We start from the raw sequence: 55,211 nt of genomic DNA on the forward strand, positions 1-55,211 counted from the left end.
GTGTGCTTCTCCATGCAACTCTGTGTCCTTCCTGTGTTCTCCTATTCCGGCCTTGGTTCATTGATCTTTTCCTGAATGGAAATCTCCAGAATAGACTAAATACCACAGTGCTAAGGAGCACAACCTTTAGCAAGACCTCAGCTGGAAGCTTGAGGCATGGTTCCAAGACCTTCAGAGGGTTGTCTGTGGCTCTACTGACAGGTTAGTACCATTTGGAACTTTGTGAGGCTACAGATTTGTTTGTGAGTTTTACATAATTCTAGAAACACTGCTTTCAGAGTAAGCCATCATATCTCCTGTGTGGGGTTCTTTGGTTGAGGCAAGGGCTTCTTCATTCAGTAGCATGATGGTTTTGGACGTTCTTGAGCAACCTGGAGCTGCTATGGCCCAGGTGCCGCTAAGGAAGCTGATAGTTTTACAAGTAACCCATGTTATTTGGTACTTCAGATATTTTCAATAAAAGATAGCATATAGCAATTGTTAGCCGGGCAGTGGTGGTGCATGCCTTTAATCCCAGCACTTGGGAGGCAGAGGCAGGCGATTTCTGAGTTCGAGGCCAGCCTGGTTTATAGAGTGAGTTCCAGAACAGCCAGGGTTACACAGAGAAACCCTGCCTCAAAAAAACAAAAACAAAAAACAAACAAACAAAAAAGCAATTGTTTTCCACCAGATATTAAAAAATAAAACTCATCCAGAATGCCTGTAACAGAGATCTCTTTGAAAAGTAGCCCACAGTGTTGGGTGTAGGTCAGTGTTAGAACTGGCCTAGCATGTGCAAGGCCATAGGTTCTACTCTCTGCACTGCAGAAACAAAACAGTCTGCTCTGAGGATTGTGTTAAAGGTTCATTTCTGTGCCCCCCTTCTTTTGGGGTGGGGGAGGTGGGAGGCAGTCAGGGCAGAGTTTCTCTTTGTAGCTCTCACTGCCTTGGAACTCACTTTATAGGTCAGGCTGGCCTCAAACTCATGGAGATCCACCTGCCTCTGCCTCCTGAGTGTTGGGATCAAAGGTGTGAGTTCCATTTGACTGGATAGTTTTTGCATTAGTGTCAAAATTTTGAAGACAGAATTGTAGGGGTAAGCTGTGTTATGTTCCAGCCGGATAAATGACAGCTATTTATTAATATGTGCAAGTGGCCAATTACTACAGAATACATTTTGCAAACCTTAATGACTCTAACAAAAAACTGCCATTATCTGTTGTATGTTACAGCAGACTAAGGATCAGGGGGAAATTGGAAGGCAAATAGACCACTGTCAATCTGGAGTCTAGGGCCACTGACTCCAGACTTTGATGTCACGTAGCTTGTTAATGTGCAGTTGCATAGGAGGACCAGCACTCAGGAGGATACCTCTCATGGAAGCCTGATAAGAGTAACCCTGAGTTGGGGACTCTCTAGGGACAGGCCTGCTGGCACTGTTGTCTAATCTCTGTTTCTGTTACCTTAACAAGCTCCATTTTCCTTGTTACCCAAGACTTAAGGTTCCTTCCCAGCACAATGCCACAAAGACTGGTTTGTCACAAATATATTTTACCCCGCCCCTTATGATAGACACTAGTGGCTTGATGTATAACTGGATCTGTTGAAGGTGTCAAAGGCCAAAGTGAGCAGAAGAGCTGCTGCTTAGAGAAATGGACATTGTGCAGATTGCCCTACCTTGGAGCAACTATCACTGCCTTCTGGAGTTAGACCCATCTAATCGATTGCCACAACCCTGATTAGAAATGCAGGTAGTGAGTTAACTGCTCATTTGTCCTTCCTCCTCTCTTTTTTAGAAATAATTACTCTCCAAAGACTAATTTATGGATTCTACTAAGACTTGATACCTAGTTGGATATTCTGTCTTATTCTCTATGATCCTCCTAGTTGACCAATGAAGGTTTGGAAATCATGTCTGAATGTTCTCTTTGGCCATCCTGAATTAGGCTCTACTGAAATAGATCAAAAATAACTGAATCGCAAGCTGAATTTTTTTTACTATTGTGTTGCTGGAGATTTCCTGTATGATGCAGCTAAGTATCGTTTATATGAGCCAGATGCTGCAGGCCTTGTAGAGCAGTTTTCTTATTTATTTCCTTGCTAATAGTATTGCTTGCTCTGATTTTAGTTTGCCGCCAAATGCCTCAGTAAGCCTCTCTGTGTAACTATGCATGCTGTCTTTCTTAAGAGTGGGGTGATAGAGGACTGTGAACTATTTTGAACAGTAGAAGGTACTTATTACTTGTCTGAGTACCTATTAAAGGTGTCAACTTGTAACTCGACCACTTGTTTCCGTCATGATTAATGGTTCCATTGCCAATGCTGTGCTGATTTGTAACCTGAAAACTCAGTTGGTCAGGGTACTTACAGAAGCAGGCAGTGAAAGAAGTAAATGAACTGAATTTAGTAGACTGTATTCTGTTATCTTAAGTTTTAAATCAACTCAGGAAATTCTTTGTATTGTATATTGAAGGAGATTTGAAAAACAAGTGCCAAATACAAACATATCTTTTGAAATTATAAAGTTTTACTTTTAATAATATAGAATTCAGTAGAAAGCTTGTATCTTGTCTTAATTTTCATCTGTCCTCAGCAAGTGTGACTGCTTTTATGGTCAGTTTTCATTTATATATTAGAACTTCATTTAAAAAATAATATTCAGAGCAACTTTGTAAATGAACACCTTTCTTTTATTACTTATGCAATTACTTTTCACTATTTTACAACTCCAAGCATTGTGTAACCCCTCATTTAAGTTATATCCAGGAGGCTTTTCTTCATCTTGTTCTCTTTTTATACTTCTTAGTTAATATTTCACAGCAGCTCATTTAAAGATGTCCCTCAGAAGTTGAACAGCTTCTATGGAGTCATCAGGGAAGTGGCTGTTTGATCTTACTATTCAGGATTTTGTTCACTTACCAGTTCTTGGTGCATGGAAACACACATAGTAGCTCTCGTCAGCATCATACCTCATCTGGGGCTCTAAGATAATAAGGATGAGACTGTCACTTAAGGAACAGTGGGGCTTGAACAAAGGATGTCTTCTTCACTGTTAATCTTAGTGACTGATTGGTCTAACATGTGACTGAAGGGCTCAGTACCCTTACGTTGTAAAACTATTGCAATCGCCAGAGAGCCTGGTTATCACCTCAGCAACTGTGTAGAAGTGCATCTATGTACACTCTTTGGAACACATTGGGACAGTGTTGAAACAGTGTTGGGTAGGGATTTGGAGTACAGATGGGTGGTTGTTTCGGTGAAGAGTGATTGGGAGTTGGGTTATGCATATTTCTTCAAAGGAAGACATCCTTAGCCTATGTATGCCTGCCTGAAATGCTAAAGGAAATCTTTTGGTGTCTAATCTCTTTAGCAGGAGGAGCAATCTCAGAACTGCTATGAAGACCGTGAAACTCTTGGTTCTTCTCACTTTGTCGTCAGGTAGCCTTTGGACAGTGTGGCCAATCATCTAAGATTGGCTTTAGTTGAAAACAAAGGCCTCTGCCTCCCACCTAGGAGGTCAAGGAGTGGATTTTATGTTTGAATGAAGAAGAGAATTATGGAAGAAGAGCACACATCCCTGCCTTCCCTTTCAAGCATAAGTCCAAATAGGCTCTCAGGAACGAGGGTGCGTGAAGATGCCAGGAGATTTGACCCACTTCAACTTTACACGAGGTTGTGTTGCTGGTGAAGAATGCCCGTGTTTTGTTCACCTAACTGTTGAAGTCACACCTTTGGACATGTCATTTCCCATCTCCTGTTCGCCTTCCATCCTCAATGCATGTCCTCGAGTGACTCGTTCTTTTCTGAAAATTTGCTACCAGTACCTAGGAAAACTGATGCATTTTCTGTTTCTTTCATTCATAACTTTCCCCTCCTGGATGCTTCCTGTATTTCTATATTGTGTATAAAGGTTGGGCAGGAAAGGAAGGAAGAGAGAAGGCCCATATCACTCTGTCTTACCAGAACCTTTGCTCAGGTATCTGGGCTCTAGAGAATCAGGGGTTTCCCTTGCATTGCATGTTTTCCGGCATCAGATCTGTTTGAATAATCATGGTTTTGGGATATGATTAGTTTTATCCATCTCCAGCTAAGAATCATCAGTAGTTTGTATATTACTTTACCTGTGTTGACTTCCAGAATTAGAAACAAAGCAAGGTGTGTTTCTCCACAAGGCGCGTTTTTTATGGGTATGGGGCACTGTGCAGGGACTGACCTGAGACCCCCAAAATCAAAGCAACAGCAGCCCACTTCAAATCAAAGATCAGGTTTGTTCATTAAATCATTGCCTGTGGAGAACCTGTCCCCGGCAGCCATAGTGTGTCCTTTCCTGGAGCCACGTCCCTTTTACTGTCTTTTCACTCACTTCCTTTCTGTGAAAGGTTGCTTAGCTTTTTACCCTTCTCTTTCTCACTCTGGCTCTTTCTGCATTTGCTGTTCTTTTAATAAAAATAGCAAATTGAATGGCTTTGTACAATAAGTGTTTGAAATTTTCTGAAAATCCAAAGTCAGGAAGCCAAGTGTGCAAAGGGTTAGTGATGCCTCTGGCAATAGCTCTGGCTTGCCCTGGGTCTTACTCTCTCAGCACTGAAAGGAGGTTTGAATACTATGCTAATTGTGAAATCTCTATCAGTTGGCGGAGGCTCCTTCAGACAGCCAAACCCGTTGATTACATTGTACTGTGGGGTAGAGGTGACAGGGGACAGGCAGGAAGTCTCCAGTGTCATTCTGGTGCTGCTTCCTCAAGTGTGAGTGAGACCAATGGTTGTGATTGGTAAGTGGCTCACAGGACATGTTTTTATTTGTAGACATTATCTCCATGTCATGTCTGTACAGCACATCGAAATGGTGTGCAAACTGATACAGGGGTTTCTGCCTTCCCTGTGTGAAGTGGCTTGATTTCCTCCATCTGGATGCTAATGCATTGTCATTAACGAGCTACTGAGTAAATCAGCTCAAACCCTGCTGGATTGTATCTGGCAGCAGCTCCTAATAATTATTTATGCTTTTGAAATCTTTTCGTCAGCTTCTAGAACCTTCCGTCCACTTTCAGCTCAGATTTTTGATTTCTGTAATATATGTATATTCTCTTCTTCCTTGCTGTCATCTTCCCTGCCTCTCTCTGTTTTGTTTCTTAAAATGTTCTGTAGTTTTGTACAAGATGAGACTTAGCCTTGGGTATTTCTTGCTAAAGCTTTAATGCTTTGTAAATAAAATTGGATGTTTATTAAACCACAAGTATACATGTTTGTTTGTAAACACTGCCTGCTTGTAGAACTCAGCAGCCACTTTGTGTTTGTACAATAGAAAAGATGTGTGGCTTTTAGATCTTTCCTGTGGTCATTTGGATCTGGAAAGGTCAGGCAGTTTTGGAGTTCTTCTGTTGTACAAACTAGAAATAAATGATTTGAGTCAAAAGTCGATGTTAACGAAAACAGTCGCATAGGAATTCCTCTCCATCCTCTCTAACTCCATGTAAGTTTTGAAGCGGCCACAGTGCTAGGCATTCTGGGAGGGTACAGTAGTGCACTCTAGAGGTTCTAGCCTTCCAAAGATCCGTGTTAGTCTAAATGTAGTTAAGTTCTTCCTTGTTAGTCCTGTTCTCTGATGAAGAAACTTTAACACCAATACAGAATAGTCACTATCTCTTAAAGACTAAGATGGCTCAGAGAATGAGTGGTTTTAATGATTACCACATCTGTCTGCTTACTAATCTGTTCTGTCACTAAGAACCCATCTTCAGCATCATAGCTGTTTCATAGCAACCTTCATTGATGCCAACAATGAGCCCCTCTGTGCTGCTCTAGAACAGACTAGAGTCAGGGAGCATCATTTATCCTCAGTAGCCAGGTCCTGATTCACTTAGAGGGGAGTACCTGGAACAGGGTGGGCTACCTCTGCCTCTGCACCCTCACTTGCTCCTTTGAAAGGATGTGTTGGACTAAATTCTCACTCAGTACCCTTTAGAGTCTCTAACTCGGGCTGGTCTCACACTGTGTGTGTAGCTGAAGGTGACCTGGAACTTGTGATCTTTGTGAGTGCTGGGGAAAGGGCTGTGCTACATGCCCAGTGTGTGAGGTGATGGGGGTCAAACCCGAGCTTCACAAATGCTCGGCAAGTGTTCTGCCACATCCACTAAAGCTTTTTCTTTTCTCAGAGTTAGCCTGTTTAGCCCAGGCTGGCCTTGAATTTGCCAGCAGTCCTGCCTCTTCCAGGCTGTTGTCACTATGACTTGCTTTCCATTCCTTTGAACGTCTGTACAAAGGAAGGTAGTTAACACTGGGAAAGGGGTTTTCAGGCGCAGTGTTCAAAGTGGCCTCCCTGAAATGGACAAGGGGAAAGATGGGAATTTAGGGAGTCAGGTGACTCCAGTCCAGAGTTACCTTTTTTGTTTTTTTAAGACAGGGTTTCTCTGTGTAACAGCCCTGGTTGTCCTGGAACTCACTCTGTAGACCAAGCTGGCCTTGAATTCACAGAGATCCTCCTGCCTCTGCCTCCTCAGTACCCGTGCGCCGCCACGCCCAGCCAGAATTATCTTTTTAATAGATGTGGTTTAGGTATATTCATAGTAAATTATTCAAGATATTCAAATTAATATCCTAACCCAACCTTGCCTCACCCCTTTCATAAGACTGGCTTTTGTAATTTGATCAGATTTAATATGGGACTTTGAAAATCTCCCACAGTTTGGAAGGGTGGGAAAGAGTTGGGGTAACATGGAAATTCACTTCAGCTTCTGAGGTCTTTTCCTTTTTTTTTCCCTTCTCAAGCCTGTGGGTTTAAGTTCATTAGGAAGTGACAAGAATTTCATCCAGGAAGATGCCCCTGGCAGGCTTAAGCAAGCAAGCTTAGAGAGTCAAACGACAGTATTGTAAAAGTCTTTCTGCCTGTGGCCTCACCTGAGAATATGGACCAAGCTTCTGTACACATCTGTGTATGTGTCTGTTTTGCTGACAGCTATACAGTATAATCTCTCAATGCTCAGGGCTATTCCAGGCTGGAGGATCTGTTCCAGTATGATAGAACATTAATCTGGATGCCTGCTGGTAAAATACTTACTGAGGCATGAAGACTGGGGCCACCGTTTTTATCCTTGGAGGCTTGGTATTGATAACATACCTGCCTTTGGTATTGACGGCACCTGAACCGTTGGACATCCCTGAGAAACTACAACAAGCTGTGGGGAGAGTCATTGTCAATGCCACAGCATGCAGTGTTACATGTGGCCTTGGCTACAAGGAAGAGACAGACTGTGAGGTGGGCCCTGATGGAGTGAGGAGGAACTGCAAATCCCAGCGTTTGGAGTGCCTGACCAACTGGATCTGTGGAATGCTCCATTTCACCATTGTCGATGGGAAGGAATTTGAGCTGAGCTGTCTCAGCCCAGACATCCTGAAGAAAGGGGAGGAAGCTTTCCGCTTCACCTGGAAGCTTGCTCAGGGCATCATCTCTACTAATGATGAGATTTTTAAACCCTTCCGAGCCAACTCCCCCTTTCTACGATTTAAACCAGCCTATGAGTATAACTCTGGGACGTATCGATGTGACGTGCAGCTGCTAAAAAACTTGAAACTTGTCAAGAGGCTCTATTTTGGGCTAAGGGTCCTTCCTCCAAAGTTGGTAAACCTAAATTTCCAACAGTCCCTTACTGAGAATCAGAAGTTGGTACAGGAGGGCTGGGAAGTTAATCTCGACAACGAGTCTAAGCCTCACCTCCCAGTGTGGCAAAAGAAAGTGACATCAGCCTTGGGCATAGGGCTTGCCGCTGGAGTGGTTGGCGGTGTGTTGGTGAGCATTGCCATCTGCAGGGTCCTGGGAGGGACTGATGGCAAGAGGAACCTCAGTAGCTTATAATACATGCCTTCCTCCTGGGAGGCTGGTTGCCCAGGAAGCTGAGCTAGCTTGTATGTGTCTTGTGCCTCTGATAGTCAAGTGGCAAGAGAGGACTCTGAGCCAGAGCTGGCTTGGAGGCTTGGAGGATGCAACTTCCTGGTAGTTCAGAGCAGCATCCACCCTTGTACTCAGGTTTCCTTGATACTAGGTGCTCAGGAGAGCCACTGCGGGCTTTGCTTCTGTTCCTAGGGAGAGTTCTGTCTTCCAAGCTTGTTTTTCTGCTGTGCTTCGCAGTGTGTGTGCCACTCACCCCCACTCCACCTCTCTGAACAGTGTGTATGGACCAGAATGTACTAATTGCAGCCTTTTATTTTGGGAAACTTTATTTTTTTGTTCAATAAAAATAATAATTCACAGGAACTGTATGGCAGCCTAATCCTTGGTTATTTTATGTAAAATTTCTCACATGTAGAAATTGCCCCATAGCTGTCCCGGCTCTTCCGTTCCTTGGGTTTCCTAAAACATGCATAGGACAGATTGCTCTGTATGGCTCTGTGTTGGGAGGGTTATTAGCAGTGACATCTGAGTCAGTGGATAGACAGTCTTAAGTGTTAATAGGTTTTCTGCCCTCCCTGTCCTCCCTAGACAGCCCTCTGAGTTCAGTATGAAATTGGATGCCCTGGAAAAACACTGGCTCCTGGTCACTGCAGACTTTCCTGTGCTCTTCCGTTTTGCATTATCTGTACTTGGAGTTTGTGTTCCTGGAAAGGTCAAGTGTACCGCTTTCTTACAGCCATCGAAGTCCCCAAAGGAGGACCACTGCCTTTGTTTCTCTTGAGGAAATCCAGTCTTAAGCCCCTCCAGGGTCATTCAGGGGGAGCCTGAGGTGATTGGTTTATGGAACCCATGGGGGCAAAGGCTCCTGGGCACCAGCTGAGAGCAGGAGAACATTTCTCCTTCCTTTTATGTAGCTGCAGGAGTGTCAGGATCCGAGCCCCCACACTCCCTTAGCTGTGCCAGAATCACCTGGATGACTTTGAAAACTAAACATTTCTGAGCCCCAACCCAGAGGTGCTAGCCCAGTTCAAATTATAACCAAAGGATGACTAGTGTTTTTTTTTTTTAAAGGTTTGGTGACCCCCGCCCCAGATTAGTTACATTTCTGTTGCGGTGATAAAACATTAGAAAAGCAACTTAGGACGTGTATTTGGGGTTTACAGTTCAACGGGACAGGGTCCATGATGGCAGAGGTAGCTGTGGCAGAGGGCTGAAGCACCAGCTGAGAGCTCATTTCTCAAGTCAAAAGCAGGAGGCAGAGGGAGATAAAGTCCAAGTCCACCCTCAGTGCCATAACTTCCTCTGGCAAGGTCACACCTGTCCTCTCAAAACAGCCACCAAACTAGGAACCAAATATTCAAATGCTGGAGGGCATCTCCTTCACCCCACCACCCCACCCATAGACTCGACATCCAGAGTCACCACAAGAATGCTTTTAGATATATATATATATATATATATATATATATATATATATATATATATATATATTGATTTTGTGGAATCATTTGATAACTAGGTAGGAAGATGACTCTGAGTGTGTGTGTGTGTGTACACGTGTATGTGTATGCATGGCTGTAGAGGTCAGGGGCCTGAGGTCAACCTGCGTGGTTGTTCCTCACGTGGCATCCACTGGGAAAGGGGGCCTTGTTTGTTTGAGACAGGGTCTTTTGCTGGGACATAGGACTCACAGATAAAGATAGGCTGGCTGGCCAGTGAGCCGTAGGAATCCATTTGTCTCTGCCTCTCCAGTGCCAGGATTACAGGTGTGCATCTCCATACCCAGCTTTTGATGACCAGTTTCGCTTTCCCCTGCATAGCCATGTGCCTGTATCACACCCAAGAACACCCAGCAGTTGCCCGTCTTACATCCATCCGGCTTCTGTTCAGGTTTCCATTTTTAAAATCCCTAAAGCACAATCCAGTATCAAAGATTCGTGTGCTCCATTTGATGTTCTTCTCTTTGGTCTCTTAGCAAGTCCTTCATGTTACTCATGGCATCGATGCATTGAAGAATCAGGCTTGTCTTAGACACTGTCCCTCAACCTGGACTTTGCCATGTCCTTGTGATTGGGTTCATGAGGAATGGCTGCTCAGCGCCAAAAAGGGCCCTACATAGATGCATACTTACTGTGTCACACGGAGAGGCTGAGATGTTACCCCTGTCTGTCACAGCCTCATCTTTGACACAGGTGTCTGGAGGCGGCCCAGAGAGATCCCCTGAGGTAAGCTGTTTTGTAAACTGAAGTGCTGGGTTTGGGGCCTGTTATGTCATTCAGTTCTAGGCAGTCTGCCAAAACGTTCAGGGGTAGCTCATCGTAAAGGGGTCTGTGGTGGATTCTGTCTGTGTGGAAGAAACTTGGTACCATACTGCTGAAGGCTCCTGCTTCACGTTTTGTGGATGGAAACCACCTAGGACCAAACATTTAACACTTAGCCAGCATTCTGTTGTAGTCAAGCCTAAGGCGGCTAGCTCCTGTTCATAGGCGCCTCTCTGTGCTTTGGGCGCTTGAATTTTGACTCAGGATTTGATGCCACTGAGCGAAAAGGAGAACAAAACGACCTTCAGATGGGCTTTGTAAAGACAAAAGCGTTCTGACTGGTCGAGGTGGCATGTTCCTGTAATCCCAGCTATTCAGGAGACTGAAGCAGACTAAGTCAAGGCCAGTCGAGGCTACGTAGTGAGCTCAACCAGGGCAACTTCGCAAGATCCTGCTTAGCATCTGCCTGGGCTCTGGTTTCAGCAGCAAGCCCCCCCTCAATTCAGTTCCCTGAGTCTTGTGTATATAACCGCCCTGGGAAGGTGAAAGCTGACTAAAAACTGGTCTGTGTGGACTCTCTGCCATGCTGGAAGGGTTCTGGTCAGAAAGCTAAGCATTGATTAGAGAGGCCTCCATTCACCTTCCTTTCTTTCCAAAAACAAAACAAAAACAAGCACACACACACAAAACAAAACAAAACAAAACAAAACAAAAAAAACTGGGACACAGCATGTGTCCTACCTACTTGTCACTGAAAAACCAAACTGGAACTGCCTGCATGTGTCTCTGTGCGTGCTTACCTGAAATGGAAGTCTGATAGGAAAGTGTCCAGGCTGGAAGTTGACTAGGAGTTCCACCACTTTGTGCCACCCTGATCGAACAACAGAGGTGACGGTCACCTCCATACCAGTTGGGGACATTAATCTCTTCTTGGGGAGACTCTCCTTTGGGCCCAGGGAGTCAATACTTGAGACGTATTGAAATCAGAGGAACTGGAAGTGGCTCCACCCCCTCCAGCATGTTGACCACCATTAGGTGAAACCCGCTTGGATGCCAATAGTGCTCGCCTCTGCCTGCCTGCAAGTCTCCCGGCCTGTCTTTTCTCTCTGGTTGGAGGAAGCAGGATGGACTGTGTGCACAGCTTCCTCAGAGTTGGCCTTGTGAGGGGTGGATGTACTGGCTGAACGACAGGCCCAGGAGGTCTTAATGAGGTAAGATACGCAGCTGTTGCCAGCTGCCTAGCCAGGTTGAGAAAACATCTTTATTTAAGAACTGCTTGCTACCAGAGTCAATAACTACTACAAGAACGAACAGTGGGCTGGGGTGGAGGAACTGCACATCAGTGGTCCAGTGACACCCTGAGCTCAGAGCTAGGCGGGCTCTGAAACGGGGGCTATGTTGGAGGTATCTGGTGCCAAGGCAGGTTGCATCTCCTCTAAAGAAACTAAGGGCCCTAGGTGTGGAGCTCTGAACAGAGCTGTGTGTGATATTCTCTCTCTCGCTCGCTCTCTCGCTGTCTCTCTCTCTCTCTCTCTCTCTCTCTCTCTCTCTCTCTCTCTCTCTCTCTCTCTCTCTCTCTCTCTCTCGCTCACTCTCTCACCCTCTCCCCTCCCCCTCCCCTCCTCTCTCTCACTTTCTCGATCTCCCTCTTCCCCTCCCCCCTCCCCCCTCTCCCTCTGTTTTCTTTGATGCCCTGCTTTCCCAGTGCCTGGACCACGTACGGTTCAGGAGGCACACACCGCCCCAGTGACCAGCACTTTTCCAGTGAGCATCTTGACGTCCTTTAGATGCCCTCTCACTTCCACCTGGAGACTCCCTGGCAAGGTATGGTCTCAGCTAGCGAGACCAAACGCCACACTCAAACTAGTAACAGGTGTGAAGGTACTGCTGTCCCCCTGGCGTGCAGGAGCCCTATTGGCTATTTGACAACTAGGAAAAGAAAGGGTGCCTCTGTTGCTGGGAAAGGCATGAGGGAAGGATAGCTTGGCTAACCACGCTGAGCTCTTGGCTAGAGTACAGGCTAGGATGGCACTGGGGAAGGCACTACTTTGGAAGGACTGTTCTGTGGATCATTCCCTCGGATGGCTTTTTAAATAAGCTGCAGATGGTACCTCTATGGCTTCCCTGTGCTAGGCATTTTGGTTCTAAGATCTCAGCTCTGGAAGGACTCAGCACCTCCCACTTCTCAAGCCAGGACTTCATCCAACCAAGATCTGAAAAGAACACTGGAAATAATACCTCAGAGGTTACCCAAAAGAAGCCCCTTCCTTATTCCTGAAGGCTTCTCTGACCTTGGCTTCATTCTCTCCTGTTTTTTTGTCAAGCTCCTCATCCCTGCCCCATCGCCTACCTACTCCCCTACTGTCCGGGTTAGCTGCTGCCCTGGATGGCAGAATCACTCATTTGTACCATCAGATGGCAAGGAGCAGATAGCTCAGTGTGGTGGTCTGAGTCCTTGTATGGACAGAACAGAGGGCGCCTCCCAGGCCCTCAAGAGGTCTTTATAGGCAGCTTTGTCCCTAGCCCTGGGGGATGGGGGGGTGCATTTCCTGCCTGTTACACCTAGGCAGAATGCCCAGTTGTGGCCTTTCATCTCTATCCTGAATGGATGGAATCTCTTAATAGTCAGGACCATAGCAGGGGCCGGTCCAACAGCTTCCCCAGCCTGTACAGAAATCAAGAGGACCCTTGGCCAGGAAGGGACTCTGAGAAGTCATTTGATCTAGCCCTCCCTCCCAAGCCAGTTAAGGTCCAAGTTTCCTCAGCAAGAGGCCTTTTTCCCCCATTTACAAGCTCACATGTCTGGGAGTCACACGCAGTCTCTTTACACCTTAGCTAACACTCCACTTGAAGCCCCAAGCTGCTGGCACAGCTTCACCTCCCCACAACAAATGCTACCTGCACAGGGCTAAGGTTTTCCTCTTCTCGGGTCTCCCAGCAGCTTGCCTGCTTTTCATGGACCTTGTCAGAAGAAAAGCTTAGGGCTGCAGCCTCTCACCTCCCTAACTAGGTTCAGTGCCAAACCAGCCCACCCTGCCCAACCACTAGATACCCATTTGTCTAGCACCCCTCCTGAAGTCCAAGGCAGTGAGAAACAGGTAAACCTTGGAAGGTTTCAGGTGCCCCCTTTCTAGTGCTAGCTAGGGGTTTTCCAGGACTAGGCTCGAGCCAAATCCCAGCCAGCATAGGATGGGGAGGGGTGCTAGATGAACTCTGGGGTCCACGTGAGAGAGAATGATCACATGGCTGAGCCCCTAGCACCCTTGTACGTGAGGTGCTAGGAGCAGAAGAGGGTGGGTTTGATCAGCTCCAGGGAAGCAGTCCTTAGCTAGGGGGAGGTTTGGACATGGCAGAGGAAAGGTATGCAAGTGTACATCTTTAAAAAATTGTAGTGGGTAAATACTAACATAAACCCGCCCAGAAAAACAGAGCAGGGCTTAAAGTTTAAAAACCCATAACAAAATAGAGCTCTAACTGTAAAACTACAGAAATGGCCCAAGGAACAGCGGGGCAAGGGCCTCTTGAAATGCCTGCTCTGCTGCTTCCATGGGCCAGGGCGTGGACACTGGGGTTTTCTGGTCAGGCTGCCACAGGGTCCTGGTCCAGGCAACTTTGTCCTTGCTTTGGCCTCTTCCCCCCATCCCCACCCAGAGGCTTCCAGCCAGTGTTCCCTGATGAGTTCCCAGCGGAAGCCTGCCTCAGGCCGCTGACTCCTGGAATCAGCCTGTGCCTTGGACAGAGCTCATCTATGTTGATCTTCCCAGCAGCCTCATCCTCCGGAGTCCTCAGCCATCCTAGAGACCAGGCTGTGACTGCTCAGCACCTCTCTCCCCTCCACAGAGCCTCCCACAGGTGGGGAGGAGACTCTGGTGCTTGACCAAGCCTTGTCACTTACAGACCATGTGACCCTAAGAAGTCCCTAACCCTTTCTGGACCTCCATTTTCTCATCTGTTAAGTGCAGGGTATGGATAAGTCAAGCTATAAGGCTTCTTCAGCTCTGGTAGTCTGGTCTGTCACTGGTAACACACTCAAAACTCAAGGCAGGCTACTCCCCACCACCACCACCACCACCACCTTATTAACCCTTTTTTCTTCTGGGGACTCAAGAGAGTAGTCCAGGCAGTTTGGGGAGAAGGTGTGGCCAGGTGATGGAGGGTATTCCTGGAAGCAGACAGGGCCACATTGGTGCTGGCCCTTCTCAGATGCCTCTCCATCCCAGGACAAAGAATGGATGCTGTGTTGAGAGCTGGTTTTCAGGGCCTGCAGTTATGGGAGGTGGAGGCAGGCACAAGTCTGCAGCAGAGCTGAAGGGAAGAGAGTGGCATTCAGATGGACATCTTTTGCCCATACCCTGGAGGGTCCATGAAGGAAGCATCTTGACGAGGCAAGGCAACTCCTCGAGACAAGCCCTTTAGTCACATAGCCACCTGAAGTGGCCCTGTCACTCCGTCATTCCATCTGGAGCATGACAGGGTTGGGTTGGCAGTGCTGGCTGAGAGGGCAGTGCCACCAGGATGGTGAATGGACCTTAGGCTGGTGCCCCTTTCCATTAGATGTTGCAGCCTCTCAACCCTCTTGAACTCCTATCCCCAGTAACCCAGGGCCTTGTTCTTGGCCACTGAAGCCAGGGAGCCATGGAAGACCATGTCGGGACCAACTGTGGTGCTTCTCCAGTGAGGACGAGAAGAGGTCCCTTGGCTTCATAGAGGGCATCCCACTGCTGCCCATGTTCCTGCTGGGCCTGGGACTCTGATCTCAGATGGCAGTGCCCAATTGTGGCCCCAAAGGGCCATCTGCTTGATCTGAAGATGTATATTAAATACCTTCTATCCAAAGGTCTGTTCCTTCTGTCCAGAACCCCAAGGGGTCCAGGTATTAAGCCTATTATTATCATGGAAGTCACTGCCCAGTGCATCTTGATTTAAAGAAAAATTCCTTGCATGGTTCTATCCTGTGGCAGAATAGAAATATCCTACCTCCTACATAAAGGGGTACTGTTGGGAGTAGGTGTCTAAGCCAACCACTCTCAGGCACAGTGTTGGACCACCTTGGTGTTGGAGGGGGGGCTGCAGCCAGCCTCTGTGTCTGTTAGGGTGGGTATCCAGCTTGGGTGTGGCAGGCAGTGTTGAGATCAGAGCTTCTGGCAGCCAGTGAGCATCAATATCACCATGCAGGAGAACATGGAGCCAGGGTGGGTAGCGCGGACGGCTGCACTCTCCACCATCATGCTTGTGCCTGAAACCAGCAGCAAAAATTGTGTGTGTGAGTGAGCCTCCCAGCCCTGCCCTTACAAAAGAACCCAGAAGGCCTCTGGAGGAAAGTCATCCGGAGGCCTTAAGAACTGAAGACTAGTGGTGTTCTTGGCTTTTACCGAGCCTTTGCTCTTAGTCTCCAGTCCCTTGCATTCAATAAAAGAGATACACGCCCTCCTTACCTGGGGGTGGCTCTAGGGTGTGTGTGTGGGGGGGGCAGGGGACAGTGGCATGGGTACTATTCATTGCCTGTCTTTTCCTTTCTCCTTATGGGGGGCGTCTAGGTTAGAGTTGGCTCTTGGGGACAATCCCTTGATCAGTGTCTGGTGGACCAATACTGCTGAGGGATTAGGCAGAAGGGGGAAAGGGAAGGACAGTACCTCCATTTCTCACAATGTGGACTTCTGCTGGGATCCCATCCCCTCCAGGCCCTGTGGTTCGAATCTGTACCAGAGCATGGCCAATGTCTTCAGGTACTGGTATTTCTATCCAGTTCTTGCTGGTGAGGTGGAGCGTAGGAGTTGGGTGCAAGTCATTCTGATACAGCATCTGTGGGATAGAAGTTTCCAGATACAGCCTCCTGGACCCTCAAGGGGTCCTTCTTGCTTCCTTCAGTTTCTCGTTGGCCAAGCTTCTCACTGGTGGGAGGTAAGTGTGCAAGTACTAAGCTGTCTTTCCAGACCCCCCAGCCCATCCCTGACCTGACCTTCATGCAGCCGTACCACGAACCTGTTTTTATAGCCTCTACCGTAAACTACCCAGAGTATCTGTCTTCATGTTTCTCCTGGCCCCAGATGCCACACTGCTAGGGATTACAGTTCCCTGTGATCACTGGAAAAATGGGAGCCATTTCTCCTCGTGCCAGGCCTGTGTGTCCCTTTCTCACCTTGTAGCCAGTGACTGTAGATTCATTTCGGAGAGGAACCACAGGGTCCCACTTAAGGCTGAGACTGGAGCTTGAGAAAGTCCAGGAGATGTTGCCAGGAGGTCGCCGTGGCGCTGCCAGGGGAGGAGGGATTGTAGACGCTGCCATATGCTTCCGTGCCATGGCCACCCTTCCTTTACCACTAGCTAGCCCCTTTCTGGTGCCCACCCAAATGGCAGGAATTCTCAGAATGGTCTGTTGCCATGACAATCCAGAAGATGCCTCAGATGCCATGATCATGTTCAGTAGGTCCTCTAACCTGCTTCTGCCTAGTGCTGACCATGTGACAGGAATAGTCCCTACCCCGTGGCACATGCCCTTCTTCATCCCTGGTACTCACGGGGCTTCATGGTCATGGCATCGGCTGAAGGGCTGGCTGGTCCGGTGCCAGCCCGGTTGTAGGCCCTCACAGTTACGTGGTACTTGGTGTTGGGATACAGGCCAGTGACTCGGGCACTGGAGTCTAGCCCTGCCGTCCTCACTCGGTCGGCGGCTGCTTCTTTGTCCCCAACTTTCCAGTAGCGAATCTACGAGGGGTGGGCAGGATATGTTAAAGTGCATGGCAAAGCTTTGGGCTACACAGTCTCCGTGCTCCTCTCCTACTCAGGCTGATTCCATGGTAAACTCTAGTTTGATAACCTGCGCACTAGGTCAGGTGACCCAGAAAGCATGGTCATGTGACTGTGAGTCCCTGCATCTATGACTACTCAGCAGTGTCTACTCCAAGGAAGGTGTCCAGGATATGAGAGGATAGAAGAAGTAGGTCGCTAGTGGGGAGATGAGCAGAGGTGAGAAAGGCCCAGGCTATTGTAATCTTCAAGCTCCCCGACCCCCATCACTTAGACCATGCCCAGCAAGCTCATTCTAGTACCAGCAGAGTACCAGGGTCTACTGCAAACATGTGGCTGCCTCTGCCTCCTATACTTCAGACCCCCGGATGCCGACTCTCAATGTAATGTTCATCTCATTCACTTAGGTGCTATCCTGGAGCATTTACTGGGACATGAAACGCATGTGTGTACTTGTGAAGTAGCTCTCTCCTCAGTGCCCAGTAAACACAACTCCAGTCCCCAGTGGAATATCACACCTTACATAGTCTCCAATCAAGGGCTAAGAGTAGAACTAGCTTCTGTCTAACATTGTGCTGAAATCAGGAGCCAACCCTGGGAGGCACAGCCTGATGTCAGGTGCTCTCTCTGATAATATTGGGCCTGGGCTTTTCCTTCTTCCTTTTCTCTTGATCTTCTCACTGAGGAATTAGTGATCCCGGGAGGAGTGACTAGTGAGCTGTCAGATGTTCCCCTATTCTGGAAAGCCTAGCTCCTGCCTCTTTTCGGCCCCAGTTGGTGCTCACCTCATAACCCAGGAGAATGCCGTTCATGTCTTGTAGCACAGGCTCCCAGCTCACGTTCATCTCTGAGGATGAGGATCCCTTGGCCCAGACCTTGGCAGGGGCCACCTTGGGCTCTAGGGACCAATAAAGAATGGGCATATGTTGACGAGACACCTCTGTATCCCACAGAGTGACTGGCCCTGACTAGGAATGTATCTGATTAGGATTTGGGGGGAATCCCAGGGCCCTAGATGAAGCTCAGTGCTCAGGATGAAGCCCAGGGGACACCAAGTGCACTCCAGGCTTGCTTTTCCTCCCACACATCCCCTCTCCTTCCCTGCGCCAGGGAGTCAAGGAGGGCCGGGCCCCAGGCCCTACAGCCCACCTTCCTCTGCTGAGTACACTATCGCAGTGAGGCTCTCGGGCCCATCCCCCCGGCGGTTGTAGCTTCGGATCTTGACCTCAAAAGGTGTGTAAGGATGGATGCTGTCATTGCTGTAGACGAAGTATTGGGCATCAGCGCCAGGCACCCGGGCGGTCTGCCAACTGGAGCTGCCTTGCCTGCGGAAGGACAGCAGGTAGCCGAAGCCGTCTCCATTCTGGTACTCCCGTGACATGGGCTGAGGGCAAGAGCATGGCATGGGCCAGGGGTCGTGGGTATGTGTCCCCACCTATTCATCTGGCTCCACCCATTCTTCACCCAGAGGAGTGGCCCTGGGAGACCTGTGCCTCCTCAAAGGATTCGTGAGAGATGCATGGGGGGGTGGGGTTGGGGGTGGGGGGGAAGCTGCTGGCCTCCAAATAAGACTTCAGCAGTCCTCTCTGTGCTGCCACTGTGACAGGAGGGAAAGGGGCACGACTCCTGAGAGGCAAGACACCGGTCTGCTTCTCTGTCCCTGCCCACTTACAGTCCAGCTGATGGTGAGCTCTCCAGGGGCTCCTCCCCCTCCACTGAGTCCTGATGGTGCCACTGAAGGGACTGTAAAGGCCAAGGAACACAAATGTGTCACATTAGTAGGCAGAAAGTGTGTATGGGGGTGGGGATCCCCCAGCCTGTGCCTGGAGATCATCTTAGGTGGGGTGTCCTAATTTATCTTCCCATAGTCCTTCTGTGCATGAGTGCAGAGCCACACCAGCATGGGAACTATTCCCATCTTTGCTGTACTTCCTCTGGCTAGTGACTTAACTTTTCTGGGCCCTGAGTATACATACTCTCTATATGGTGATGATAATGTCTCTGTCAAAGTGAAAGTAGAGGAATTTAAATGAGAGGCCAGGCAACATGGAATGGCTATGCTGTTGGCTTTAGCTAAACCAGAGACCAATCCCAGTTTGCTTCAGCTTATGGGAATAGAGAACTTTGAATGGCAGTTAATACAAACAACAACAAACAACAAAACAACCAATTTTGTATTCCAAAGCATTTTACTGATTCATTCTCTCTCTCTCTCTCTCCCCCCCCCCAATAGATTTAATCTCTCTGTCTTTAGTATTAAACAAGACTGATAGACACAAAGATGACTTCCGTCAGCTCACAGAAGGCCAGGGTAAGACAGAAAGCCCGAGGTCCAGGGCAGTTAGCAACTTGTCCAAAGTTCCCACAGCTAACACATGGCCCAGCTAGAGCATGATCTCTGCTCTGATGACATTAAAGATCCTCGCTGTCCCTTTACACTGTGCTTGTCTGTGCTCAGCAGTTTCTGAGATGCCAGAATCAAAGAGACCCCATTCCCTACCACAGATCCCTAAGAAGCCCAGTCAAAAACCATGCCTCCTGTCGGGCGGTGGTGGCGCACGCCTTTAATCCCAGTACTTGGGAGGCAGAGGCACGCGGATTTCTGAGTTCAAGGCCAGCCTGGTCTACAGAGTGAGTGCCAGGATAGCCAGGACTACACAGAGAAACCCTGTCTTGAAAGAAACCAAAACAAAACAAACAAAAAAACCAAAACATGCCTCCTGGAACTTCCTACTTGAGATGGATGCCAGATTAAAATGTTGAGTGACTCCAGAGTCAGTCTGGAGCAGGTAGGGGAATGTATTTAAGAGAGACATGGAGGTAGACCCTCCACCACACACAAGCACAGGGCTGGCTGGATAGAAGGAGGATCCAGCCCACGATGCTGTTGTGTGATCCCAGGCCCTCCGCTGGCAATGGGCAGAGCATAGCAGGTGCCTCTGGGCAGGTGAAGGCTGTGCCTGTGCCCTTCCTGGTTCTCTCTTCACACTCTCCCCTGGCTCTGACAAATGTGTGCTTTCACTGAGGATCACAGGCATGCTGTTATCCCTTCAGCTCTTCAGATACCAGGGAAATAGGGCCTGGAGTCTGGCTGCCTCTCTAGCCCCCTGCACAGCGCATACGTGTACACAGCCACTCGAGTGTACACATGCACACAGACACCTTCTTCATTAGCTGATCTCTGCAGTCTGTGTGCACTTAAAAAAAAAACCGGCTCAAGGTTCTTGTCCTAGGTTCAAGACCAGGCTCTCCTGGTGTGACCCTTTTTTCCTTGCTCAAATCAGCTCTCCTGGTTTTAAATACTTGGCCGAAGACAGTGACTACAGAGCTGCCTGAGGTGTGCTTTTTAGTGAGGGGATCAGGCTGTTTGTCCAAGAAACAGCTTTACCTCTAACTTCTCATCTTTCCCTATGGACTAGGGAGCCCAGGCCTGGTAAGCAGATTGGGGTTTTGTTTCTGCTTTCTCTCTGGGGCTCCCACTGCTGGAGCTTCCCCTCCCCCCTGGAGGTCCTACCACCACCATCACCACTGGAACTCCCTCCCCTCTCTCCGGTTAGAGCTCCCTCTGCTGGGGCTCCCTCTGCTGGGGCTCCCTCTACTGGGGCTCCCCCTGCTGGGGCTCCCCCTGCTGGAGTTCCCTCTGCTGGGGCTCCCTCTACTGGGGCTCCCCCTGCTGGGGCTCCCTCTGCTGGGGCTCCCCCTGCTGGAGCTCCCTCTGCTGGGGCTCCTCCTGCTGGAGCTCTTTACCCCCCAGCTTCCTCTGCTGGGGCTCCCCCCCCCCACTGGAGCTCCCTCTGTTGGGGCTCCCTCTGCTGGGGTTCCCTTTGCAGAGAGTTCTCTTTAGAGCCCCAGACACTCACCTGCTTCCTTAGTGCGGATTCTGCTGGAGGGCCCGCTGGGCTCCCCAGTGCCCAAGATGTTGCTAGCCGAAACCCGAAACTCATAGTCCATCCAAGGCATGAGACCCAGCACCTGCGCAGTCTCGGCATTGCCCTCGATATTCACAGGATCTGCAAGGTCCCAGGCAGTCAGTGGCTAGTGTCCATTTATGATGAGGGCAGGGTCTGGGCCCACGGGACCTTTTATGTTCTGCCCTCACTGTATGTGTGGTCCTACTGTACGCTAAGCCCTCGACTACTCTTTGACTGAAAAGCTAGTGAGCTCTGATGCCACAGGGCCTTTGCCAATGCTGTGCGCCCCCCACTCCACACATGTTGAGCATGATGGCATTCTTTGGCAACAATCCTTCAAAGGCTTCAAGGGCACAGAAAAGCTGCCGCCTCCAGCCCTCCCTCCTAACCATCCTGGCTATGAAGGCTTCCCTGCCTGCCTAGGTGCCCCCTGGAGGTAAGAGAACAAAACTTAATTCTCTTTGAAGCCTTAGGTTCAGCCCTTGACCCTCTGACCCCTGTCTTCTGCTGTGCACACAGTGAGGGCTTTATTAATCCGGATCCACATGGTGCCTCATACTTACTGGTCCGAACCTGCTTCCATTTCCCTGAGGGTGGAGTCCGAGCTTGCAGCGTGTACTTGGCAATGGGGCTGTGGTTGTCAAAGCCACGACTCCAGCTAAGCTGAACAGTGGTGTCTCCGATGTCTCTCACCACCACACCCCCTGGGGGGCCAGGGGGACCTGTACCAAGCCGCAGAGCACACTGAGTCAGAAGTGGGCAGCTCCCAGTTTGATTCAGTTTTAGCTAGACTCAGCTTGGCTGACTCAATATCTAGACAGGACATCAGAGGGCAGGAGAGACTGGGTGAGTGGCCAGAGGATGGGGACAGAGGAGAAAGGTGGGGAGCGAAGCGTCTCAGACCTGGAGGCTCACAGATGCTGTCCACAGAGGGATGTACAGGTTTTCCCTGCACTGAACCTGGAACTCCTGGAGTGTTTGGGGGTACATCCTCTTTCTTGAGTATGGGTTTGAAAGAAACTCATTTAGGACCCATAAAGAACTACTTGGGCACTAAGCAGATGTGTCTATCTCTTTGGTTTCTGTCAGCTTTCAGAGAGGGAAGAGAGATGGGGAGGGTCAGGAAACCTAGAACCTCTCTGAGAACTGGGGTGGCTGACTCCCATTACCTCGGACCAGGACTGTGGCCTCCTTGGATGCACCATCCACCACTGTCTGGGCCATGCATGTGTACTTCCCTCCATGGCGTAGCTGGGCATTTAGAATAGTCAAGTCTCCAATGGTCTCTTTCTGCACATAGGGAACAGCAAGGTATGATGAGTCAGGAGGAAGCCCTGACTAGTATAATAGGCCACAAGATAAAATGGAGCCTGGATTCCCTGGCTGCATGGCATCCATGTCCTCTGTGCCTCAGTGTTCCTATCTGTTCAATGGGAAGAATGAGCTACTTGGTACCACTGAACATCAAAGTGTGTCACAGAAGACAGTCTTCATGAGCCAAGTTAATGATGGCATGTGTACTGGGGGAGAGGGACAGTAGCAGAGAGACTCTCCTGGGGCACTTGGGGTGCTAAAGCTTGATTCTAACTTAGAAGGGTAGTCCTTGGGTGGATGCAGGAAAGGTAACTGTGGGTCCTAGGATGAGCTTTCTCGGCATGGCCTTGGGAGTTAGGGGAAACTTTGAAGAGCCTGAAGATGGTAATGGCTGGGGCCAATCTCAGGTTGCCTGTCTTATCTGGAAGGAGGGAGAACTCTGAGGCCTCAGGCCTTACCACACTGGCTCTCCGGTAGTGACCCCCAGGCTTATCAAAGTCAATAGGGAAATCATCCAGGGTCCAGGTGAACGTGAGCTCCATAGTGGGGTCGTGTGAGGCGTGACACTGTAGGGTCAGGTTGTCACCCACATTGATGTCAGCACTCGAAGGAGCGAGAGTGATCTTGGTCGCATCTACAAAGCAAAACAGCAACAACAAAGCTCTGTGATGGGAAAAATCCCAGGAAGGAGAGAGGCTCTGGCCTGTGCCCCACGAAGAGATGCATATTCATCAGCAACCAGATTCTGGAGGCTGGCCAGGGTGGTCCCAAGAGAAACTGAGTTCTGAGGTATCCTTGAAAGCAGGACAGGGAGCCAAGAGCAGATGGTTGGCAGAACAGCATCCCGGTAGCTGACCACAGGTCTGGACAGACCACAGTCCTTACCACGCACAGACAAGATCCCGGTACTGTTGGCTTTGCCCATGAAATTCTCAGCAAAGCAGGTGTATTTGCCTTCATCTGATCGACTGATGTTTCTGATAATCAAGGTGCCATCCAAAGTGACAGTCACTCTGCAGCAAGGACAGAAAAGATCTAGTCAACTCAGGGACACACCATGGCCATTGGAAGGGCACTGGCCTCCAAGAAGCCATCTCAGCGGCGGCACACAGAACCTACCTGGTACTGTTCCCCAAGATCTCAGTACCCTTGCTCCAAAGTATTGTCGCTTTTGGAGCTGCACGCGGCTGGCACGGGATATTGACCTCTCCCCCTCGGGCTGCAGGGATCAGCCGCCTCACAGGGTTCTGCCTGAAGTCTGGGGCCAGAGCTGCAGGAGAGGTGGTACTCAGACACTCACCCTCGAGATATCCACCTGTCCACCTCAATTAAGATGTCATCTGCCTATGTGCTAAGCGTCTGGCTGGAGACCAACTTCTCAAGTGGCAGCAACATCTTTAGAACTCAAGTCTACCCCTGTATCATCACATCCGGCTCCACTCGTCCCTCACACACGCTCCAACCATCTATCTTGCTTTCAATCCCCCCCCCCTTTTTTTTTTCTTTTAAAGATTTGTTTATGTGTGTGGGTGTTTGGCCTGCAGGTATGTCTGTGGACCACCTGCATGCAGTGCCCGAGGAGGCCAGAAGAGGGCGTATGATTCTCTGGAACTGGAATCACATGTAATTATGAGCCACCCTGTACTGGGAACAGAACTTCAATCCTCTCTGCAAGAGCAGCCAGTGCTCTTAACTGGTGAGTCGTCTCTTCGCCGCCACGCCCCTCAGCTTTTCTTTTAACCCTCTGAAGTTGCCAGGTTTTCCTGCTTTAGCATTGTTGCGTCTGCAAACATAATATTACCTGAAACTTCTCCAGATCTTTACAAGACTGTCTCCTTCAGGTCACAGCTCAAATGTGACTTCCTCAGAAAGTCTTTGCTGGCCACCCCCATCTTACTGGCTCACCTCGGTACCACTGCTGTACTGGTTTTTCTTATACCATATTTTTAGGGTTATTTGAAATGAACTTTGTCTTACTTTGTTCCTCTCCCTCTATTCTTATACAGTACTTTAAGTACTTAAGTACTTTTGTATTCACTCCTCAGGAGACGTTGAGAACGTATTGGTTGAATAACTGAATGAAAGACTGAGTCTTGGGGTCGGGGAGATGGCTCAGTGGGTCAGAGCACGGACTGCTCTTGCAGAGGACCTGAGTTTCATTTCCAGTGCCCAATGCTGGCTCACAACCATCTGTAACTCCAGTTTCAGGAGAATCAACACTTTCTTCTGACTTCTATAACATGGGATACACATACAAATACAGGCATTCATATAACTAAAATTAAAAAAAATACAGAGAGTAAGTCTTTGTTGAGTCTTGTTAAGCTTAATAAAGGCTTCTAATGTTCATCTTACAGCAGAGAAAACATGCCTCATAAGCTCGAGTGGCTGGTGCTGCTTGTCCCTGTCCTTATCCTTGTCCCTGTCAAATGCCAAGCCTGTCATCACAGTTCACCCTTTGAATGTCACTTCCCCTCAAAACGGTGTTCAGGGACAGGATGAAGCATTTTTTTAAAATAGGGAAACTGAGGCATAGAATCAGGCAACTTGCCACAGGCCACAGAGCTGAAGGAGCTAGTTAACAGCGATCAGATTTTTTTTCACTGCAGCCAGTGTTGGCTTTATTCAGACACATCTTCGGAGCACTCTCAGTCTCATGTCTCGAAACAGGTGCTACCCAGGGGCCATTGAAAAACAAAAGAGAACGTATATGTGTATGTTAGCACACGTGCGTGCAAGCGGGTGTTTGGAGAAGCAAAAGCTCAGACACAGCCAGACACAACCTTCATGCTCCAGGGCTGTCCCCTGCCTCCTGGACCCTTTACCTTGGACAGCCAGCTCAGCACTGGCATAGATGGTGCCATGCTTGTTTTCTGCCACACACTGGTACATGCCAGAGTCCTCCAGGCTCAGCTTAGAGAATTGCAGGTCCCCAGCCAAGACCTCCACCCGGTTCTGTGCAGGAGAGCCAAGGCAGAGCAGGGAGATCAAGACCATTGCAGGACAGAAAGGGGCCCAGGGGTGGTTGTGGTGTGGTGCAGAGGCGGGAGCTAACATCCCTCAGAATGAAGGGTGATAAATATAGGTCTGCTTTAGGGCTGCCTGGTACTTTAGGTCTCCTGGAGGCTGGATTTAGGATTGCATCCCTGGTTGATGGTGCTATTCCAGATCTCTATGATGTTATACAGCTGATTCACCTGCGGCCATGTGTCTCTCCATGAGAAGAAGCACCAGAACTTCCCAAGACCCTTGGCTGGCCCAGGGTAAAAGGGCCAGGCAGCAGAAGAGGGTAGTCATGTGGGAGAAAACTCTGCTTTCCTACCTGGGAGGCCAGAGGCTCCCCGTTTCTCAGCCAGCGCACCATGGGCCGGGGTTTGCCTGCTGCTGCACAGCCCCAACGTAAGTTGGAGCCAATGTCGGCTTCTGTGTCCGAGATCACCTTTAGCCACTCAGGCTGAGCTGTGGAGGAGAGAGAGAGAGAGAGAGAGAGAGAGAGAGAGAGAGAGAGAGAGAGAGAGAGAGAGAGAGAGAGAGAGAGAGAGAGAAATGGGGAATTATAAGGCTGCAGTATTTGTAAATGACAGTAGAGGGCGCTGTTGGTATTCCGGGCTGGAGAGGACAAAGAAATGGCAGGGAAGCTGGCACTCTATGGTTGTGCCAGAGGCTGCTTTTAGCAACTGAATCTTTTGAAAGACATGTGTGCTTTTTGTATGCCCCTGCTGAGCTCTGAGATGACCTCTCCAATTATGCTTAGTCCTGGCAAGGGTCAGAAGGCTCATGCAAGAGGCCTCCCAGTCTCTTGGATTTTCATGCTGTTTCCTCGGGGAAGAGGGAGGTGTCTCCAGCTCTGTACCTTGAACAATGATGCGTCCCTGGACAGTGTCACGGCCCTTGGAGTTCTCTGCCTCACATTCATAGGTACCCTCATCTTCAAAGCTCACGCTGGGGATCTGCAGGGTGGGCTCTGCTGTGGCCCACTGAGGGGACAAGGAACCGTCCACTTTGCGCCACTTGATCCTGGGAACAGGGCTGACGGGGGGGGGGGGGGGGGGGGGGGGGGGGGGGGGGGGAGAAAAAGCCAGAGGGGATGAGCTGAGCTAAGCACGTTCCTTATGTGTGCACAGAGCCTATGCTCACACTCGCAGGCCCTCCTGAAGCACTGGACAAGGTGAAGCGGACTCCTGTTTGGGAGGGGACAGACAGGAAGAGGGCACAAACAAGACTAGGAACATAGGCCTTTACAGGTCCTTTACAGGTCCCCTCTACTTTTCCAAGACACTTAAGCTATTAGTGGTTTGTATGTCAAAATGGGCTAGAGAACCATTGGGTCTAGGGGTTAACACATTACCCTTCCAAATGCTTTATACGTTTCCTGGAAGTCCAATAATGTTCCACATAGCAGTAGCCAAGGAACCCTGCTCTAGTGAGGCCTTTTTCAGGGAGAGCAAGAAAGAGAAGCAAGTCTGTCTGTTGTAATTTGTGAAATGCCTAATGTAACATTCATGCCACACCTGTTAAAACGCCAAGCACCGCTCTCAGGGCCTGGTATCCATTGACCCATCTGATCTTTATAACAACCCTACAGGGCAGGCGCTGTTACTGTGACCATCCATGCGCCATAGAGCTGAGCCTGAGATGTTAGGTCGTTTGCCTGAGCTCTCCCAGCCAGCAAGTGTTGAAGTTGAGTTTTGAAGCAGCAGGTTGGGGTCTGCACACTGTTTTTTCTGTGGCTAGCCCTAGGTGCTCCTAAAACTGCCTAGGACTGCCATTTACTGTTGGGAGGACCACGTAACTCTCTCATGCCTATAAAGCCCTCGTGTGTGAGAGTGTGTGTATGTGTGTGTGTGTGTGTGTGTGTGATGTCTCCCTGGCAGAACTTGTTTCATAGATGGTGAGTGATGTCTGTTTTGTGTCCAGGACCCTGTTAGTCTATTAACTTTGTTCTCTCTCATTCTGGGATCCCTCCTGCTCTTGAGGGGCTTTGAAATAAAACCCTGCCTGGGCCCAGGGCACTCTTGTCCCTATGGTACTTACTTCCCAAAGGCAAAGCACTCCAGGGTAACTTGCTGCCCAACCAGTGCATAGGTCTCTGGGGGAAACCGGGCTTTGATACTGGGAGCAAAGAGCCGGGGATCTGGGGAGAGAGACAGGTCATGTGAATCACACACAAAGGACTCCAGGGAGGTGCTTTGCGTTAGGGCCCAGGCCTCCCAAAGTTCACACATCTCCAAACATGCCCTTTCCTGTTGGGGCCTGGGACAAGGGTCTGAGACCTGGCAGCAGGACCCCATATGCTCTGAGCCGCAGTTCTTGGCTTGGTGGGATACCGTTTCCTGAAGCCTACTGACCCTTTCAGCCCCCCATTACCCTGGATCCTGACCTTCAGCAGCCAGGTTGAGCTGTGCGAATTTGCTGAAGACACTCTTGGTGGAGAAGTCCATGTGGCTGGTGGCCAGACAAGAGTAGTTGCCCAGGTCTGAGGCATTGGTGCGGGCGATGTACAGGTTTCCTGTGGTCTGGGACACGAAGTGACGCCCGTCCGTTGGGATGAAGTTGGGGAATTCATTGAGGAGCCAGCGGTAGGACAGACCTAGACAGGAAGGAGTTTGAGAAAACAAGGGGATACTGGGATCACAGGCCAATCTGGGCAGGACCTCAAACATGCTGCAAGCTCTGTCTTCTCATGAGAGCTTGCAGCTCTAAACAGGGGCTGGGGGTGTACAGGGAAGAGATGACTTCATATTCTCTCTCTCTCTCTCTCTCTCTCTCTCTCTCTCTCTCTCTCTCTCTCTTTCTATCTCTCTCTCTCTATCACCCACCCCCTTATGATGCTAGACATTGTAAACACACTCTCAGTCCAGCTAGGAGATTGCAGAACCATTTGAAGTTAAGACTTACCACCTCCTATTCTGTTTTTCCTAACTGTGCTAGCATCCAGAAGTCCTTTCTGGTACAATCCCCCTCCCAGTCTTGTGCTGGCCCAGGATCCACACTTACCTGGGTAGTGGGCAGGTGGGTTACAGGGCAGCATCACCCCCCAGCCCTCGTGGGTTTTCACGGGGTCTCTCTCCTCCTTGGAAAATTCCTGTAGAACTAGAGATGGAAAGCAGGGCTCAGGCAACTGTCTTTAAGCATGCAGCTCCCCAGATCCTCCTCCACAGGGAGGAAGCAGTTTCTAGCGTGCCATTTGTTAGAGGCTGCCACCACCTGTCCTTCCTGGGAACCTTTTCCTGGCCCCATCTACCCACACCCAACATCTTGGATCCCATGGATCTCACAGCCGAAGCGGAGGACAGCTTCCTTGCTGACGACAGTCCCTACTGGATTGGAGGCTAGGCACTGGTAGACACCAGCATCCTGTGCCTTGGTGGGGCTCATGATGACCAGGTTGCCCCCCATCAGCTGGTGACGGGAGCCAGGTTCCAGGTTCATATCTGTGCCGTTCATCTTCCACCTGTAGCAGGGATGAGAGTGGGGATGGGACTTCAGGCCTCAATGGGTAAGGATGATGAAAGGGAGACCTGTATGGCCACCTGGGGCCTCCCCACTCTCATGGCTGGGACCTTACCTATAGGTGGCTGGAGGGCTAGCTCGGGCTCGGCATGCCAGTGTCACCTGATCCTCTGCAGACTCCTCTGGGAATAGCAGGCCAACAGGTTGCTCTTCAAAGATAGGTCCAAAGGTAGCTGAGGTTCCCTGGACAAAACTCCATCCTGCAAACAGTGGATACCACTAAAGCTTCAATGTCTGAGAGAAAATACAACGTCAAGGGCAGGGCTTAGTGGGGATGCATCCTTTCCTGCGTGTCTAGTAGGTGGCCATGGACCACTTGTGGCTATTGAGGGTCTGGAATGTGTCTAAGGAACCAAAATTTAAATTTAATTGAAATGAATTTAAACAGACTGGGCAGGCCCATCAATCTACATGGGCATATTCACTCACCCACCTACAGCCACACAGTAAGCACTTATTGTATACCTGGAACTGGACTGTGAAAATGAATCAGACACATGGTTTCTTTCTTTAAAGGGCTTTGCAGTTCAGGGAAGGAAACAGAACAGACAGTACAAGGTGCCATGTCTCAGAGTGCTTTAGAGACAAGATTCAGTGAGACTCCCAGGAAACCTCACACAGCTGAGACACATGAGAAGTCACCGGCAGGAAACAGGGGTAAAGGGTGTTATATGCTCCTGGAGTCCAGTGCTCTCCTAGGGCAGTGTAGTCCAGTGAAGAGTGCTCACTGGGGGGCTGGGCTGGGTCTCCTACTAGCTACATTACCTTGGGCAAGCTATAGCCCTTCCTCCCCCATATACTGATTTGATGTTTTCCTATGAAAAGAGTAGACATTCACTCCCAGGTCCATAACAGGGTCTAACAGTAGAAAAAAAGGGAGGGCCTGGCACAGGATGCAAACTCAGCAACTGGCTGTTAGACCTAACTGGGGACAGGGTGTGGAGGATGGCTGGATGTTGGCTGTGTTAGCAGGTTGGATGGTGGCAGTTTTGTGAACTGTGTCCCGTCTCAGGAAAGAAAGGCCCAATGGTCATATGGCCAATCTGTGTCAGGCAGGTGATGTTACCTAGTAAATGGGTTTCACACTTATCCTTCCCAGCCCTGTCTCAGCCATGGTCTTGCTTTCCACACACCATTGTCCTGTCTCACCAGCACAGGGTCAGCAGGCAGGGGACCGGACAATATTTCACACTCACATAGGCACAGTGGGGACTCTGCCATTTTGGGATCAGGTGGGAGCCAGGTTCCCTAATTGGCTCCAATCTCTCCTGCAGCTGATTTCAGACCTTCCTTGTTGAGTGGGGGATGGGAGGAGGGAACTCCATTAACCAATTAGTGCCTTCTTTCTGGGCACATCCAGCTGCCAGCCCTCTTCCGAGTGAGCGTGGTCCCTCTGCTGCAGCTGAGGGCCAGCTCTGGCCTCTTGGGAGTTGGGGCATCTGCTAAGCAGCCTTCTGAATGGGGAATGAGCTAGGAGGCAGGACTTTCAGAATGGTCTGCCTAGGGCTTCCCTTGAGTCCTGCTTGTGTCGTCTGCTCCTCCCCCCTTCCCCTAGTTGCTTGTCAGTCTTCCTTACTGCTGCCTGGGGCCTCAGAGGTAGTGTCTGACAGCAACTGCATCATCTCCCCCTGGAAAGCCCAGCTTAATCCGGAGTTAATGATGATGGTGGAGGTAGGGACTCTGTCCCAGCTGGGACCACCTGGAGAGCGGGGATGAAGGGAGGATGGAAGGGAGGAGGAGGAGGGATGGAGAGGCTGCTGGGAACAACCTTGTACAATAGCAGCTTCCAGGAACTCAGTCTGGGTAGTGGGAGGTGGCAGAGTGGGGCCCAGGCACACTGGTGCTTTAAGATTAAGATTGTCTTTCTTCTTGAAAGAAAGCTTTTTCTTCAACACTCAGCCATGTGCACACCCTCACACTCACCCCAATGTCCACACGCGCACACCTTCATGTCCCACCTGAACATCTCACAATGTTCTCATATCACACATATGTTCATATACAGATGTCTCTCTAAGCCAATCAAATGGCCAGATATGCATCTGCACACACTTTTTATACTAGGCAGGCCCAGCTGCCAAAAGCCCCGCCTGCTCATTCCATGTGTATGTGCTCACAAGTAGCTCTACTCATTGATAATAATTAAGTCACGATAAGAATGGCGCTGTTGATCCGTTTGCTTATACTGCTGCCTGATAACACACTCCAAATTCTTTCTCAAAGTGCTCTAAGAAGCGAGGTGTTTCTTACCTCTCCAACATAAAATCTGACCCTTAGAAAAGTTTAATAACTTTCTGCACCTCAAAGCAAAGGAGAAGATCCGCCCTCGTCCGGCCTTACCTTGCAGCCGACATTGCCAACCACAGTGGCTATGATTTCTGACTTCAGGTTTTTGGGACCATCTGAGGCCCTGGCTCTACCTCAGAGGCCTAAAATCAGAAGTTCTGGGAATGAAACCTAGAAATCTGGGGTGTAAAAAAAAAATGCTTCTGAAAGGAGCTGTAGCTGAGAGCATCGAGGTCCAAGCTGTGCCACACTCACACACGCACCCCTCAGCATCTATCTGGTCCACAGACTGCCTCACACAGCCCACACTACTCCTTAGCTACAGACAGACCTGTCCATGCTGCCATACATACAGGTGAGCACATATGGGCACACACACTCACGGGCAAAGGCAGCCTTCTCTGTGGCCCCTCCCCCAAACGCCCTCATTCTTTGCCCAGTTCCTCTTTTCCACAGAAAAGACAAGAGACATTGCAGTGGGATAAAGAAGCCAGAGAGATGCTAGGTGAGGGAAGATGCTGTGTCTCTCCTTGCTCTGGGATGTGAATGGCCCAGAGATCTAGTCTAGGATCAGGTGAGGCAGCCAAGAGCAGGGAAGCACTTTCCAAGTCTCAGTAGGGAGCAGATCTAGAATCGGGTCACACTGGGAGATGGCAGCCCAGGTCCTGGCTCTGGGCCTTTGGCAATTACCTTCTGACCCATCTGGGTTAGCATTCCCTGAGGGGTGCTCACACCTCTTGCTTCCAAAAGGAGTTGCCTCCAAGAGAGAGTTGCTGAGGACCCTCTCCTCTGGCCTCTCTCAATGGGAGTCAAGAGCAGGAAGTGGATGCCAGAGGAGATGGAGGCAGGAGGAAGGGTGTCTAGAGTCATCCTCATCCTCTCTCCCCACAGTAGACAGATACAGTATCTCGTTCTGAGCAGTCAGAGCCTCCCACCCTCCTCCAGTCTGGTGGAGACAGCCAGGACCAAGGTGTGGGAGTTAGAGCCACTTCTCAGCAGCCCCACAAAGGACCATGGGTACAGTGTGGATCAGAGCAACAAGGACCTGGTGAAAGCTTCTGAGCATGCCAGCGGAGAGAGGGTATGGCTGAGTCTTGAAGGGTCATGGGCCTAAACTCCGGGACTGTGGGAAGGGTGCTCCTTCCCCCTTGGAACTCTTTGGGGGAAAAAGAGATTCCTGTTGATTTGAATTTGAGACCTGGGCCCAGCAAAAAGTAGCCTGCTGGCCACTCAGCAGAGAGCCTTGGAGACACCCAGCTCCCGGGTGGGGACTGTCCAGCTCTCTTTGCTCCCTGGCAGCTGCTTCCCGTCTCTGGTCTGAGCATGGAGAGTACGTCTGTCAGCAACCCTGCTCTGCCTTGTCTGGTTGCTCTCTGCCCTACCCATCCCGGTTCCCTCAAGGAAGCCCTAGGCATTCTATGGGGGTAGCTGCTGTTCCCTTGGGTCCAGGATCCTGGAGCATTCTTTAGGGAAAATGTCTGAATATGATGGATATGTCCCATAGAGCACTTGACAAGTGGCAAGTACAGTTGAAGGTATTACTTTCACGTGACTCACAAGTTAGCTCAGGGGCCACACTTGGCAATGCCTACAACACTGTGCGGTGAAGTTCTAGAGGCCTCGTCTCCAACGGATAGCATGGAGATCTGGCTGTGCCACACCGCGCTGTGAGACACAAGGTAAACCACTCAGCCTCTCTGGGTCATGTTTTTCTTCAACATAGTAAAGATTCCTCCCAACTTCAAAGGTAAGGTGGGGAAGAATTTAGCAAGGAAATGGTCTCAGCAGTGAAGAGGAATTGCCATCTGAGTGGCAGTAATGATTTAACCCTATAATCAGCTGCTCTTACCTGGAGAGGAGACCAGGGCCACTGTGGCCAGCACCAGCAGCAGCAAGCTTGTCTTTTTCCTGCCGGGTGTCCCCATGGTGGGTGTCCTAGGCAGAGGCAGAGTCCAGAAGAGAGGAGCGGCAGCCCAGCTCCAGGAGAGTCAACTGGAGACTGAGACACACCTAAGGAGACAGGATGAGGGCGCTGAGCTTCGGTGCCCCTCCCAGCTGCAGGCACATCTGGTGAGGAACTTGCTTTCCTGCCTGGGCTGCCGTGCAAAAGCACTCATCCTCCTCAGGTCCCAGAGGAGGGAGGGGCTTGGCTATTACCATGGAGCTCTTCCAGGGCTGAGTGCCTCCCGGTGCCCCCCTGGGAGTCTGGCTCTGCCTGGGGCCCCTCCCTCCAGCCAGCAGGTGCTGATCAGGAAGTGAAAGAGGAACTAATTGGGAGGCAGGAACCCACCTGCCCACCTGCTTGCAATGGTGATCCCTCTGTGTCAGGAGGAGCCCTGAGAGAATGGGGCCTTTGCCTGGGTGAGGAGCTAAGGACATCTTCCTCTGGTACCTGGGGATCAGGACAGCTCTCTTCCTGCAGCTGCCCTGGTGGGGGCCACTAAGCCCCTCTGGAGCTGCACAGTCTCTGAACCAAGACTGATTTTCTCAAAGTAAGGGAAGGCTCACAACTTAGCTCTGCTCCAGCCTGTGGTGCCTAGGTAAGGCGCCTAGGTGTTTTGAATGGAGTCATGACCTTGGTCCTATCAGCCACAGTCCCACCACGTGGGTTAGTGGTCCAGCAGCTTTCTGTACTGCAAGCTGTAAGGCATTCTCAGAGGAGCCTCTGTCTTATACTGGGATAGCAGAGACTTGGTAAAGTCAGTCTGGGTAGGTCACAGGGAGCGGGAAAGCAGCTGAGGAGATGAAGACTTCATTTGGAGAGGCAAGGGCAGGGATAGGGTCACTTCCATATCTACTTCTCCTGGTGAAGACTTCCTGACTTCTGGGGACAGGGACTCCCAGAAGCTGCCTTGTAGGTTTGGGATAAGCCTGGTCACCACAGCCCATTCCTGCCTCTCAGAGCTGCTGCAGGGTCAGAGCACCTGGCTACAGATTCTAACAGCCCCCCTCCTCCCCACCATCGCAGATTCTAACAGTCTCCCCCCTTCCCCCTGCGCTGTCGATGCCTGCAGAAGGCCCAGGGCAAGGCAGGTTTGTCTCCACTAACTAGCTATGCAGCCTGCTATCTGCATCTGGGTCCTCTGCGAGAGACTGCTCTTTCAAGTCCTTTAACTCTGGTTCTCTGGTTCTTCTTCCTGAGGTGGCAGAGTCAGGACCCCTGACCCATGGGCTGAGAAGGAAGACTGTGGAGACAAATGTGGGCTCAGGATGTGCCTGGACTCCCTCCCACTCCACTCATAGGAAAAGCCCTCTGGCTTCTCCTCCACCTGGGTTCCCACCACCTTTCCTGCTTCCGGCAAACAAAAGGCAAGGGAAAGTGCGCCTGGAGCCTGCTGGTGTGTGTGGTGTGTGTGTGTGTGTCAGAACCAAGAACAGAACCAAGAAGCAGGGGTTAGGGAGCAGAGCAGAAACACTCCCTCCTCGTGTGACACCAGCCTCATATTCTCTGTTTCTTGTCAGGAAGTGTGTCTGGTTGTCAGCCCCTATTTGCTCACCCCAGGTCTTGCTACTCATAGTTCTGTACCAGATTCAAGACATTTGGCATTTCTAGATCTCCTATCATCCGCAGCGCCCCTCTCCCACACCCCAAATCATTTCTCTCTAGGTAAGGTGTCCTCATTGCTGGATAGTGCTGTTCACACCTCACCTGCCTGGAAGCCCCGGAGATATTACCCACCCCAAATACAGAATCCAGCCCTTGATCATCTACAGCTCCTGCCAGTGGAACTGTTTGTCTCCAGTGGAAGAGTGCCAGTCCTCTAAGAGGAGAGGCTGTATAGTCTGTCCGTCTTTAGAGTCCCATACTCAGCACAGTGTCTGCCACATAATGTATGTCGCTTGTGAGTCGCACTCAGTTAATTGGGAACTGTTGTGGCCCTACGCCTCCAGGAGCCAGCGGACACCCACAACACACATGAACACACACGTGCACTCACAATGGCGCTCTCGGTATATAACCTGACCAGGCTGGAAGGAAGGTCTTTGGTACTTTGCAGGGCAGCACAGCAAATGGTATACACGTCCACACACACAAGCACACCAAGGTTTCCAGATTAGCAGGGCATCCAGTCACAGGAAATCTCACGAGTGTACCTCTGGCTGCTGCTGCGCAAATGAGGGGCATTGGCCACAGCACAGGGAGGTGCTGGCTCGGTTTGGAGTCCACCCACCCGAGGATTGCCGAGGAGGCAAGAGTTGGTAATACTGACCTCATCTCTGTTTTTCATAAAGGTTGATTTTATTTTTAACTATGCGTACTTGTGTGGGTATGTGTATGTGAGTGCAGGTGTCACACATGCTGGAAGAGGGTGTCAGACATCCTGGAGCTCGGCACTGGAAACCTAGCGCAGGCCCTCGAAAGACCAGTACACACTCTTAACTACTGCGTTTTCTCTCTGGTCCCCTGACCTCCTCTCTTTACAGCTCCGTGGAGTTAGACAAGTTATCCTCCCTGATGGAGGCTCAGTTTTCCCATCAGCAGAATGAGAGCATGTGAGCATTGCAGAGTGGTTCTGTGGCTACACCTGTACTGGTGATCAAGTGGCTGTGCTGCCTCCAAGCCCTCTGGACCTGTATCCGTTTCCTGTGGAGAGGGAGAGAGAGGATGGCTGTAGATGCCCCTTCTCCTGACTCCCTCTCCTCTGGTTTCCACTTCCTGCTCTTGACTTTCCCAAGAGGCTCCCTGGTTGAGGAACTTGGAAATCATCCCTGGGACTGGGGAATCATCAACTCAAATCTGGGCATGGAGAAGCCGCTCGTCACTTGTTTCTGTCCTCTGCCAGCCAGCCAGGGCTGGAGCTCTCAGTTCCAGCACAATGGCTGGGCTGGGAGGAGCTTGGGCAGTGGGCATTTGTCCTGTACACACCAGAGCAAGGCAGAGATGAAGTCATGTAGTCGTCAAGATTTTGTGTAGTCTTTCTGGCAAGGTCTGTAGATTAGGGATAATCCGATCACACTGCATACATTAAACTTTAATATAGGATTTTTATCATCCACCGGACTGGTCTAAATGCTCTAGGTACTATCTAGGGACCAAGACCACAGAGGAGGCTTTGGAGGAGATGTGTGTGGGATCAGGAAGATATGAGGTTTCTCCTGGGATGAATTGTACATCAATCAACGTGATTAGACACGTTGCTCTCCATCGTCCTGGGTAAACTAGGAAGAGCCCATATATAAGTCTGGAGCAAAGGTTGGAGCTTTCTGCTTTCATGAAGGTGAGGCAGCCAGAATCTACCATGCCTTGCCTTCATTTCCAGAACCATGAGTGCATGCATTTGTGAGCACACATGCAAGTGCTCATGTGTGTGTCTGTGGATATGTGTGTGTGTGTGAGTGCATGTGTGTATATGAGTGCATTTGTGTGTGAGCACATGTGTGTGAGTGTATGTGTGTGAATGCATGTGTGTGTCTGTATGTGTGTCTGTGTATGTATGAGTGCATGTGTGTATATGAGTGCATTTGTGTGTGAGCACATGTGTGTGAGTGTATGTGTGTGAATGCATGTGTGTGTCTGTATGTGTGTCTGTGTATGTATGAGTGCAAGTATGTGAGTGCATGTGTATGAGTGTATGTGTGTATGAGTATGTGCGAAGGCATGTGTGTGGGGGTGCATGTGTATGTCTGTGTGTGGGAGTGCATGTGTGTGTCTGTGTGTATAAGTATGGGTGTGTGAGTGTATGTGTATGTATGTGTGTATGTGTGAGTGCATGTGTGTACATATATGTATATATGTTATGTATGTATGTATATATGTATATACCTTCAACCCATAATCTTTCTGTACCAGACTCTCAAAAGGAATATGCTTCCACATCATCTCCATCACAGTGTCCAGTGACCATGGACCAGGCATTATGCTGAGCACAGGGGAGGCAGTAACTGAGACCCTCCCTTTATGGCACTCCCTGGATGGCTGAGAGCAGCCACGAGATGTGCTTTCAAGTTCAGAGATCAGTCATCTTCCTGCACCATCTGCTCTATGACATGTTTTAGGAGGCCCAGGATGGAGAGGGCCTTTTTTGTCAGAATGAGGCTGGAGTGGAGTTATGCCAGGCCCAGATTGGCCCAGCCATCTCTGAGCCAGCCAAGTCTTGCCCAGGCCAGCTGCCCTGGTACAGGGGTGCAGGCACAGGCTGTCACAGTCGGGCACAGGCTGTCACCATCAAGGGACTGGTTCTGTGAGGTACTAGCACATGGGAGAATAGGCCATTGGAGGTTCAGGGGCACTGGCTGAAGTTTCTAGTCCAGGAAACAAAGGGTGGGAGGAAGGACAGTTTGGAAACAGCTGACTACCAGGTAGACTCCGGCACACGACAGGGTTTCCTGGCTGAGGATCTCTATGTAGAACCAGCTTTAAAAAAATGTACATAGTCCAGCAGGTATTTTGCTGCCTCCTGGGATGTCCGGCTCTCTCCCTAGCTCCTCCCTTCATCAGTCAAGCAGATCAGGGAATTGGAGGGTGTGGTAGTATTATATACAGAGTGGTGGGAAGGGAGCTTGGAGCATGGTATAAGACATAGAGATATCTGGGGTCAACCTTTAAACTATTGCAGGAGCCTCTTGTATGCTCACCTCAGCCTCGGCCTTGTAGCACGTCTCGAGTTTCACAGGGCGGGTTATTGAGCCAGTGAGACCTAGGCTCCCTAGTTGTTACACTCTGAGTCACTGCCTTCAATACTAATCTCTTGTACCTTAGTCTTCTTTAAAATGGGGGAAAAGGGTCACCTCAAGGGATGCTCGTGAGGTCAGAGCCATACCTGGGCCACTGCCGATGCTTGGGAAAGATTAGACCTTATAACTAAGCTCCCCCCAACCCCACCCCATCCCCCAGGACATCTACACACACTGCACCTTTAAGTCAGGAATGCTGACATCGTTTCGTGCTATAACAGCAAAGATACCTGCCACTTAGACTTTTTCCTCACATTCCACAGATTTGACATTCTGAGGTAAACTCCAGACTACGGCAGGACGAGATCCCACTGGCAGACTTGTACCCAACACATTTACAGAATATGGCTTGGGTGTGCCCATGACTCTCTGGATGGTTTTTCTCTCATACACCCAACTCCTGTTGAGGGCAGAGGGAGACTGAGCTCAATACCTGTTCTCTGCTTAGGATCTGGTTCACTATCTGCAGGACCATCAAAGCCCAGGAGGATCTCAGTCACCATAGCTTCCTTGGAGGATGGGGCTCTAAGCAGAGGCATGGAGGATGCTGGGTGCCTAGTATGCCAGGCCAGTCACCATGGTCGGGGGAAGGACCTGAAGGAAAGAGGTATTTGGGGTGTGTGGATGGGATAGACCTACAGCTTCAAGTGAGGGAGGCTGGCAGTCCTCAGAGCATTTCCTCAGCAGGCATGGTTCTTTGTGATTCAGCTCCTGAGGCATCAGTGCTGTTAAGTCTCATGGGGATACTGTGATTCCCAGGCTCAGGAATCTGTCTGAACCTTCAACACTGAGTTGGAGAGTCTGGCTCTTGTTCTGCAGCCTGGAGTCTACAGTGAAGAGAGACTCTTCAGAGTTAAAAGGCCAGACTGTGAGGGGATGTAGATCTTCCTGGGAAGAAGCGTGAGACTAGGGTCTAGTCACCCCACACCATCACCTTCACCCTACCACTCCCTCTCTGTGTGTAATTTGGGGCCATAAGCAAGAGCCTTGGAAAAGGGATCTCACGTTCCACTTTTTTTTTTTTTTTTTTTTTTTGCCATGGTGGGGATTAAACCCAGAACCTCACATGCAAGACAAGCACTCCTCTGCTTCACTACAGCCACAGTCCTTGGAAAGATTCTTTGAGAAAACGGAAGAGCACAAACAGTTGCTACAACTGGTTTCCAAAGGACCAAACTAGGAAGGAGAGGGTCTCATGCACCAGCAGAGCAGTCTTTGCATGCCTGTTCCTTTTACTGGGAAGGGACTCCTTATTTCCAGCCCATGGCCCCAGTTCCCAGATGCCTTACTGCAGGGTGGTGGAGAACAAAACCCTGTGCAGGTGGGGACTTAAAAATCCTGGAGATGGACAGAAATTCAGATGATACAGATCCCTCTGGAGGAGACTCTATGCTTTTGAATCAGGATAGGTGCCTGTAAGCAGGGCAGGGGTTGTCTTCTATAGGTCAGAAGGGGACCATGTGGTTGAGATGGACACTGAGGTATAATCTAGTATGTCCTGGAATGGATAATGCTCAGATTCAAGGCAAGGACATTGTGAATCTTTGCTTTTTGTTGCACTTTGTTTAGTACACAAAGAAACATGGACTCCTTTTGTAGCAAGGACTCATTCAACCACAGAAAGGACTCTTCCAGGAAGATGAAATCACCCCTGCGAATGTTCCAAGTTAGCAACAGTCCTAGAATTTTGGTCTAGATGAGAGGTAGTGGTCCCCCTGAAAGAACTAGAAATGCTAGCATGTGGAAAGATGAAAAGAATGCCATCATTTACCATCTGAAAGAGGATGGCCTGAGGCTGGAAGAAATGTACCTGTCATCCAGCCTAACTTCTGCCTCTGACATGACTTGGACCCAACACTAACCCCAGTTCTGCAGCCATCTTTACAGTCATGTGACTGGAGGTTGCCCTATGGCTCAACTTCCTGCTCAGAAGCATCTTCTATTGTCCAGTGTAAGTCCCTTAGACTCCAGTGGCATATTCTTTGCTCTGGTTCTCCCCTTCATGCTGATAAACCCTGATGCCCTGGTTTCCACTCCGAGTCTCTCAAAGAACATACATACCACCCATATCCATGCTTAGAGACTGGCTTTGAAATATGTTTTCTCACCATCATCTGACTTGAAAAACTTCCTGCCAGAGGGACCTTGGACCCTCCAAGCCCTCTCGAGTGCATGGCTGATAATATCAGCATAGAGGCTGGTTCAGGTGCATCATGCAGTTTATACCCTCCTCAGGAGTGATCTGGAGTCAGTTCAGGGCAGTACATACAGCTGTCTAGGGGATCCAGGGAACTCAAAGAGAATGCACGTGTCTCCACTTAAGCAGTGGCAGGAAGTGGAGGTGTCCAAGCGAAGGGTCACTAGAGACAGTCTGAGGTTGGTCTGAGGGCTGAACCTGAAGAGTACATGCTCTAGGATAGGAGGTGTGAAGGACAGCTTGGCCTGGTGGAGACTGGGGAAGGGAAGAGAGCAGTCCCTTCAGTGGCTCTTCCTCCACAGGCAGCATGCCTCTCTTCCCAAACCCCTCACTTCTTCCGGACAAGGGCAGTGACTTCTGAAGGAGGCGAGTGGGACCTTGAGTGTCTTTGATGCAATTAGTTCAGAAGCCCCTCCCATCTGTTTGTCATCCCCTGACTGTCTCTAAATTAGCCGAGAGATCCCCGTGGGACAGTAGGAAGGACTTTGACCTTGTGTGAGAAACAGAGTGGTTCTGCTTGAGCCTAGAGTTAGCCGCTGGGGCCCCTGGGAGGAGCTGAATGCTCCTGACTCTGAGGCAGCCCTGAAACATGACACCTGTTTTAACCACTGGACCGGTTCCCTGCCCCGCCCCTGGAGCCTCAGCCATACTTGCCCCTCCCACAGGTGGTCTACTCTTTGCTGCCCATGTCATATAGTGATGTAGCTGGTCCCTTTGAGCAGGACCTAGGACAGGTGGTAGATCATTTCAGAAGCTCAGTGGATTCTGGGGCATCTGAATAGAGGTTTTGGGGGAATGCCTGAAATAGCTGCCTAGATGAACTCAGGACCAAGATCTGTGGACAGTTCCTTTTCCTGCCTCCTTGGCAGAAGTGTTCAAACCCACCCTTGTCCAGGACTGGGGTCATTGCATGCACAACCACTCTGTGCTGGTCACACTAGTTACAAACGTACTAGCAACTTTGGCACAATCACCCTGAAAACAGGAAGACAACTCAACTCCCCCTACTTCCCAGGCGTGGGGATGGAGTGGGGTGGGGGGCAGAGCTTCATGATCCAGGCTGCCTGCACAGCCGAGACACTAGTCTATAGGCAAGACTTCATCTTAGCTCCTTGCCCCCGAGTGCTGCAGCCAGTCTTGGAGGTGGTGACAACACTCCCTGGCTGGTGCCACTTCTTCCTGTAGCCCATTACATAAGCTATGGGGCTAGGCAGAGGGGTTACCCCCTCTCTCTCAGAATCCCCTGAAAAGCCAAACTTTGAGCAAATCCTTCCCTCCCACCAGGGAGGCTGAGGGGGAGGGATCTGAGGAGAAGACAAGGTTGAGGAGGGAGGGAGGAGGGGAAAGGAACTGCAGGCTACAATCCAGCCTCACCCTTGGGAATATGACTTGCCTCAGTTTCTCTCCCAAGTTCCAGCTTCTGAACAGCCTTTGCCCAAACTTGTGTTCTGTTCTCACCTCTCTTCAATAGCCTCCCTAGTCCAGCAGAACCAAGACTTCACAAAGAGGTCACCTGGAAAGCAGCCCCCACATGAACTCAGCATTTGGAAACTCAGGTTCAGGTCCATCTAGGGATTTCCAGGGACAGGCTAGAGCCTGGCCCTATAGAGCCCCTGGGTACTGGCTGGGGTCCAGGGCAGGTCCTGGAGCTCCTGCCCTTTTGGCAGGTAGTTGCCACTGCCTGCTCAGATTTCTGGACCCTCCCAGGGACCAGCTTCCTGGACCGGTAAATCAGGCCTTGCAGAATGCCACCCACTTAGACTGTGGGTCGCTACAGTGAGGCTGGGATGAGAGGTCAATCGGGACCCAGCCTGCTGCCTGTCCCTGTCCCCTCCCAAGTTTCAAAGAAGACATTTATAAGGGCTGAGCTGGGAGTCCCTCCTGAAACAGCACCCAGGGAAACCTCTGGACTGGAACAGACAAAAATGATAGGCACCTACCTAGAGTGCGGGAAGGGTGTTGGCTGGGGCAGTGCTGTGGCCGCCTGGTGAGCAGACCCTGCCGCCAGCCTCGGGGCTGCCTGGCCCCGCCGGCCTTAGCCACTGGCTGTCCTGGCGTGGCGGCAGCGGGCGAGGGTGCGAATATGTGTGCGAGCCCCGAGCCACTGCAGCATCTCTGCATCAGGATGCGCTCCTCCCTCTCAGCAGGCTCCGCTCACTGGCTGGCTCGGCTCCTCAGCCAACGCTCGGCCGGAGATGGCTTCCTCTGCCCCCTCCCACCCCGCCGTCCCCACCCTCCTGGCTCTACCTCATTTGCTGTCATTTAAGGACCAGGGAGTGAGCCAGAGCGCCGCCGTCTTCCATCAAGCTTGGCCAGCTCCGTGCCCAACCCAAAGCTGCAGAGGGGTGCGCTGAGAAAGCACAGAAAAGTGTCTCTTGCTTCTGAAATTCTGGAGACATCATGAGCACCAGGCTTCTCGCTTCTCTTCTTCCTCAGTCCCTTGTTAAAGAATGGGCTCCACAGCAAGCCTCTGATTTTCTGTGCGGGGCAGCTGTGAAGGAGGGGTCAGTCCCCATTACCCCTGTCCCCTCGCCCATCACGCCCATCACGTTCCTTTTCCTCAGAAGCAACATGGAATTTTGTTGTTGCTGCTGTCAAAATGGTCAAACTGTAAAAGAAATTAAAAATAGCAAAAAGTCTCAGAGTCTTAACCTCTATATTCTTAACAAATTTGAATACCTGCCTCTAGGTTTATATTTTCACTTGCATTTTATGGGTTATGAGAATTAATGTATGAAAATGAGATCATAAAATACATCATAATATACAAAATACATTAACTATACAATTGAGCTTGGACACCTTTGTATGCTGGTTCTCCTAGATCCAGTCCATTCTCAGCCTGCAGAAAGTGTGACTTCATGAAAAGCTCATGGACCAGAGGCTGAGTACCCAAAGGGTCCACTCAGTGCTGTGCTAGTGATATAGGATGTGTGTGTTTGGCTAAGTCCCTTGCCTCCTTTGAGCCACACTGGTAATCTACAAGGGTTAAAGATGGCCAAGACCTCTGCTAGCTCTGAGATTCCAGGTGTTCATCCTGGGTAGGAGTGTACCCCTCCTGCCCTGCTCCTGTCATATGGCAACATGCTCGGGAAGCCTGAAGCCTGCAGGCAGAGGGACCAGCCATCTGCAGCACCAGTCAGCCCTGACAGGCTGTCGCTGTCATCTCACCCCACTTGGGTTGCCTGCTGTCCGGGGCCAAACTGGCTAGTGGCCCAGATGCTGCAACAGCTGGCAAGGCTGGCCAGCCTCTGAGTTTTAAATGCTATACCTGTCAAATACGAACATAGCTCCTGTCTTGCTGACTGGCCAGTGGCTGTGGGCCTTGAGGGGAACAGGGATTCTAGTGCTCAACAGAGACTTACGCCTCTCTTCTCTCAGTGCCCCTCCCAAGGGCCGGCACACCTCTGAAGTACAACTTCTTTGTTCTGATACAGAGAGGCCTAAATTCTACTAAGCTGTTTCTCAGGTAATTTTGAATTCAATTCATGACAAGACAGGCAAATCCACCTACCTCCTCCAGGGTGGCCTGCCCCTGATATCATGGTTGTGTCTGTCTGTCTGTCTGTCTGTCTGTCTGTCTGTGGCAAGTATGCTGTTCTCAAGGTCCCAAGATACGTTATACAGCTAACACCTCCCAAGTCAGCCTTGCTCTATCCAACTAGGTGTATCCGGTGGAAGACGGTAGGAGCAAGTCCTTGCCAAACAGGGTGATGTGCCTGGTGCTGTGGACTGGTGAACCATGGGTCTGGAACTGGCTGCAGAATTGTTTCAGATGGAGACAGCTGTCTTTGTGACTCTATTTTAGGACAACTACTGCCCTTGTGGTGGGGATCAGGTGGGGGGGTGTCATTAGTGTCAGCAAATTTGTTCTCAAAGGCTCTCTCAGATCCCCTTCCCGCCAGCCTGCCCCACTGCAGGTGGATCCCGACCAGCATAGTAGAAAAGAGTATTTACTAATCCAGGATTTCAGTTTAGAATGACAAGTCCCAAACTTGCCTTCTCACTTGTACAGAGTGATCAGTTGAGCCTGATCCAGATGAGTTACAGGGGTGGGCATCAGGGACCTTCAGTGCCAGCCTCTGGCATGCTCTCATTCTGGGGGAGTGTCTGATGTAGGTATGTGAGGATCCAGGCGGGGCTTTGTCATGGATTCCGTTAGTTTGATAATAGCAGAAGTGTTGTCTGTCTCTAGGCAGCCAGGGGCTGTGCTAAGAGTGTTACCCAACACACTCATCTAGAAGGTGCATGTGTTACTCTCCTCTGTTCCTCCTCCCACTCCTTCCCCTCCCCTCCCCCTCTTCATCTCCCTTCTACCCCTCCTCTTCCTCCTCCCCTCTCCTCTCTTCTCTTCCTTTGATTCATTGTTTCTTTGTTTGTTTCTTTTTTGAAGACAGGGTCTCCCTATATAGCTCTGGCTGTCCTGGAACTAGCTCTGAAGACCAAGCCGGCCTCAAACTCACAGAGATCCACCTGCCTCTGCCATTCCAGTCCTGGGATTAAAGCTTGTGTGCTACAACCGCCAAGCTTCCGGTGAATTGCTAAAAGGACTTCACGGAGAGTCAGCTGCTATCCAAAGTTTTTGTTGCTACTTTCTTAATTGTGCAGTATCTGGATGGAAAGGTCATCTCACCCAGCCCCCATCCTCCTACCTAACACATTGCCTGGTGCATGACAGAAACCCAGTAAACATAGCTGACTGGGTGAATGGCAGGAAGGTGGGGATGAAGTGGGCAGAGGTAGATAAAAAGGCTTCAGTGGGAGAGAGAGAAGTACCCCCTGGATTGGACTGCAAAGATGGGATGCTTTCCTGGCACGGGGCATGGGGGTGGCAGGAACCTGGACATGGGGTCTGGGCAGGGAGAGTGAAGATGACCTGAATAGGAAATCTCCACACTCTATCCTTGCATTTGCCTTCCTAATTTCACTTAAGAGCCTGGAGGGGTCCATGGCCCAGAGGGGCCTAATTATTCTCTTTGCCATTTCAACCCTGGGCTCCAGAAGCTTCTTTTTAAGGCTTATAATAGACAATGCTAATGCCATTATTAATATTTAATGGTAATGACGCTAATAATGCCTGCATTTATGTGGTCTCTCCACATAGCTCAAAGAACCCTAAGTTCTTTCTTTCCTTTTTTTTTTTTTTTTTTTTTTTTTTTTTTTTGAAACAATTTGGCTATCACAGGCAGTGGGAGGGATAAGGCACTGGGAAGCTGGAGCCAGCAAAGGCAATGCCCAGGCCAGTGTTGCAGAGCAGCGGGGTGGAGCTGGACCAGGATTGATGCTGGTGTACCCTGTCTGAGTTCTGCCCTTCGCTGAGATCTGAGGAGGTCAGCCCTGGTTCACACACACCTTTTAGTTCTGACAAGAAGCATATCCTCCGGGGGCCAGGAGGGAATGAGGGAACGGGTTTCGGGGTAGTGATGATCCTGAAGTAGGCAGGTAGCCTTTGAGTGTCCTTTAAAAATGTCTTTCTTATCTATATCAATTGTACCTAGTAATGGTTTCATTATGACATTTTCATACATATGCATAGTGGATTTTTGATCACCCCTTTGTTGCCTTCTCTTATTCCCCTCTCATTCCAGAGAATCTCTTTCCTCCCCTTCTTTCTACTCTGACATCTTTTCTTTCTTTCTTTCTTTCTTTCTTTCTTTCTTTCTTTCTTTCTTTCTTTCTTTCTTTCTGGTGACCCAATGTGTTTCATCAGTGTTGTTTACAGGCACATGGTGAGAGTTTGTTAACAGAACATGGGCATCTTATCATCACTACGCTGATGAAGAAATGCCTCCTCCCATCCCATCTGTCTTAACCCCAGTTTAAATTCTTAAGAAGGAGTGGCATCCCATGAGCTCATCCCCCTTCTGTGAAAGGATGTTGATGGGTCCTATCTTGTGCAGATCAGGTAACCGCAGATGCTGTGAGTTCAAAAGTGCGGCAGCCGTGTCATACCCAGAAGTTAGGGTTGCACAGCACTGCCCCACCATCCCTTCACCTCTTACATTCTCTCTGCCTCATCTTCCAGCATCTTACCTGAGCCTTAGAGAGGGTGATGGCGATGTCCCAGTATGCATGGGCACTCACCGTTTAGTCTTAGAGCTTTCACTTTGGCAATTTTATGGACACATCATGCAAAACAACAGCAATAGCTTCCACACTAGGACCTATAACCTCCCCAGATGTGCTCTACAGGAGAACCTAACCAGGACAGCATCAAATCTAATCAGAAAGTGGTCGTTAACCCACATAACGGACTTGTCACTATAGCGCTAGTGGAATCACTGCTCTTGCCCGTTGGCACTGTTGCCTACAGGGTCCGCAGCTAACTAAGACTATTGATAGCAATTCTCCGGCAGCACTCTATAGCACTAGGAGGACTAGCCAAGAGGGAAGAAGCTTCCAGCCCAGTTCCAGGTTGATGTCTTCTCGTACTGTAAGCAATGCTGATGTTGTCTTCAGCAAATAGGTCTCACTATCTAGTTCTGATGAGCAAACGGTGGCTGGGAAAAGTAGCTGTACTGTCTTAGGGGCCTAAGGGCATGGGTTCCTTGACCAACCATTGTAGAGAGCTAGCCTGTCGCTGCACTAGGATTCGCATTTGATAACATATGTCTTTTAATTAGCTTTATCCACCCATACAGGGTGACCCTGTTCAAACTCTTTGTTTTGTTTTTATTACTTTTATTTTGAGGGCTGGAGAGACAGTTCAGATGGTTCACAAGGACTAGAGTTTGGATCCCCAGAACCCTCATAAATGTCAGGCAAGAAGAGCGGCCACCTGTCATTGCAGAACTTGGGAGACAGAGGTAGATGATCTCTGGAATGAGCCATCTAGTTAGACTATCGGGAATTGGCCAGTTCCATAGTCAACAACAGACCCTGATTAAACAACAGCAGAGCCGAGAGATGGGATCAGGGAGATAGAGGGAGGGGTAAAGGTATTTGCTACTAAGCCACAGGATCTGAGTTTGATCCATAGGCCCTGCATGGTGGGAAGATGGAATCAACCCTGTTAAGTTGTGGCCATGTACAGATACACCCAGGCACACATACAAATAAATAAGTGAATGAATATGATTTAATTAAGGAGTTCTTTTAAAGTGAAGAATAGTTGAGGAAGACACCCAATATGTGCTTTGAACCTCAGCTCACATGCACACACATGTGAACCTACATTCCCACAATCACATGTGTCAATATGTATGTGAACATGAGTGCACACATACATGTCATACACACACACAGATACAATTGTTTTGATTATTTTAATTAGGTCATCGCTATTAGATTTCATTATGGCTTGTTTATACATTGTTGGTTGTGATTGACCTGCTTCTCTCTTCTCCTTCATCCTTTTCTCTCTCACTCCATTTGTCCCTCACTGCGCAAAGCTCTGCACTCCTTCCACGTTTACAATTACATCTGTTCTACCACTTCCTTCCTTTGAAGCATCTTTTCTCCTCTCCTGGCCTGTCTTAGTCAGGGTTTCTATTCCTGCACAAAACATCATGACCAGTTTGCAAGTTGGGGAGGAAAGGGTTTGTTCAGCTTACACTTCCACATTGCTGTTCATCACCAAAGGAAGTCAGGACTGGAACTCAAGCAGGTCAGAAAGCAGGAGCTGATGCAGAGGCCATGGAGGGATGTTACTTATGGCTTGCTTCCCCTGGCTTGCTCAGCTTGCTTTCTTATAGAACCCGGGACTACCAGCCCAGGGACGGCACCACCCACATTGGACCCTCCCACCCTTGATCACTAATTGAGAAAATGTCTCACAGCTGGATCTCATGGAGGCATTTCCTCAAGGGAGGCTCCTTTCTCTGTGATAACACAAGCTTGTGTCAAGTTCACACAGAACCAGCCAGTACATGGCCCCTTTCTGGTTTTCTGTGCTTTACACATACATGTGCCCACACAATTACTCATATAGGAAGTCAGAAGCAAGGATCCAACATGACAGAAAACATGGTGTTCTTTTGGAGGGGGGCTTGGGTGACCTCACTTGATGTTTTTCAGTTTCATCTGTTTTTCCTGTACATTTAATTTTTCTTTACAGCTGAATAAAATTATATTGTGTATATGTTCCACATTTTAAGATTTTTTTTATTCAGCAGGTTCATTTCATTGATAGATATTTAACCTGTTTCCATTTCCTGGCTTTTGTGAATATAGCTTCAATATACATAGATTTGCAAGTGTCTCTGTGTAGGATATAGAGTCCCTCAGGTATATCCCCAGAAAGGGTATAGCTGGGTCATATGGAAGGTCTATTTTTACTTTTTTTTTTTTTAAGATTTATTTTTTTGTGTGTGCGTGAGTACACTGTCACTGTTTTCAGATGCACCAGAAGAGGGCATCAGATCTCATTACAGATGGTTGCGAGCCACCATGTGGTTGCTGGGAATTGAACTCTGAACCTCTGGAAGAACAGCCAGTGCTCTTAGCCACTGAACCATCTCCTCCACACTAATTTTCACAGTGGATGCACCCATTTATGCTCCCACCAATGGTGAACTAGCCTTCCACTTCCTTTCCACCATCTCCAGCACTGGCTGCCCTTTGTACCTAACTGGGGGCTAAGATAGAATCTCAAAGCAGTTTTAATTTCCCTGATGGTTGAGGATGTTGAACCTCTAAAGACTATTTACTGGTCATTGTATCCCTTCTTTTGGATACTATGTGTCAGTTTGCTATCCCATTGGTTAATTGGGTTGTATGTTTCTTTGTTTATTTATTAGTCAGTTCTTTGTAAAGTCTAGATATTAATCCTATGCCAGATGTATAACTGGCCAAGGTTCTACTCTGTGGGCTGTATCTTCATGTGGTTAACTATTTTTCTTTGCTGTACAGAAGCTTTTACATTTTATGACATACCATTTGTGGATAGTTGGTCTTTTTCCTGAGTGACTGGGGCAGTCCTCTTGATGGACTGTTCCCCTAGTCGGCATGGAATGACCTTCTTCATCTCTTCTAAGTAGTCTTGATTGGAAATTTGTTTTGTCAGCTTTTAGAATAGGTACACCTGCATGTTTCCTACTTTCACTTGTTTGAAAAATCCTGTTTTTATTCTTTCTCAGAGGCAATCTCTTTTTTGTTAGATGCATCTTGTCTTTTAGTTCAGTCTGTTTTCTGGGCCTTTAATTAGAATAATGAGAAGTAATATTCAGAGTTATTACAGAAAGATGTGCGTTGATTCCTGTCATTTGGTGGATTTTGTATTGTTAGGTGTTCTCTCAATTCTTCTTTACTTAATCTTCACCCCCCGGAAGCCCATTTGATGTGTTTATCATTCTCTTTAGTCTGAAGAATTCCCCCCAGTGTCCCCTATAGAGCTATCTTAGTGGTCACTGACTTCTTCAGCCTGCTTTCACCATTACATGGTTTCCTTTCTCCCTAGATTATGATAGATGGTTTTGCTGATTATTATCTTAGTCTAGGCTTGCAGCTGTGGTCTTTTGGAACTTGAAACACATCATGCTGTACCCTTCTGGCTTTTAAAGTTTCTGTTGTAAAATCAGCTGTTGTTCTGATGGGCCTGCCTTCTGTGTGTCTTGGTGTTTATCTCTCACTGCTCTCAAGACACTGTTTTTGGTCTGTTTTGTATGCTTAGTGCGTTGATTGTAATAGGATGTAGGGAGTTTCTTTTTTGGCCCTGCTTATTTGATGTACAACATATTTCTTTACCTAGGTGGACCTCTTTTTCCTTAGATTTGAGAATTTTTCTTTGATGATTGTATTAAAAAATATTTTCTGTGCCTTTGGCATGGAATTCTTCTCTTTCTTCATGTCCATAACTCATAGATTTGATCTTATACCAGCATTTCAAAGATCTTTATTTTTTCAGTCTAAAGCTTTAAAAAAATATTATTGCCTTGATTGAATGTACTGATTCCTCTGCCTTGTTTCCAGGCCCTGGTATTCTGCCTTCTTCTTGAGCTACTGTGCCAGTGAGGCTTTCCACTGCACTTTAAATACATATTCCATTATTTATTTTGCATTATGGGGTGCATATTATGGCATATGTGTGGAGGTCAGAGGACAACTTGCAGGGGTCACTCTCTCCTTTTACCACATGGGTCCTGGGGACTGAACTCAGGTTGTCAAGTTTGGAGGCAAGTGCCTTTACCCCCTGAGCCATCTTGCCAGAACCCCTTTGTGCTTTTTATTTGACTTATTGAGATTTCCATCATCTCTTCAGTGTTTTTCCCCCCTCAGTATTTCTATCTTGTTATTGAATTCCATCTTCACAGCCTGCATGGGCTTCCTCATTCCGTTCAGCTGTTTGTGTTCTTTTGGGAATTTATTCATGTTCTATTTCATTTCTTCGAGCATATTTATCATTCTTTTGAACTCTTTGGCATTTCATCTAAGTCCCTCCCACTGGGGCCATTGGCTTTTGGAGGAGACATGTCCCCTTGGTTTTTTAATATTCCTTTTTGTTTTTTGTGTTGAGAGCTGCCTATCAGGAGTTAGATCACTGTCTGATTTTCGTTTTAAATTTTAGGTCATCTTTCTTCTTTCAGTGATGGAGTCGGTTGTAATGGGACAGAAGTGCTGATTTTCTCTTTTGTACTGATGTTCTCCATCTAACTTCCCCACTGAGAAGTACACGGTCTGCGTCAGAAACCGCTATCCAGGAGTGGACCCATCATGAAACTGGGGTAAAGATCAACTATAAAAAATGACGACGACCCACTAAGTGCTAACTATTTAGGGAGTAAAGGGATGTAGACACACTGTGTGCAGTGATGCTTTAGTTGTTATGGGTATGAATGGAAAGAGAAGAACAGCAAGATTAATGATTTTCAATGGGATAAGAGAAAATAAAGCAGGGGTGTAAATAGAAGAGGAAATGGAACAAGAAAGCAGAGGACAGAGTAAAGGGATGCTGGTTAGAGAAAGGCTAGAGAGAGACCAGTAAAGATACTATCAGATGGCATGGAGCAGCCTCACCTCTCTGGATGCTGAGGCACAGAACTCTGGAAAACCAGGCCACAGTGTATTCTTTGGGAGAGGAAAGGACTAAAGAGAAAGAAGAAGAAGAAAAAGGAAAAAGAAAAGGAAAAGAAACAGGGCAAGAGTAAGGTTGACCTGGTCACACTGAGAACTAACAAAGATGCAACATATTCGGAGGGAGAGAGCTTGATACAGACACAGGACATGAAAACCGAGGGACCCAACTGCCGGTTTCCATCTGGACTCTCCTCTGTGGGGTCACACCCAATCTTACCTCAGGGATCCCCTTTTACAGCTGGAGTGAGCATCAGTACCTGGCATGGCACAATCAGGTCACTTTACTACCATGGGTCTCTCTTCAAGTATCAGCAGAGGCTGGAGCTGGGGCTCAAAGACAGGTGGCTCCCAGACTGTCACTTGGTAGACTCCTTAGCCATACCCATGTCCCTGAAGCTTGTTGGCTGTGGGCTATTGGAGAATCCCAAGGAACCCAAACCCCAAGCTATAACTATCATTTTTATGGGTCCATGTGCTTGGGCTGGTTTAGTCCAAAACCCACAAGTCTTGGTGGTTCTGTGAGGTAAATAGTAGATGTTGCCAACGTCTGCAATCAGTTGACTTACATAAGAATTCGGCGGATGGAGCTTTATCTAATGAGTTACTAGGTCTTAAGACCGAGACTATTCTATATCTGTACATAAGGTCTCAGGTGGCTGAGGCTGGCCTTGAACTCTTGATCTCATGTCTCTACCTCCCAAATTCTGGGATTACATGTGTATACCACCAATCCTGGTTTTTCATAGTATCAATTCCTGCCTGAGACTTTCCGTATTTCTGGCTTTTCCATTCTTAGAATGCAGACTAACCAGGCTCCATAGCCATGGAAGCCAGTTCTGCAAAATATAGCTAGTCTATGTAATACACACTTTGCATGTACACACTCATAGTCCTTGACTGAGTATTTTTGTTTGGTTTTGATTTCTTAATGGTATAAAAATGAAATGCGTTTTTCAGTAGAAAGCATACTTCAAATTTTGATTTTGATGTTTTTTTCTGGTCTGGCAATTCTGTCCTTCTCCTGCCGCAGTGCTGGGCTCACAGGTGCAGATGGACATACCCAGCTTTTATGTGGGTGCTGAGGGCCTCAACTCAAGCACAATCAGTGCTCTTGGCCACTGAGCCACCTCCCAAGCCCCTAAACACAGTTTAACTTATAATCTGAATGGGTTTGTTGGGACGCAGCTCACTGGAAGGCCAGGGGTCACCCTCCGTGCCATGGTTCTGTTTTTCTGGAGACCCTGATTGAAACAAGGCTCTTCCCCTTTTCTGCTGCTCCTCCATCTCCCTGTCTTGGGCATCTTAGGCTGCTATAAGAAAATACCCTAGTACGGTTATCTTAAATGCGGATCTTTACTTTCCCCACCATTTTGAATACTGGAAGTCTAAGATTCAATGTGAATTGAGTGAGAGAACTTCCTGCGTTGTTTGTACTGCTTCTAGCTTGGAGTAGTGATCTCCTTTATATTCACTGAATAAACTTCCCCCATTGTCATGAATTAGACCCACATCAACCCCTCTGGTTCCACCCTTATCACATCACAGGCTATTACTGTTTTATAGTGTATGTCTTCACCACTGCGTCTTACGCCATTGCCTTCTTGGCTCAGTATTTGATGCTGTATGAATATTTGACATCCCTTTCTCTTTAGGGGATCAGGACAGCGGCAGATGGCATCATGTTTGAGCCAAGGGCTACCTCTTTTCCTATACTGGTACTGGTTCCTACTCAGCTTGTACAAAGTCCTCTGAGCAGGTGTAAGCAGTGCAAGACCAAGTCCAGAGCGGGGCTGAGGACAGAGATGCAGAATGTGGAATTGGCTAAAGCATGCTGTTTATATGAAGGCAGATGATGTAGTCTTCATAGCTTGCCAAGGGGAGTTCTGCTTAATATCCCATTCACTATCTCAGTCTGCTGTAGTATGTGACAATGTAGCCTAAAGGACCATGAGGGGCTATCCTCCAGGGTCACAGAGCCAGCTGGATGTACCAGGTCCCTCTCTGTTAAAAGACCACCCTGGGAGAAAGGCTGACTGAGGTCAGGGTGGGTTTTATGGGCTCAGGCTGTGGAGTCGCTCAGAGGTTGTCCACTGTGGGGGTTAACAGAGGGTGGCTGAACCTAGCTGTAAGCTCTACTGCTGATAAAAACTGAGTAAGTTTTAAACAAAGAACACATTTTGCAGTGGGCACTAGAAGTGTGTTATTCCTGGGGAGATGGGGTGGGTCAATACCTGGGTCAAAGGGAATCAGGAGCAAGGGATCCTTGGTTCCCACTCCAGAGAACCAGACCTCCTCAGCAACTTCAGTCTCTGTCCTTGGCTTTTTGACGCTCCCAGGAAGGGCTGGCAGAGATCTGTGAGGTCTTTAAAACCAGGGTATTGTCTTTGTGCTAAGAAAGCATCGTGATTTTTAAACAGTGTAAAAAAATCAGAATACTTCATGACAATGAGAATACTATTCAGTTGACGTCTTGTGTTCATAAATGAGGTGGGTTGGCTCATAGCCACACACCCATGTTTCCTGCCACTCCAGGCAATAAGTAGTTACAATGGACACTGTATGGCTGCAAAGGAGAAATATTCATTACCTGGTCCCTTAGAGAAAATGCTTGCTAACCCTTGGGTCAAGACATTTCTCTGTCATTTGGGGCCTAGACTCAAAACTATGGGCTATCAGTCACTGACACTTAGGAATTGGGTCTCTTTTGCTTTAGTTTAGAGGTTGTCAACCAGTGAACATTTGGCAATGTCTAGAGACATTTGGGGTTGTCATGATAAAGCGTGTGTGTGTGGGGGGTGTGTTGGCATTTACACAGTGAAAGTTAGGATGTTTCTAAGGATCCTTTCACTCCAAGGATAGTCCTTTATACCCAATTCCCTCACCCCTAATATCCCCAGTGCTATACTGAGATGCCCTGAGCCACATCAGTGGACAGAGACAGCCAGACCCCTGTAAGTTACCTGGGCTGAGGCCCAGTCTTAACTTCCACTATCCTGGAACTTGACAGCTGGAAGCTGGTGAGCATGGAGGGGTAATGGGAAGGGCTGTGTGGGAGAAGTCCCCTTCCTGGGACCCCATGGCTCCTATACCTGTTAGGACCCAGGGTGAACCTCAAAGGGGAAAAAGCATGTTTCCTCACTTCCCATGTGACCTAGCACAGGTAAAAGCCCATTGGCTTGCCCAGGTGAGCTTGACCCTGGCAAGGAAAGATGATTATGAAGGACTCCAGGCACAGACACAGACGTGGTGAGATCTGTGGAGGCACTTACTAGGACAAGGTGAGCAGGGGGTCTGAATTCAGATTCAGACGCAAGGAGTATGAGGCTGGGGGATCGGTGGGGAGGAGGCTGGCAGGGATCCCACCAGCCTTCTGGGAAGTGTGAGGAACAGATGCTGCGGCTGTCAGATGAGAGGCTCCTGGCACTTTGGGAAATTGCAGAATTAACAAAAGGATGGTTGCTTTGAGGGAACACAAGCAGGGGGCACAGGGTGCACAGCTGGGATGGCCTCTAGGGACTCCCTTCCCTTTGCAGGCAAGGAACAGGGCTTCTCCTGCCTAGCCTCTGGGCTGCTTATGGATGGGGTTGGGGGAAGGGAGGGCAGAGGTGGCTGAGTCATCGGGCTTGGGGCCAGAACAAGGTCAGGTTAGATCTAGAGCCAGGGCCAAGGCTGCCAATAGCTTGGAGTCTCAAAAGTGGCAGGGCTGTCTGGAGGTCATCTCATCTATCTTTTTGCTTTTGGATTCAGCCCCAGCAGATGGCATCTTGCCGACAGACAGAGAACCCAGGCAGAGGGGTCCTCAGCAGGAATGAGAATTCACCAGCTGTTATTTGCTAAGCCCCTAGAAGCAGCAGCCAGATCTGTAGACAAAAGGGCATGTGTCTGAGGGTGTGCAGGGAAACTGCATTTTTGGGGTGTGGTGGGGAGTGGGCAGCTTCCTCCAGGACATCAGCTTGACCTGCAAGAACAGCAGCGTGTGCTGCTGCAGGGTCTAGAGGTGTGGGGCAGATTATTGGCTGGGTGCCACTGAGAGGCAGAAATGTTGGGCTTGCTCTGTGAGTTTAAAACTATTAAAGGTATAGGAAGAGAGAAAGTTGATAAGCAATTTCTAGTGCAGATAGTTCTAATGCAGTTTAGAATTAACTTAGATCCAAAGATAGCACTTCTTAACACTGAGGTGTGACATAGATACATGCCATAAGAGCTGTCGAGTTTTTTTCCCAGGTATCAGAGACCAGTCTGATCTGGCGGTGGGCTGGTCCTCCAGCCCAGTGGCCTGGCATGGTTTTGTCCTTGCGGTTTCACCCCAGTGATTTCTTGCCCCAAGAAATCCTGCAGTTGAAGTATAGGGAGGTTGATTGGTGCAAGAAAGCCAGGGATGCTTGACATTCTTGATGTTGCTGGGAATTGGGAGAGCCCCTAGCCAAG

At 49.1% G+C, this 55,211-nt stretch overlaps 3 protein-coding genes across 12 annotated transcripts in view; 2 read left to right on the plus strand and 1 right to left on the minus strand.

The window, feature by feature from the left end:
• Rbbp5 (RB binding protein 5, histone lysine methyltransferase complex subunit) overlaps positions 1-5,214 on the plus strand; it is a 28,324-nt gene extending 23,110 nt beyond the window's left edge. For 4 of the 9 annotated variants that reach the window (XM_034513182.2, XM_034513184.2, XM_034513185.2 and 1 more), the window contains exon 14: positions 3,350-5,214. In XM_034513182.2, the coding sequence (XP_034369073.1) occupies positions 3,350-3,378 (29 nt within the window). In that variant the 3' untranslated portion in view covers positions 3,379-5,214. The other 5 variants (XM_076941154.1, XM_076941156.1, XM_076941155.1 and 2 more) reach the window with 2 other exon arrangements.
• A 146-nt stretch (positions 5,215-5,360) lies between these two features.
• Positions 5,361-8,229, plus strand: Tmem81 (transmembrane protein 81). The gene has a single exon (XM_034513333.2). The coding sequence runs from the start codon at positions 7,042-7,044 to the stop codon at positions 7,828-7,830; it is 789 nt and encodes a 262-aa protein (XP_034369224.1). The 5' UTR covers positions 5,361-7,041; the 3' UTR covers positions 7,831-8,229.
• A 6,295-nt stretch (positions 8,230-14,524) lies between these two features.
• On the minus strand, positions 14,525-41,938 carry Cntn2 (contactin 2). 2 transcript variants are annotated; one of them, XM_076941158.1, is made up of 24 exons: positions 41,711-41,938; positions 41,164-41,283; positions 32,748-32,908; positions 28,668-28,812; positions 28,378-28,553; positions 28,097-28,192; positions 27,480-27,689; positions 27,134-27,233; positions 25,953-26,128; positions 25,422-25,558; positions 24,925-25,054; positions 23,219-23,369; positions 22,985-23,112; positions 22,558-22,733; positions 21,955-22,075; positions 21,349-21,507; positions 20,735-20,884; positions 18,547-18,617; positions 18,024-18,258; positions 17,660-17,772; positions 16,646-16,832; positions 16,267-16,379; positions 15,761-15,929; positions 14,972-15,363 (listed from the first exon to the last, which is right to left on the minus strand). In XM_076941158.1, the coding sequence occupies exons 3-24, from the start codon at positions 32,821-32,823 to the stop codon at positions 15,260-15,262; spliced, it is 3,123 nt and encodes a 1,040-aa protein (XP_076797273.1). In that variant the 5' UTR covers positions 32,824-32,908; positions 41,164-41,283; positions 41,711-41,938; the 3' UTR covers positions 14,972-15,259. The 2 variants fall into 2 exon arrangements, with proteins under 2 accessions (XP_034369316.1, XP_076797273.1); XM_034513425.2 differs by lacking the exon at positions 41,164-41,283 and having other exon boundaries at positions 14,525-15,363; positions 41,711-41,936.
• Positions 41,939-55,211: the final 13,273 nt, after the last annotated feature.

Source organism: Arvicanthis niloticus, chromosome 10 (assembly GCF_011762505.2).
Source record: "Arvicanthis niloticus isolate mArvNil1 chromosome 10, mArvNil1.pat.X, whole genome shotgun sequence".
In the NCBI taxonomy this organism is placed as follows: Eukaryota; Metazoa; Chordata; class Mammalia; order Rodentia; family Muridae; genus Arvicanthis; species Arvicanthis niloticus.

Coding starts and splice junctions, on each gene's coding strand:
- Tmem81 (XM_034513333.2), top strand. CDS start 7,042: ATGAAGACTGGGGCCACCGTTTTTATCCTTGGAGGCTTGGTATTGATA.
- Cntn2 (XM_034513425.2), bottom strand. CDS start 32,823: ATGGGGACACCCGGCAGGAAAAAGACAAGCTTGCTGCTGCTGGTGCTG. Junction 27,690..28,096: donor CCCACCTGCCCACTACCCAG/GTAAGTGTGGAT, acceptor CTTCCTGTCTAG/GTCTGTCCTACCGCTGGCTC. Junction 20,885..21,348: donor ATGGAAGCAGGTTCGGACCA/GTAAGTATGAGG, acceptor GGGACCTTGCAG/ATCCTGTGAATATCGAGGGC.